The sequence below is a fragment of the Vicia villosa genome, linkage group LG3 (assembly GCF_029867415.1).
Source record: "Vicia villosa cultivar HV-30 ecotype Madison, WI linkage group LG3, Vvil1.0, whole genome shotgun sequence".
Lineage (NCBI taxonomy): Eukaryota > Viridiplantae > Streptophyta > Magnoliopsida > Fabales > Fabaceae > Vicia > Vicia villosa.
Window position 1 is genome coordinate 182,737,313 of NC_081182.1, and position 72,089 is coordinate 182,809,401.

Consider the following 72,089-nt stretch of genomic DNA (forward strand, 5'->3'; position numbering starts at 1 on the left):
GTTAATATCATCGTTCCTCATTTCAACATGCCCGAGCGCATAGAAGTTACCCACAACAAGCCAAAGGTTCATATTGCTCCTTTGATCATTTGTCTACCTGGACCTGTTCCCTATGACTCTGACAAGGCAGTTCCATACAACTACAATGCAACAATGATAAAGGATGGACAAGAACTTCCTTTACCTACTCTTTCATCTGTCGTGAACATCGATGATGTGAGTCGAGTAACAAGAAGTGGACGTGTGTACACTCCACTACCTCCAAAGCAGCCTATTGCTCCCGCTACCAGGCAAAATCCTGTTAATACACCAGTGGGGAATCCTGTGGAAACTCCTATCAGTAATACCAGCACTGATGTTGGTCAATCCAGTGGAACCAATGTCAATCCTGACTTTGATGAAATTTTGAAGCTTATCAAAAGAAGTGAATACAAGATTGTGGATCAGCTTATGCAGACTCCTTCAAAGATCTCAATACTTTCATTGCTTTTAAATTCTGAAGCCCACAGGGAAGCCCTGATGAGAGTCTTGGATCAAGCTTTTGTAGATCATGATGTGACTGTTGATCACTTTGATGGGATAATAGCTAACATAACAGCTTGCAACAATTTAAGCTTTTGTGATGAAGAACTCCCCGAGGAGGGCAGAAATCACAACCTTGCTCTACACATTTCTATGAATTGTCAGTCAGATTCTTTGTCTAATGTATTGGTGGACACCGGATCTTCCTTGAATGTGATGCCAAAGACGACTCTTGCTCGTTTATCTTACCAAGGAATGCCTATGAAGTTCAGTGGTGTAGTAGTCAAAGCATTTGATGGATCACGAAAATCTGTTATCGGCGAAGTCAACCTTCCCATGACAATTGGTTCACATACATTTCAAATCACCTTCTAGGTAATGGACATTCAAGCTGCTTATAGCTGTCTGTTAGGACGACCATGGATCCACGAAGCAGGGGCAGTGACTTCTACGCTCCATCAAAAGTTAAAATTTGTAACAAATGGAAAATTGGTAACAATAAGTGGGGAACAAGCCTTGATGGTGAGTCATTTATCCAATTTCTCTTTCATTGGTGCTGATGATGTGGAAGGAACTCAGTTCCAAGGTCTCTCTTTAGAAGACGAATCTTCCAAAAAGAAAGCATCGATCTCTTCTTACAAAGAGGCAGTAAAAGTAGTGAAAGATGGAACTACCACTGGCTGGGGGCAAGTTGTGATCCCGACCAAGAATGAAACTAGAGCAGGTCTCGGATGTTCACCAACATTCTCAAACTGCACCAAGAAGGATGAAACCCTTCGTCCGATCAAAGAAACGTTCCATAGTGGAGGGTTCCTTAACCCAGTTCCTCAAGAGGTTAATGTCCTTATTGAAGAATGCATCGAAGAAGGTCTCTCCGATACTGAAGAAGAATGGAAATGTTATCTCAATGACTCGGGATACATATCTCAGGAAGAACCGTATGCACCGTTCTATCCTCCTTCAGAGAAACCCAGAGGCAAAGTCAAAACAAGTGCTAACAAAACTGAGCCTGTTCCTGCAGAAACCTGGGACACCTTGGGACAACCAAGTGGAAAATATGATTATATGGTGAAATATACTGCACCTGAAAGTTCAAAGATTGCGATTGAAGACATCCAACCAACTGGATGGGGAGATCCCTTTGAATATAATAGTCAACCAGAAGAGGCTTACCAATACTCTCAATTTTCTCAGCAGCCTGAAATTACTGAAGATTTCGGCTTCAACGCATCTACCAAGATTTATAATCCTGAAGATGGTTATTATCACATAAATGCCATTTTTGAAGATGAAGGGGAAGATGGCCCCGCAGTTGACTTGGATAGTGTCTCTGACAATGAGTCTCTTCATCCTGAAGATTGGGAATTACATCCTGAAGATCCTGAAGATTGTGACTCATCTTATGCTCTTCAAGAAGTAGAAGAAGACCGTTTCAACTCTACAAAGAACAAGGGTGACAAACCAGGACCTTCAAATCCTACTCTACCAGCGGTCAATATCAATACTGAAGATAATTCTGAGGAGAATTTTCCTGAATACATAATACACAGAGGAGTTCGTTGCTACTGGAAAGCTGTTGACGTTCCGAATGTTGTTCGCCGCTCAAAGTAATCACCTCGCTGTTATTTTGACCTCCTGCCTGGCCCAAAGCAGAGAGATGTTTTATAGGGCTTTGCTTTTAAATGTTCCGCCCAAATAACTTTGTGTATAGGGCTTTGTTTTAAAAGTTTCTCTCTTTGTCCTGCCCAAGACAAATGAGTTTATGTTTAGGGCTTTGTTTCAAAAATGAATCGTAAATAAAGTGTCATTTTGAATTCCCTACATTATGTGTTTTATTTTTTGCTTTTTTCTGGAAATGGTAATCCTAAAAAACCAAAAAAAAAAAAAAACTTTTTCAATGATCTGCATACACTATTGCATTCACAGTTTTTTCTGAAATAAGCATAAATCATATGTCCAGATTAACTATTAATAAACCCATTGAATGCAATAACCCTATGCCCTCTCCCAACTTTGAGTTTCCTGTGTTCGAAGCCGAAGAAGAGGAAGAAGAAGAGATCCCGGACGAGATCTCCCGATTACTTAAGCACGAGGAAAGAGCCATTCTGCCCCATAAAGAGCCTTTAGAAAAGATCAACTTGGGTTCTGAAGAAGACAAAAAAGAAGTGACCATTGGATCGCTGCTTGATGCTGATATCAAGAGTAAGTTGACAGACCTTCTCAAAGAATATGTTGACGTGTTTGCCTGGTCCTACCAAGACATGCCTGGGTTGGATACCAATATTGTTCAGCATTACTTGCCATTGAAGCCAGAATGTCCGCCAGTCAAGCAGAAATTGCGAAGGACTCACCCTTATATGGCTAACAAGATCAAAACAGAAGTTCAAAAACAACTCGACGCAGGTTTTCTTGTCTCCTCCGAGTATCCTCAATGGTTGGCCAACATAGTGCCAGTTCCGAAGAAAGATGGAAAAGTCAGAATGTGTGTTGACTACCGTGACTTGAACAAAGCCAGTCCAAAAGATGACTTTCCATTACCACATATTGACATGTTGGTTGATAACACCGCTAAGTTCAACGTCTTTTCTTTCATGGACGGGTTCTCTGGTTATAATCAGATCAAGATGGCTCCCGAAGACATGGAGAAGACATCTTTCATCACCCCATGGGGTACCTTTTGCTACAAAGTGATGCCGTTTGGATTAAAGAATGCAGGCGCAACTTACCAAAGGGCAATGACTACTCTCTTTCATGACATGATGCATAAAGAAATTGAAGTTTATGTGGACGACATGATAGCCAAGTCCAGCACAGAAGAAGAACATATTAAATACCTTTTGAAGTTGTTTCAATGACTAAGGAAATATCAGCTTCGCTTGAATCCTAACAAATGTACTTTTGGGGTTAGATCTGGAAAACTCTTGGGTTTCATTGTCAGCCAAAGAGGTATTGAAGTAGATCCCGACAAAGTCAGAGCTATTCAAGAGATGCCTGCACCAAAAACTGAAAAGCAAGTAAGAGGATTTCTCGGACGATTGAACTACATCTCCAGATTCATCTCTCAAATGACTGCTACTTGTGAGCCAATTTTCAAGCTTCTCCGCAAAGATCAAGGGGTTGTATGGACTGAAGATTGCCAGAAAGCGTTCGACAGTATCAAGGAATACCTGTTAGAACCACCAATATTGATTCCTCCGGTTGAAGGAAGACAACTAATCATGTACCTTACCGTGTTGGAAGAATCCATGGGTTGCATGCTTGGACAGCAAGATGAAACCGGTAAGAAGGAGCATGCCATCTATTACCTGAGTAAGAAATTCACAGATTGTGAGTCTCGTTACTCCATGCTCGAAAAAACATGTTGTGCTTTGGCTTGGGCTTCAAAACGTCTCCGCCAGTACATGATCAACAATACTACTTGGTTAATCTCCAAAATGGATCCGATCAAGTACGTCTTTGAAAAGCCTGCATTAACAGGAAGGATTGCCCGATGGCAAATGCTGTTATCTGAGTATGACATTGAGTACCGTGCTCAAAAAGTTGTCAAAGGAAGCATTCTCGCCGATCACTTGGCGCATCAACCAATTAATGAATATCAATCTCTCAAGTTTGACTTTCCTAACGAAGATGTCATGTACTTGAAGATGAAAGATTGTGACGAACCATTACCTGAAGAAGGTCCTGATCCTGGATCAAGATGGGGCCTAATTTTTGATGTAGCAGTAAACGCTTTTGGCAATGGAATTGGGGCAATCATCATCACTCCCAAGGGTACTCATATCCCGTTCTCTGCCAGATTGCTATTTGATTGTACCAACAACATCGCAGAATATGAAGCTTGTATCATGGGTCTCGAAGAAGCCATTGACTTAAGGATCAAGATCCTAGACATATATGGAGATTCAGCCCTCGTGATCAACCAAATCAAAGACAAATGGGAAACTTACCACCCTGGCTTGATTCCTTACAGAGATTATGCAAGACGTCTGTTGACTTTCTTCAACAAAGTTGAATTGCATCATATACCTCGAGATCAGAATCGAATGGCAGACGCCTTGGCTACTCTATCTTCCATGTTCAAAGTCAATCATTGGAACGATATGCCTAAAGTCAGAATTATGCGCCTTGAAAGGCCCGCCTATGTGTTTGCAACTGAAGCAGCCATCGATGATAAACCGTGGTTCCACGACATCAAACGCTTCCTTCAAACTCAAGAGTACCCACTTGGGGCATCAAACAAAGATAAGAAAACTCTAAGGAGGATTTCTGGCAGTTTCTTCCTGAATGGAGATGTGCTATACAAAAGAAACTTCGACATGGTTTTGCTCAGATGCGTGGACAGACACGAAGCAGACATGTTAATGCATGAAGTGCATGAAGGGTCCTTTGGAACTCATTCAAATGGGCATGCAATGTCCATGAAAATGTTAAGAGCTGGATACTATTGGTTGACAATGGAATCTGACTGTTATAAACACGTGAAGAGATGTCACAAGTGCACGATCTACGCAGATAAGATCCATGTGCCACCGACTCTACTCAACGTTCTCTCATCTCCATGGCCTTTTTCCATATGGGGTATCGACATGATTGGAATGATCGAACCAAAAGCTTCAAACGGTCATCGTTTCATCTTAGTGGCTATTGATTACTTCACCAAATGGGTCGAAGCAGCATCGTACGCCAACGTTACAAGACAAGTGGTTGTAAGGTTTATCAAGAACAACATCATTTGCCGATATGGTGTTCCCAGCAAGATCATTACTGACAATGGTTCGAACTTGAATAACAAAATGATGAAAGAACTGTGTGAGGAATTCAAGATTGAGCATCATAACTCTTCTCCTTACAGACCAAAAATGAACGGCGCCGTTGAAGCTGCCAACAAGAACATTAAGAAGATCGTCCAGAAAATGGTCGTCACTTACAAAGACTGGCACGAAATGCTGCCATTTGCTCTACATGGATACCGTACTCCAGTGCGTACTTCAACAGGGGCAACTCCCTTTTCTCTAGTATACGGCATGGAAGCTGTGCTCCCCGTAGAAGTTGAAATCCCATCAATGAGAGTCCTCATGGAGACTAAGTTATCAGAGGCTGAATGGTGCCAAAACAGATATGATCAGTTGAACTTAATCGAAGAAAAACGTATGACTGCTCTATGCCTCGTGCTTAAAAAGATCTTGTCTTTTCAACCAGATTCTAGGGGCAAATGGTCTCCTAATTACGAAGGCCCGTATGTTGTCAAAAGAACATTTTCTGGCGGCGCCATGACTCTTGCAACCATGGATGGTGATGAACTCCCACATCCTGTGAATGCTGATGCAGTCAAGAAATACTTTGTCTAAAAAATACAAAAGAACAGCTCGGTAAGTTGAAAACCTGCAAAGGGCGACTTAGGCAAAAAGGAGCGTCTCGGTGGACTGAAAACCCGAAAGGGCGGTCCAGGCAAAAATTAGAGACAATAAACAGAAAAATTTATCCTGGTAGATTGAAAACCTGAGAGGGCAATCTAGGCAAAAATTAAGGATTTATGACAAAGTAACTGCATCAGTCCATACTTCGTCACCTGAAGAGTCTTTTTCATCAAAGGATCTTCGATCAAATCATCGCCAATCTGAAGCGACAAGCACAGTTGGAACTCAAAGTTGTTAGGGGGAATAGTGGTTATTGCTTTCAATGTAGCCTTTTCCGCATAATTACCATTTCCAACTTTTGTAAATACTCTATGGAATCACGCCTTTAGCTGGTTACCATCCTATTAAATAAATTTGAGCCCTGTGCCCATTTGTTTGCAATTCTTGATTTCTTCTAGCTTGCAAAATGACGCTTTAATTGTGTTATTCACTTTTGAAAAAAAAAGGAAAAAAAGTTTTAAATGAATTTACTTTTCTTTTTCAAAATAAAAGCGAAACTTTCCTTTGAGTGGTGAACAGCCGAAGGAACATCAACAACTATCTCCATAGGATGAATCAAAGATTATGATAGGAAAAGCTCTTCTATCCCCAGTGAAGAAGGTCTTTTATCCCTAGTGACGAAGATTTTTTATCTCCAGTGAAGAAGTTCTTCCATCTCAATAAGAAAAGATGCTTATCTTCCCCGGAGAAGTCTAAAGCACGCAGCATCATTCATCACCTGTGTTATCTACACCGTGTTGAAGAACATTTGCCAAGTATCTGGTTGTATTGCGACGTTGGTCCGTCTCCAGTATATACTTCTTTGTCTGTCAGTATCGTCAACATGCATGCGACATTCATGACATTCATCAATTCCACCACAAACATTTAAAGTGACAGAAAAGCTGAATTCATTTCATTAAGAGAGGGACCTTACTTGTGTATGTGCAAGTATACCAGTCAAATGTCTCTTGAATGAAAGAAAGACTCTCAACCAAATTAGGGAAAGTTTCACATGCCTGGGTTAACTTGCCAGAGCATGTCTTTCAAAATCCTAAATAGGAGAATGATTAAAATTGAAATGTTTGTTTGTTTGTTTGAATGTGGTGAGATAGGAGAAATATCTCTCTATAGAGATAAGCTATGTCTATCTATTGTATGAAATATGTGATTTTAGCTGGCTTGTATGAGGCTCAAGCTTGAGGCTTTTTAAAGGGATTACTTTTATTGACTCTGGAGATAGTTCCATCGGGAATTGACTTTTGATTGAATGATTTTTGTGTTCTGTATGAAGCCCAGAATTGAGGCTGACTCTAGTTGGAGAGTGTTTATGTTGTTTTTGATTGAAAGGTTTATTTTAGTGTTCTGTACTGTCATACCCCAATTTTTGACCCAAGATACCACCTCATATCATCTGCATATGCATCATTTACATCTCTAACAAATTGCATAGCTTGTGTTTGCTATTTGTGCTCAGCAGAGTTAATCAAGAAATCACTCATTAGGGTTTTGTTCTCCCTTCATCTCAAATGAACCATCTTCATCAACAATCAACATTTGGTCCTCAAGGATTTATTTCGTCAAGCTCAACAGCTTTGAATCGACCAAATTAGGATTCTTCATTCAATCACTCATTCTTTGCAAGATAATTTTGTGTTCATGGATGTTTTCATTTTAAGTGCGCCATTGCCAATTGGTGTGATCTAAGAGACTTGCTTGGAATCATTCATGGGAATTTCATCAAAGTTGCAAAGAAAATATCATGTTTAGTCCATTGTTGGAAAATTATTTCAAAAATGATTCAAGATCATGGGTTCAAGGATTTTAGTTCAAGATCATTTCAAATTCATGGTGCAAGAATATATTTCAAGACTTGAAATTTAAAACTTCACTACTTCAAAGATATTCCACCACTTCCTTTTGAAAAAGGACCATTCAAATTTTCAACATTCAAAAGGAATTCAAATTCAATTCAAGATCATTCAAGAATAATTCAAAGCTTCATGCTTGAATAACAATTTCATTCAAGTTCTAAAAAGAAATTCTAGCATTTACAAATGATGTTTTTTTACATGGAACAAATGAATTACAAAGGAACTTCATCTAAAGTTCAAGAATTACAAAATTCCATTCATTTTAAAGAATACAAGTTTCATACAATTCTAAGGTGAAATGAATTGGAATTACAACGAAATAAAACTTCAAAGACATTCTTGAATTCACTCTTGAAATCTTCAAAGTCTTCATTCTTCAAGTTCAAGCTTCCTCATGCTTTCTTCAAAGTTCTCATGTGACATGAAAAAAAGAAACATAAAAGGGGTGAATTTAGCAAAAGAATAATTCAAGACAAAAAGGATTCAAAGAGATATTTCATGTCCACTTGCATGACTCATGTCATAAGAAATATCTCATGAAGAATATTCTTATTCTTGCAATGATTGCAACTTGGATATCAAGTTTATTATCATCCAAACACATCCTTAACTTTGCCTATAAATAGGAAGTTCTCTCCTTGAAGTTAATCACACCAAAGCTACTATACTACTAGCTTTCTCATTTCTCCCTCTTCTCTCATAAGTTTTCAAGTTTCTTGGTAAACCACTTGAAAAGTGAGAATTCTTAGCTACAAAGTTCCATAGTTTGAAAAGGGGTGAAGAAGTAGTTCATACCTTAGTGGAGAGTTCCAACTTGAAGTCCATCTTCAAGTCTCCCTAATATCCAAAGAGGTGTTATGGCATCACCTTCATCAAAAGCCTACAACAACAAGAAAAGTTGTTAGGGAAATTGTTAGTAACAATTCAAGGTTGTTAGTAACAATAAAGAATTCAAGGCGTACCATCAACAATAATCCGGTGAAAACCTCCTCGCCGTAGGTAAGTTAATTTCACTCTTACTCTCAATATTGTTGTTACCATTAACATATTTCCCTGTTAAGACAAAATTTCCAGAAAAATAGAGAAAGCATGTGTTATTGTATCATAAAGGAGAATTGTGTCATGAAGAACGAAATTGAGTAAAGCACACTTGGGTCTCTTCCTCTGTTTGTGAAAGAAACCGGGTTATACGGTAAGTTCTTCTCGTCGAGATAAGATCCCATGGCCACTGAAAAATCATAGGTGCTGTAAGTGAAAACAAAAGCAGAGACAAAGACAAAACTTGCGGTTCATTTTAAGACAGCATCAACAACAACAATTCACAATTCAGAAGCCGTAACAACAACACAGTAGTGGTTCAGATTCGGGATTCAGAATCAACACATTAGTAACAACAAACTTACAGCAGATTCTCAAGAGCATAAGTGAATAGTTTGCATACCTTAACAAAATTCGGAAAAACATCTCTTGCCGCAGACTTCGAGATTATTTCTCTGTTGTCTTTTGGATTTGTCTGTTTTGTTTGGTCTTCCATTTGTTGTAGAAGTCCATAAACAATTACTGGATGATCATGGAATGCTGTAAGTTGTGAGCTTATCCGACGTTCTATTCTGCTGGTGTGGATGCTTAATATCTGTTGAGATCCTATTTTATTCCAAGCATATCACTTGAAGATCACGGTAACACCTCAAACTCAGAAATCCAATTTTCTCATTCTTCGAGGTAAGCCTAAAACTCAATCAACTGTTTTCACAACACTAATCAATTCACTTTCAAATCATGCAACTCATTTTCAAAACAACTGGGCCTCTCGAATATTAGAGAGTATAAGTCCCTTTCCTTTTCTTTGTACAGTTTTTCTTTAAACAGAAAACTTCTTTCAAAACAAAAACTTTCAAACTGTTTTCAAAACCTCACGCTTTTAAACAAGACAATCAACCATGTTTTATAAAATAAAACATGGGCCTCCACATAGGTATAAGTCCCATTCCTTTGCATGAAATTAGGTATTTCATTGTACATACACCTTTTTGTACATACCTCGATCAATTTGATTTTTAACCTCGAATAACAAATCAAAAATGAAGGTTTTCTTTAAATCTTCCCAAAAATACCATGGGCCTCCATGTAGGTATAAGTCCCAAGCCCCTCTTGTAAATATTTGTTTACATAGCCATGAATACACCCAATGGGCCTCTCCCCGAGTATAAGTCCCGAGCCCCCGTGCATACAAACGGATCATGCTTATAGGTATATTTCCTTCGTAAACTCCATTGTATACACACACCTTGACATATATATGTAATTGTTCATACTTGTTCATGTTTGTCCATGTTTGTTCATACTTGTTCATGTGTTTGTTCATGTTATATATGCTTGTTCAACTTAGTACAACACTAGGTTCCCCATAGCCTCCTATTGGGCTTCGTGCAAAGAATCTCCCTAGTTTAGGTTAGGACATAGAGTATGGTTTCCCGGTGAAATCGCTCTAAGAGCTCAAACCAACTATACCATGCCTCCTCTTGGGCTTCGTACAAACGACTTGTCCCTCCCATAGCCTCCTCTTGGGCTTACAATGCAAGGACCCTCGATTGTCCCTCCCATAGCCTCCTCTTGGGCTTACAATACAAGGACCCTCGAATAGCCTCCTCTTGGGCTTCGTACAAGGACCCACGGGCTTCTTATAAGCATCCCCAAAATCCAAATCAAATACCCTAGGAGATTAGACATTTATCATCTCTATGATAGGAGTATCTCTTCTATATCATCACAAACAATCAATCAATCAATCAATCAACTTAACTTTTTTGCCACAAGGCTGGCTAATCAATCAAACTTTTTTTGCCACCATACTGGATGATTAATCAAAGTTTTTGTCACAAGGCTGACTTCATTGAAACTTTTGCCATAAGGCTGGCTGATTAATCAAAACTTTTTGTCACAAGGCTTACTTCATTGAATGTTTTTGCCACAAGGCTGACTAAAAAACATCTTTATCATTCTAAGCACCATAAGTGGCATGGCCCAGGGCTTATAATGAAAAGATTTTCAAACAAAAAACAAATAGATGTATGTGATGATATAGATTAGATACATCGAACATTTAGATGACATTTGTCTCTTTTCCTTTGCTTCCACTAGCATAAGTGGGAACTACGATTGCTCTGACTTTCTCAACATCCCTTTGAGAATACGTAGGCACAAGGTCGTATCCTTGGCGAGCAAAACTTCTCCCTCAAACCATTCAAACCTTAGCACCCGTAGACCCGAGCTAAAGATGCTCTGATTCCCTCTAAGGGATATGTATGCAGAGGATCGCGATGATCTTTGCGAGCATAATCAAACAAACACCCTAGGTCCCACCTATCTCACAAGAACCTCTCCATAACATAGAATGAAACAAACATAACAAAGAAACCTATAGAGTACTATAGATACGTTGGGTGCTAATACCTTCCCTTCGTATAACCAACCCTCTTACCCAAAGATCTCTCCCCCACTTTTAAGGTTATTGCAGCTTTTTTCCTTTTCCTACTTTGGAAACAATAAAAAGTTTGGTCGAAACAAAAGAAAAATCATTTTTTGAGCACTCGAGCCCAAAGAAGGCATCAGGTGTCTCAATCTGAAAAAAGATACGATTTTTCCCCGCGACAGAAAAATGGCGACTTCACTGGGGACAAAAGACCTTCTTTTTATTGTTTCCAAAGGAAGGGTTAATTCTAATTGTTATGTTTTTATTTGTGTTACATGTGTGGTTCTGGTTCTGTTGCATGTGTGGTTCTGTTACAAGTGATACATTATGGACAAATCCTAACCCGGATTAAGTACACATAAGAATTAGGTGGAGGGTATAGTCATGTACAGGCGTACGTGAGAATCCTTCCGCTCAGTGGAGGTTCCTTGTTGGTAATATATGTTTAGCATGTTTCGTAGCGAAGACATTATTGCTTTCATTGAACTGTAGAAGCTGAGTTGGCCGTAGAACCCCAACCCATCCTGGCCTTATTAGGTTGTGGCGCAGAAACTATTCAGGTGTAGACTTGGATTAGTTGTCATGCGGAGAGCCACACTCAGACGAGTTTTTCTTGAGAATATTGCTAGCTCACAAGTTCAGTTGTGCAAGCCGGTAATATCCGAAAGAAAAATGTAGACTCTGACGTATCAGTAGAACATGTTGTGCAGGTGATTAACCCCTAGTACTATCCCATGTTTGGTTCTCTGACCTCATGCTCGTGACGCTGGACCTTTGAACCTATGTGTACCATGTTTGTGTACCATGTTTGTATTACCATGTTTGCAGTACCATGTTTGCGTTACCATGTTTGCATTACCATGTCTGCTTTACCATGTTTGAATATGTGGCATCCATGCATCCATGCATTCATACATTCATTAAAAAAATCCATCTTTTCATAAAAAAAACAACATGATTTTTCCAAAGATTTAGAGAATTTTTCTTTGCAAACATTATAGGATTAAGTTATGGAAGGGGTAAAAAGGCATACCAAAAAGTACGGTTTCAAAGCGCCTGATGTGGAAAAACTAAGAGAGTTAGCATCTTCTGTACAAGATCCTTCCGATTTTAGGAAAAGTTATGGAAAGTTTTTGCCTATCCTGAACACTCAGGTTGATGAAGGACTTCTCAAAACTCTGGTTCAGTTCTATGATCCCGTCTACCGATGTTTTACCTTTCCAGACTACCAGCTGGTACCGACCTTGGAAGAATATGCCAATCTTTTGGGTATTCCTGTGTCTGACAAAATACCCTTCAATGGTTTGGAAGCCATTCCTAAGTCACACGTCATTGCAGCAAGTATCCACTTGAAGAAATCTGAAGTAGAGAGTAATTGGACTACCAAAGGAAACCTCCCGGGTTTAACTTCACACTTCCTAATAAAGAAAGCCTTTGATTTCATCGAAACTGGTAGCATGATAGCTTTTGAAGCTATACTAGCCTTGCTCATCTATGGGTTGGTTCTGTTTCCCAACGTCAACGACTTTGTTGATATCAACGCCATAAAAATCTTTTTGAATAGAAATCCTGTTCCGACTTTGCTTGGTGACATGTATTTCTCTGTCCATCATAGGAATCGCCAAGGCGGTGGAATCATTGTATGTTGTGCACCTCTGTTGTTCAAATGGATTGTTTCACATTTACCTGAGTCTCCTATCTTCACGGAAAACCGAGAATACGTTGGCCTCGAAGACTTATGTCTCTTACTAATCATGATATTCATTGGTATACCTTGGCTCGTTGTGGTACGGAAACCATTGACAGTTGTGGAGAGTTCGCCAACGTACCCCTCATTGGTACACAAGGAGGAATTAACTACAATCCAGTTTTAGCCCAACGACAACTCGGGTATGCAAATTCAACTAAACTCATTGGTCCTACAGTGGAAAGCTACTTCTATCAAGAAAGGGATGATCCTCAGAGGTTGAAAACAAGAATGGTGAGAGCTTGGTACGACGTCCGATGGAAAGAAAAAGGTGAGGCAAGAAATTGCATTGCCATGGACGCCTACACCTGCTGGGTAAAGAAAAGAGCAAAGGAGTTTCAAATGCCTTATGCTTATGAAAAACCCATGTTTCTTGTGGTATCTCAACTGCCCAACATTCCCACTATAGAGGAATACCAAGGCACTTTAGCCAAGATGAGGTTAGAGAAAGATGCTTGGGAAGATAAGTTTCGTAAGACCGATGTGGAAAACAGAAGGTTGAAGAAACGAGTGAAAGATCACGAGGAAACCCTCTACTGTCAAGATGGATGGCTCATTAGTAAAGATGAGAAGATCCGTCAGAAAGACGCTGCAATCAAGAGGTACATCAAAGAAAGCAAGAAAAAGCTTGAAGGCTCAACAAGCAACGCTCCAACTCCTGACGATTGGAAGAATGTTGTTAACAAGCTAAGGACCGAAAAGGCCGAATTGAAAGCTCACTATGGGAAAGAAATCCTGAAGCTCAAGCTGCACAACGCATTTGGTTCTTCGTCTGATGAAGATGCTTAGGATTGTTTAGCTTTTTACTTATCATTTGCTTTTGTAAGGAGTTATGCTCCAATGTTGTAACATTTTCCCATTATTTCAATAAAATCACAGTTTGTGTTCCAATGTTTGCAAGAAAATAATCTTTAAAATATTTGGAAAAAAATCATAAACTTCTTTTTTGCATACATCATTCTGCATATCGAGTATGTTGTCTAGAGTCTTATCTTTTGGATTTTCCTCCATTAGATCGTCAAGCTGTCGCGTCTCAAAGTTTCTCGACCGCGCTCACAATCAGATCACAGATACAATACTCGTTCAAGCAGAAGAAGAGTAATGGAACACTCTGAACAAGAGAATATTGAGCTCCGTGGTACAGTTGCCACCCTTCAAGAAAAGTTGGAAAGTCTCACTACTCTGGTTGACTCCTTAATGGCCGCACAGAATCAGCAGCCACCATCCAACAGTCAAGCAACAGTGACATCTGAAGTCACTACTCCAGTTTCTACAGTTGCATTCAGCATTCCATCTTTCTCTATGCCAGAAGGTTGGGGCACGCCTTTCAGCTTTGGTGCAGGATTCCGCCATAATTTCTCTGGGGTTCAAACAACCACAACTGAAGCGCCTGCAACGCAAGGTTCGGCGTTTATTCCACATTCAGGGGTAACTTTTTCCCAAATCACTATGGCACTCTCACAACCCACTATGACAGTTCCGACCCCTACGGTTCACACTATTCCTTATGATGGCAATGAGATTTATCATGATCAAGGTGATAGCACAAATCAGCGAAACCTTGTGGAAGATCTCCAAGAACAATTCAACAAGATACAGCTAGAAGTTAAAGCTATTCGTGGGAAAGATTTGTTTGGAAAGAATGCCCAGGATCTATGTTTAGTTCCCAGTGTACAAATACCTGCTAAATTCAAGGTCCCTGACTTTGAGAAGTACAAAGGTAGTTCTTGTCCACAAAGCCATCATGTGATGTATGCTAGGAAGATGTCTACTTATGCAGATAATCATCAGTTGCTTATCCATTACTTTCAGGACAGTTTGACTGGTGCCGCACTGAAGTGGTACACAGGAGTGGATAGCACTAACATTCGAACTTTCAACGACCTAGGCGAGGCCTTCGTCCGACAATACAAATACAACTCGGATATGGCTCCAGACAGAGATCAGCTCCGATCCATGGCTCAGAAAGACCATGAAGCTTTCAAAGAATATCCCCAACGATGGAGAGAAACTGCTACTCAGATTAATCCACCGTTAAAAGAGAAAGAGATGACAAAGATCTTCTTGAATACTCTTGGCCCGTTTTATTATGAACGCATGATTGCTAGTGCTCCAAGTGATTTCACCGAAATGGTAAACATGGGGATGCGTCTAGAAGAAGGAGTCCGAACCGGACGTCTAACTAAAGAAGGTGGATCTTCAAGCGGAACCAAAAAGTTCGGAAGTGGGTTCCAAAAGAAGAAAGAACAAAGTGTTGACATGGTATCCCAAGGAAAGCCAAGAGGAAACGTCAATCGTCAACAATAGATTTCTGCTATCGCGCCAGTCGTGAACACAGCACCAAATCCGGGATTTACCCCGCAGTTTCAACAACAACAGCCTCGACAACAGGCTCAACAGTTTAACAATAATCAGAATCGTGTACAAAGAGCTCCACAGTTTGATCCGATTCCAATGACCTACACAGAGTTGTACCCTGCTTTGATTGAAAGAGGTCTTGTTCAAACTAAAGCACCACCACCAGTACCTGAGAAACTTCCATGGTGGTACAAAGTTGAGGTCTCATGCCCTTATCATCAAGGAGCACCTGGCCATGATCTTGAGCATTGCATAGCTTTGAAATATGAAGTTCAGAGGTTGGTTAGATCTAATCTCCTCTCTTTCAGAAATTTGAATCCAAATGTGCAAGCAAATCCGCTGCCCAATCATGGAGGGCATGTTGTAAACATGGTGTATGGATGTCCTGGTCCATATCGAGTCTATAATATCAACTTCTCAAGAGCAGATTTGGTACAAATGCACGCTACTCTCTCTCAAGGGGCGAATTTTCGCCAGCATCACTACGGTTCCTGTAGCATATGTTGTGTAGATCCTCATGGATGTTCGATTGTGAGAAGAGATCTTCAAGTCTTGCTAGATAATGGTACTATTCAGATCTACAGAAATAGGAATGAAGATGAAGTTAACATGATAGGATGTCATCCGCATGAGCTTTTAGTCTCAGATATCAACTCGGAAATGCCTAAAGTTAATGTCATCGTTCCTCATTTCAACATGCCCGAGCGCATAGAAGTTACCCACAACAAGCCAAAGGTTCATATTGCTCCTTTGATCATTTGTCTACCTGGACCTGTTCCCTATGACTCTGACAAGGCAGTTCCATACAACTACAATGCAACAATGATAAAGGATGGACAAGAAGTTCCTTTACCTACTCTTTCATCTGTCGTGAACATCGATGATGTGAGTCGAGTAACAAGAAGTGGACGTGTGTACACTCCACTACCTCCAAAGCAGCCTATTGCTCCCGCAACCAGGCAAAATCCTGTTAATACACCAGTGGGGAATCCTGTGGAAACTCCTATCAGTAATACCAGCACTGATGTTGGTCAATCCAGTGGAACCAATGTCAATCCTGACTTTGATGAAATTTTGAAGCTTATCAAAAGAAGTGAATACAAGATTGTGGATCAGCTTATGCAGACTCCTTCAAAGATCTCAATACTTTCATTGCTTTTAAATTCTGAAGCCCACAGGGAAGCCCTGATGAGAGTCTTGGATCAAGCTTTTGTAGATCATGATGTGACTTTTGATCACTTTGATGGGATAATAGCTAACATAACAGCTTGCAACAATTTAAGCTTCTGTGATGAAGAACTCCCCGAGGAGGGCAGAAATCACAACCTTGCTCTACACATTTCTATGAATTGTCAGTCAGATTCTTTGTCTAATGTATTGGTGGACACCGGATCTTCCTTGAATGTGATGCCAAAGACGACTCTTGCTCGTTTATCTTACCAAGGAATGCCTATGAAGTTCAGTGGTGTAGTAGTCAAAGCATTTGATGGATCACGAAAATCTGTTATCGGCGAAGTCAACCTTCCCATGACAATTGGTTCACATACATTTCAAATCACCTTCCAGGTAATGGACATTCAAGCTGCTTATAGCTGTCTGTTAGGACGACCATGGATCCACGAAGCAGGGGCAGTGACTTCTACGCTCCATCAAAAGTTAAAATTTGTAACAAATGGAAAATTGGTAACAATAAGTGGGGAACAAGCCTTGATGGTGAGTCATTTATCCAATTTCTCTTTCATTGGTGCTGATGATGTGGAAGGAACTCAGTTCCAAGGTCTCTCTTTAGAAGACGAATCTTCCAAAAAGAAAGCATCGATCTCTTCTTACAAAGAGGCAGTAAAAGTAGTGAAAGATGGAACTACCACTGGCTGGGGGCAAGTTGTGATCCCGACCAAGAATGAAACTAGAGCAGGTCTCGGATGTTCACCAACATTCTCAAACTGCACCAAGAAGGATGAAACCCTTCGTCCGATCAAAGAAACGTTCCATAGTGGAGGGTTCCTTAACCCAGTTCCTCAAGAGGTTAATGCCCTTATTGAAGAATGCATCGAAGAAGGTCTCTCCGATACTGAAGAAGAATGGAAATGTTATCTCAATGACTCGGGATACATATCTCAGGAAGAACCGTATGCACCGTTCTATCCTCCTTCAGAGAAACCCAGAGGCAAAGTCAAAACAAGTGCTAACAAAACTGAGCCTGTTCCTGCAGAAATCTGGGACACCTTGGGACAACCAAGTGGAAAATATGATTATATGGTGAAATATACTGCACCTGAAAGTTCAAAGATTGCGATTGAAGACATCCAACCAACTGGATGGGGAGATCCCTTTGAATATAATAGTCAACCAGAAGAGGCTTACCAATACTCTCAATTTTCTCAGCAGCCTGAAATTACTGAAGATTTCGGCTTCAACGCATCTACCAAGATTTATAATCCTGAAGATGGTTATTATCACATAAATGCCATTTTTGAAGATGAAGGGGAAGATGGCCCCGCAGTTGACTTGGAAAGTGTCTCTGACAATGAGTCTCTTCATCCTGAAGATTGGGAATTACATCCTGAAGATCCTGAAGATTGTGACTCATCTTATGCTCTTCAAGAAGTAGAAGAAGACCGTTTCAACTCTACAAAGAACAAGGGTGACAAACCAGGACCTTCAAATCCTACTCTACCAGCGGTCAATATCAATACTGAAGATAATTCTGAGGAGAATTTTCCTGAATACATAATACACAGAGGAGTTCGTTGCTACTGGAAAGCTGTTGACGTTCCGAATGTTGTTCGCCGCTCAAAGTAATCACCTCGCTGTTATTTTGACCTCCTGCCTGGCCCAAAGCAGAGAGATGTTTTATAGGGCTTTGCTTTTAAATGTTCCGCCCAAATAACTTTGTGTATAGGGCTTTGTTTTAAAAGTTTCTCTCTTTGTCCTGCCCAAGACAAATGAGTTTATGTTTAGGGCTTTGTTTCAAAAATGAATCGTAAATAAAGTGTCATTTTGAATTCCCTACATTATGTGTTTTATTTTTTGCTTTTTTCTGGAAATGGTAATCCTAAAAAACCAAAAAAAAAAAAAAACTTTTTCAATGATCTGCATACACTATTGCATTCACAGTTTTTTCTGAAATAAGCATAAATCATATGTGCAGATTAACTATTAATAAACCCATTGAATGCAATAACCCTATGCCCTCTCCCAACTTTGAGTTTCCTGTGTTCGAAGCCGAAGAAGAGGAAGAAGAAGAGATCCCGGACGAGATCTCCCGATTACTTAAGCACGAGGAAAGAGCCATTCTGCCCCATAAAGAGCCTTTAGAAAAGATCAACTTGGGTTCTGAAGAAGACAAAAAAGAAGTGACCATTGGATCGCTGCTTGATGCTGATATCAAGAGTAAGTTGACAGACCTTCTCAAAGAATATGTTGACGTGTTTGCCTGGTCCTACCAAGACATGCCTGGGTTGGATACCAATATTGTTCAGCATTACTTGCCATTGAAGCCAGAATGTCCGCCAGTCAAGCAGAAATTGCGAAGGACTCACCCTTATATGGCTAACAAGATCAAAACAGAAGTTCAAAAACAACTCGACGCAGGTTTTCTTGTCTCCTCCGAGTATCCTCAATGGTTGGCCAACATAGTGCCAGTTCCGAAGAAAGATGGAAAAGTCAGAATGTGTGTTGACTACCGTGACTTGAACAAAGCCAGTCCAAAAGATGACTTTCCATTACCACATATTGACATGTTGGTTGATAACACCGCTAAGTTCAACGTCTTTTCTTTCATGGACGGGTTCTCTGGTTATAATCAGATCAAGATGGCTCCCGAAGACATGGAGAAGACATCTTTCATCACCCCATGGGGTACCTTTTGCTACAAAGTGATGCCGTTTGGATTAAAGAATGCAGGCGCAACTTACCAAAGGGCAATGACTACTCTCTTTCATGACATGATGCATAAAGAAATTGAAGTTTATGTGGACGACATGATAGCCAAGTCCAGCACAGAAGAAGAACATATTAAATACCTTTTGAAGTTGTTTCAATGACTAAGGAAATATCAGCTTCGCTTGAATCCTAACAAATGTACTTTTGGGGTTAGATCTGGAAAACTCTTGGGTTTCATTGTCAGCCAAAGAGGTATTGAAGTAGATCCCGACAAAGTCAGAGCTATTCAAGAGATGCCTGCACCAAAAACTGAAAAGCAAGTAAGAGGATTTCTCGGACGATTGAACTACATCTCCAGATTCATCTCTCAAATGACTGCTACTTGTGAGCCAATTTTCAAGCTTCTCCGCAAAGATCAAGGGGTTGTATGGACTGAAGATTGCCAGAAAGCGTTCGACAGTATCAAGGAATACCTGTTAGAACCACCAATATTGATTCCTCCGGTTGAAGGAAGACCACTAATCATGTACCTTACCGTGTTGGAAGAATCCATGGGTTGCATGCTTGGACAGCAAGATGAAACCGGTAAGAAGGAGCATGCCATCTATTACCTGAGTAAGAAATTCACAGATTGTGAGTCTCGTTACTCCATGCTCGAAAAAACATGTTGTGCTTTGGCTTGGGCTTCAAAACGTCTCCGCCAGTACATGATCAACAATACTACTTGGTTAATCTCCAAAATGGATCCGATCAAGTACGTCTTTGAAAAGCCTGCATTAACAGGAAGGATTGCCCGATGGCAAATGCTGTTATCTGAGTATGACATTGAGTACCGTGCTCAAAAAGTTGTCAAAGGAAGCATTCTCGCCGATCACTTGGCGCATCAACCAATTAATGAATATCAATCTCTCAAGTTTGACTTTCCTAACGAAGATGTCATGTACTTGAAGATGAAAGATTGTGACGAACCATTACCTGAAGAAGGTCCTGATCCTGGATCAAGATGGGGCCTAATTTTTGATGTAGCAGTAAACGCTTTTGGCAATGGAATTGGGGCAATCATCATCACTCCCAAGGGTACTCATATCCCGTTCTCTGCCAGATTGCTATTTGATTGTACCAACAACATCGCAGAATATGAAGCTTGTATCATGGGTCTCGAAGAAGCCATTGACTTAAGGATCAAGATCCTAGACATATATGGAGATTCAGCCCTCGTGATCAACCAAATCAAAGACAAATGGGAAACTTACCACCCTGGCTTGATTCCTTACAGAGATTATGCAAGACGTCTGTTGACTTTCTTCAACAAAGTTGAATTGCATCATATACCTCGAGATCAGAATCGAATGGCAGACGCCTTGGCTACTCTATCTTCCATGTTCAAAGTCAATCATTGGAACGATATGCCTAAAGTCAGAATTATGCGCCTTGAAAGGCCCGCCTATGTGTTTGCAACTGAAGCAGCCATCGATGATAAACCGTGGTTCCACGACATCAAACGCTTCCTTCAAACTCAAGAGTACCCACTTGGGGCATCAAACAAAGATAAGAAAACTCTAAGGAGGATTTCTGGCAGTTTCTTCCTGAATGGAGATGTGCTATACAAAAGAAACTTCGACATGGTTTTGCTCAGATGCGTGGACAGACACGAAGCAGACATGTTAATGCATGAAGTTCATGAAGGGTCCTTTGGAACTCATTCAAATGGGCATGCAATGTCCATGAAAATGTTAAGAGCTGGATACTATTGGTTGACAATGGAATCTGACTGTTATAAACACGTGAAGAGATGTCACAAGTGCCAGATCTACGCAGATAAGATCCATGTGCCACCGACTCTACTCAACGTTCTCTCATCTCCATGGCCTTTTTCCATATGGGGTATCGACATGATTGGAATGATCGAACCAAAAGCTTCAAACGGTCATCGTTTCATCTTAGTGGCTATTGATTACTTCACCAAATGGGTCGAAGCAGCATCGTACGCCAACGTTACAAGACAAGTGGTTGTAAGGTTTATCAAGAACAACATCATTTGCCGATATGGTGTTCCCAGCAAGATCATTACTGACAATGGTTCGAACTTGAATAACAAAATGATGAAAGAACTGTGTGAGGAATTCAAGATTGAGCATCATAACTCTTCTCCTTACAGACCAAAAATGAACGGCGCCGTTGAAGCTGCCAACAAGAACATTAAGAAGATCGTCCAGAAAATGGTCGTCACTTACAAAGACTGGCACGAAATGCTGCCATTTGCTCTACATGGATACCGTACTCCAGTGCGTACTTCAACAGGGGCAACTCCCTTTTCTCTAGTATACGGCATGGAAGCTGTGCTCCCCGTAGAAGTTGAAATCCCATCAATGAGAGTCCTCATGGAGACTAAGTTATCAGAGGCTGAATGGTGCCAAAACAGATATGATCAGTTGAACTTAATCGAAGAAAAACGTATGACTGCTCTATGCCTCGTGCTTAAAAAGATCTTGTCTTTTCAACCAGATTCTAGGGGCAAATGGTCTCCTAATTACGAAGGCCCGTATGTTGTCAAAAGAACATTTTCTGGCGGCGCCATGACTCTTGCAACCATGGATGGTGATGAACTCCCACATCCTGTGAATGCTGATGCAGTCAAGAAATACTTTGTCTAAAAAATACAAAAGAACAGCTCGGTAAGTTGAAAACCTGCAAAGGGCGACTTAGGCAAAAAGGAGCGTCTCGGTGGACTGAAAACCCGAAAGGGCGGTCCAGGCAAAAATTAGAGACAATAAACAGAAAAATTTATCCTGGTAGATTGAAAACCTGAGAGGGCAATCTAGGCAAAAATTAAGGATTTATGACAAAGTAACTGCATCAGTCCATACTTCGTCACCTGAAGAGTCTTTTTCATCAAAGGATCTTCGATCAAATCATCGCCAATCTGAAGCGACAAGCACAGTTGGAACTCAAAGTTGTTAGGGGGAATAGTGGTTATTGCTTTCAATGTAGCCTTTTCCGCATAATTACCATTTCCAACTTTTGTAAATACTCTATGGAATCACGCCTTTAGCTGGTTACCATCCTATTAAATAAATTTGAGCCCTGTGCCCATTTGTTTGCAATTCTTGATTTCTTCTAGCTTGCAAAATGACGCTTTAATTGTGTTATTCACTTTTGAAAAAAAAAAGGAAAAAAAGTTTTAAATGAATTTACTTTTCTTTTTCAAAATAAAAGCGAAACTTTCCTTTGAGTGGTGAACAGCCGAAGGAACATCAACAACTATCTCCATAGGATGAATCAAAGATTATGATAGGAAAAGCTCTTCTATCCCCAGTGAAGAAGGTCTTTTATCCCTAGTGACGAAGATTTTTTATCTCCAGTGAAGAAGTTCTTCCATCTCAATAAGAAAAGATGCTTATCTTCCCCGGAGAAGTCTAAAGCACGCAGCATCATTCATCACCTGTGTTATCTACACCGTGTTGAAGAACATTTGCCAAGTATCTGGTTGTATTGCGACGTTGGTCCGTCTCCAGTATATACTTCTTTGTCTGTCAGTATCGTCAACATGCATGCGACATTCATGACATTCATCAATTCCACCACAAACATTTAAAGTGACAGAAAAGCTGAATTCATTTCATTAAGAGAGGGACCTTACTTGTGTATGTGCAAGTATACCAGTCAAATGTCTCTTGAATGAAAGAAAGACTCTCAACCAAATTAGGGAAAGTTACACATGCCTGGGTTAACTTGCCAGAGCATGTCTTTCAAAATCCTAAATAGGAGAATGATTAAAATTGAAATGTTTGTTTGTTTGTTTGAATGTGGTGAGATAGGAGAAATATCTCTCTATAGAGATAAGCTATGTCTATCTATTGTATGAAAGATGTGATTTTAGCTGGCTTGTATGAGGCTCAAGCTTGAGGCTTTTTAAAGGGATTACTTTTATTGACTCTGGAGATAGTTCCATCGGGAATTGACTTTTGATTGAATGATTTTTGTGTTCTGTATGAAGCCCAGAATTGAGGCTGACTCTAGTTGGAGAGTGTTTATGTTGTTTTTGATTGAAAGGTTTATTTTAGTGTTCTGTATTGTCATACCCCAATTTTTGACCCAAGATACCACCTCATATCATCTGCATATGCATCATTTGCATCTCTAACAAATTGCATAGCTTGTGTTTGCTATTTGTGCTCAGCAGAGTTAATCAAGAAATCACTCATTAGGGTTTTGTTCTCCCTTAATCTCAAATGAACCATCTTCATCAACAATCAACATTTGGTCCTCAAGGATTTATTTCAACAAGCTCAACAGCTTTGAATCGACCAAATTAGGATTCTTCATTCAATCACTCATTCTATGCAAGATAATTTTGTGTTCATGGATGTTTTCATTTTAAGTGCGCCATTGCCAATTGGTGTGATCTAAGAGACTTGCTTGGAATCATTCATGGGAATTTCATCAAAGTTGCAAAGAAAATATCATGTTTAGTCCATTGTTGGAAAATTATTTCAAAAATGATTCAAGATCATGGGTTCAAGGATTTTAGTTCAAGATCATTTCAAATTCATGGTGCAAGAATATATTTCAAGACTTGAAATTCAAAACTTCACTACTTCAAAGATATTCCACCACTTCCTTTTGAAAAAGGACCATTCAAATTTTCAACATTCAAAAGGAATTCAAATTCAATTCAAGATCATTCAAGAATAATTCAAAGCTTCATGCTTGAATAACAATTTCATTCAAGTTCTAAAAAGAAATTCAAGCATTTACAAATGATGTTTTTTTACATGGAACAAATGAATTACAAAGGAACTTCATCTAATGTTCAAGAATTACAAAATTCCATTCATTTTAAAGAATACAAGTTTCATACAATTCTAAGGTGAAATGAATTGGAATTACAACGAAAAAAAACTTCAAAGACATTCTTGAATTCACTCTTGAAATCTTCAAAGTCTTCATTCTTCAAGTTCAAGCTTCCTCATGCTTTCTTCAAAGTTCTCATGTGACATGAAAAAAAGAAACATAAAAGGGGTGAATTTAGCAAAAGAATAATTCAAGACAAAAAGGATTCAAAGAGATATTTCATGTCCACTTGCATGACTCATGTCATAAGAAATATCTCATGAAGAATATTCTTATTCTTGCAATGATTGCAACTTGGATATCAAGTTTATTATCATCCAAACACATCCTTAACTTTTCCTATAAATAGGAAGTTCTCTCCTTGAAGTTAATCACACCAAAGCTACTATACTACTAGCTTTCTCATTTCTCCCTCTTCTCTCATAAGTTTTCAAGTTTCTTGGTAAACCACTTGAAAAGTGAGAATTCTTAGCTACAAAGTTCCATAGTTTGAAAAGGGGTGAAGAAGTAGTTCATACCTTAGTGGAGAGTTCCAACTTGAAGTCCATCTTCAAGTCTCCCTAATATCCAAAGAGGTTTTATGGCATCACCTTCATCAAAAGCCTACAACAACAAGCAAAGTTGTTAGGGAAATTGTTAGTAACAATTCAAGGTTGTTAGTAACAATAAAGAATTCAAGGCGTACCATCAACAATAATCCGGTGAAAACCTCCTCGCCGTAGGTAAGTTAATTTCACTCTTACTCTCAATATTGTTGTTACCATTAACATATTTCCCTGTTAAGACAAAATTTCCAGAAAAATAGAGAAAGCATGTGTTATTGTATCATAAAGGAGAATTGTGTCATGAAGAACGAAATTGAGTAAAGCACACTTGGGTCTCTTCCTCTGTTTGTGAAAGAAACCGGGTTATACGGTAAGTTCTTCTCGTCGAGATAAGATCCCATGGCCACTGAAAAATCATAGGTGCTGTAAGTGAAAACAAAAGCAGAGACAAAGACAAAACTTGCGGTTCATTTTAAGACAGCATCAACAACAACAATTCACAATTCAGAAGCCGTAACAACAACACAGTAGCGGTTCAGATTCGGGATTCAGAATCAACACAGTAGTAACAACAAACTTACAGCAGATTCTCAAGAGTATAAGTGAATAGTTTGCATACCTTAACAAAATCCGGAAAAACATCTCTTGCCGCAGACTTCGAGATTATTTCTCTGTTGTCTTTTGGATTTGTCTGTTTTGTTTGGTCTTCCATTTGTTGTAGAAGTCCATAAACAATTACTGGATGATCATGGAATGCTGTAAGTTGTGAGCTTATCCGACGTTCTATTCTGCTGGTGTGGATGCTTAATATCTGTTGAGATCCTATTTTATTCCAAGCATATCACTTGAAGATCACGGTAACACCTCAAACTCAGAAATCCAATTTTCTCATTCTTCGAGGTAAGCCTAAAACTCAATCAACTGTTTTCACAACAGTAATCAATTCACTTCCAAATCATGCAACTCATTTTCAAAACAACTGGGTCTCTCGAATATTAGAGAGTATAAGTCCCTTTCCTTTTCTTTGTACAGTTTTTCTTTAAACAGAAAACTTCTTTCAAAACATAAACTTTCAAACTGTTTTCAAAACCTCGCGCTTTTAAACAAGACAATCAACCATGTTTTATAAAATAAAACATGGGCCTCCACATAGGTATAAGTCCCATTCCTTTGCATGAAATTAGGTATTTCATTGTACATACACCTTTTTGTACATACCTCGATCAATTTGATTTTTAACCTCGAATAACAAATCAAAAATGAAGGTTTTCTTTAAATCTTCCCAAAAATACCATGGGCCTCCATGTAGGTATAAGTCCCAAGCCCCTCTTGTAAATATTTGTTTACATAGCCATGAATACACCCAATGGGCCTCTCCCCGAGTATAAGTCCCGAGCCCCCGTGCATACAAACGGATCATGCTTACAGGTATATTTCCTTCGTAAACTCCATTGTATACACACACCTTGACATATATATGTAATTGTTCATACTTGTTCATGTTTGTCCATGTTTGTTCATACTTGTTCATGTGTTTGTTCATGTTATATATGCTTGTTCAACTTAGTACAACAATAGGTTCCCCATAGCCTCCTATTGGGCTTCGTGCAAAGAATCTCCCTAGTTTAGGTTAGGACATAGAGTATGGTTTCCTGGTGAAATCGCTCTAAGAGCTCAAACCAACTATACCATGCCTCCTCTTGGGCTTCGTACAAACGACTTGTCCCTCCCATAGCCTCCTCTTGGGCTTACAATGCAATGACCCTCGATTGTCCCTCCCATAGCCTCCTCTTGGGTTTACAATACAAGGACCCTCGAATAGCCTCCTCTTGGGCTTCGTACAAGGACCCACGGGCTTCTTATAAGCATCCCCAATATCCAAATCAAATACCCTAGGAGATTAGACATTTATCATCTCTATGATAGGAGTATCTCTTCTATATCATCACAAACAATCAATCAATCAACTTAACTTTTTTGCCACAAGGCTAGCTAATCAATCAAACTTTTTTTGCCACCATACTGGATGATTAATCAAAGTTTTTGTCACAAGGCTGACTTCATTGAAACTTTTGCCACAAGGCTGGCTGATTAATCAAAACTTTTTGTCACAAGGCTGACTTCATTGAAAGTTTTTGCCACAAGGCTGGCTAAAAAACATCTTTATCATTCTAAGCACCATAAGTGGCATGGCCTAGGGCTTATAATGAAAAGATTTTCAAACAAAAAACAAACAGATGTATGTGATGATATAGATTAGATACATCGAACATTTAGATGACATTTGTCTCTTTTCCTTTGCTTCCACTAGCATAAGCGGGAACTACGATTGCTCTGACTTTCTCAACATCCCTTTGAGAATACGTAGGCACAAGGTCGTATCCTTGGCGAGCAAAACTTCTCCCTCAAACCATTCAAACCTTAGCACCCGTAGACCCGAGCTACAGATGCTCTGATTCCCTCTAAGGGATATGTATGCAGAGGATCGCGATGATCTTTGCGAGCATAATCAAACAAACACCCTAGGTCCCACCTATCTCACAAGAACCTCTCCATAACATAGAATGAAACAAACATAACAAAGAAACCTATAGAGTACTATAGATACGTTGGGTGCTAATACCTTCCCTTCGTATAACCAACCCTCTTACCCAAAGATCTCTCCCCCACTTTTAAGGTTATTGCAGCTTTTTTCCTTTTCCTACTTTGGAAACAATAAAAAGTTTGGTCGAAACAAAAGAAAAATCATTTTTTGAGCACTCGAGCCCAAAGAAGGCATCAGGTGTCTCATCCCGAAAAAAGATACGATTTTTCCCCGCGACATGTACAAAGCCCAGAATTGTGGCTGACTCTACCTAGGGAGACTCTATTTTGTGCCTTGTATGACGCCCAAGGTTGTGGCTGACTCTTAGCTAGGGAAGTCATTATTTTCTGCCTTGTATGAAGCCCAAGGTTGTGGCTGGCTGTTGAGGAAATTGAGTATGGATGACTCTTTGGGGAAAAGATCCTGAAGGTTAGGAATCTTTTGACACAGAAAATATGGTTTATCTATCTTGTACAAAGCCCAAGGTTGTGGCTACTTGATAGGGAAGGACTCACTGTGGAGACTCTATTATCTGCCTTATATAAAGCCCAAGGTTGTGGCTGACTCTGGATAGGGGAATACCTATGAGTAAGGTTTTTGACTCTAAAGGGGAGTATAAGCCTTGACTCTACTGGGGATTACTCTGTTGTTTTAGAGACTAAGGTTGACCCTACAGGGGATTGTGCTTTTGTTAAGCAGGAATTGATGAATGGAAGACCCAGGTTTGAAGGTTGACTCTATTGGGGAACTTGTTGGAGTGATTGACCTAAATTAGACTCTATCGGGGAATTGTTTTTTATTGACTGAGACTCACCTAGGTGGGGCTCAATTGGGGAGTTTTTGAAAGTTTGAAAAGATGGTTTGGAAGCTAACCCTTTCCAGGGAATTTGGATTTGAAGGATTGATTTTGGAGGCTAACCCTTTCCAGGGGATTTATGACTTTAAAGGACTGATTTTGGAGGCTAACCATTTCCAGGGGATTTATGACTTTAAAGGACTGATTTTGGAGGCTAACCCTTTCCAGGGGATTTATGACTTTAAAGGACTGATTTTGGAGGCTAACCCTTTCCACGGGATTTATGACTTTAAAGGACTCATTTTGGAGGTTAACCCTTTCCAAGGGATTTATGAATTTAAAGGAGGAGTGATTAACTATTTGAGACTTCTTGTTTAAAGCCCAAGATTAAGGCTGACTCTGACCGAGGATAGACAGATTGAGACTTAGACTCTGCTAAGGAAAATTAATGGAGATTTAAGATAAAGGTGACAGAGACTGTCCATGTCTCTCATCCCAAAAGGTGGACTTAATACTGAGATTGAGACAATCTTGGCTTATTTAAAGTCTAGTTTTAAGAATAGAAGAAACTCACCAGGGTAGGCTAAAAGGTGACTAAAGACCTGTTCCTATGTTTATAGGAAACCTGATGGGTCCTTGTATACAAGCTCAAGAGAAAGCTGGGAATATGCTTTTAAGAAGCCTGTGGGTCCTTGTATTGTAAGCCCAAGAGGAGGCTAATCGAGGGTCATCGAGGGTCCTTGTTATAGCACAAGAGAAAGATATGTGGTTTTGAACTTATTTTGGCTCTAAGCGAATGGGTAAGAGGTTTCACCTGGAATAATTCCTCTTGGGTGGATGTATCCTATTTTGGTTCTAAGGCATTTTCAAGATGTTTCACCGGGAATAATTCATCTTGAGGTTTGAACTAAAGAAATCTAATTAGGAAAGAGCCTTCACCGGGAAGAAATTCTCAATCCTAGGCCATAGTCCTATAATATATATATATATATATAGCTTATTTGTCCTAAGGTTGTACTCAGACGTAGTTCTAAACAGTATATATACAGTTTATATTTGACAGTAATTTAAATGAAGACTGTAAATTAAAAGCTTGTAAATCCTAACCTGGATGGAGTGGAGGCCTTTGAAGATGTATGTACAAAGCCTTACCAGTAACTTTATTATTTATTGGCAACAGTTGAAGATTTAATTGTAAACAGTTGAATATTTTATTTAAAACAGAAGAAGTGAAGATGGACACTAGGTCACATAGGTATCTGAAGAGTTTCACCGGGAATAATGCCATTCAAATACCAGAAGAATGTTTTGAAAACAGATGAGAAGATTTTGTAAATACAGCTTTGAAAAACAAACTATGAAAAGAAAAAGGTGTTGGGTCTTACACTCTATTAGAGGCCTAGAGATTTATTTACTGTTTATGAGAAACAGTTGAATGATGATTTGAAATGATACAAGGTTTTATTGTCTGAGAACTTGTATCGTCTGTTTAAATCGGAGTTTGAAAACAGTTTGAAATATTGACAAAAGTCAACTTAATTAGGGTAAAGACAAAGTCTATACCTAATTAAGACCTAAATGATTAGGGTTTTAACACAAAAAATATGTACAAGAGATTAAGTTTTGAAAATCAAATGAAAACTATATTTAAAGTATTTTAAAAATACTTAAAAATATGTTATTTTAAACCTAATAAAAATATATCAAATAAATAATATTTTTGTGATTTTTTTGATTATTCACAAAATAGATATATTAAATGAAGAGTGTGTAAAAAATCAAAAGGAAATGATTTAATTTGATGGGTAAATTAATTATGTGAAGTTTGTAAAAAAAGGAAAGAAAATAGTGGTAAAAAAAATAGGTTTTGGTCTCACCAAGGTTTGAACACACGCCCTTGAAGTCACCAGTTCAAAATAACACCACTGGGCCAAGCTCCAGTTGGTGATTATAACACACACCCATTTGGTTATGTTTCAAAACAAGTGGAAAATCATTGAAAAATAAAAGAATCAAAAAGTCTGGGGCGAGGGGGATTCGAACCCCAAACTTGAGGCATGAGAGGGCTAAGAGCGCATGAGAGGCCACTAGGGCAAACGATGAATTCGTTTATAAAACGCATACCATTCAAAATAAAATAAACTTCACCAAGAGATTTGAATTTTGCGCGCCATAGCCATTGTTGTCTTCGACCTCAAGCTCAGAAAATTTGAATTTTCTAACTTGCTCAATTCTCAACCAAACAAGATGATGTAAACATCAAACTTGCTCTAAATTCACTCACGATTTCAAATATGTAACTAACATAAATTTATATCAACTACATCTATTGAATTATCTAAAATGCGTGAAGAACCCTAGAAATTAAAAATGAAATTAAATGGCTATACTGAAGAATAAATGAATGATGATAGAGGGTTTTTAATCCTCTGATGATGCAGAATGAATTGGTGTTGAGTTTTAACACAAAGAGTAAACAAATTAAAGGGGTAGAGTTGAGAAACTTACCTCTGAAACTGAAGGTCGTGATGATGATGGAGAGCTTCTGGCTTTGAGTGAATGATTGTAAAAGCTTCTTGGGACCTTGTTGATGCTATATGGGCCCTTATATTGCTTTGAAAACCTCTGAAATGATCTACTCGACCCCTCTTACTTGAGCTTCAAGTAGGAATTGAAGATGGTAATTCTGCACTTACAGATGAGCTGCGACCATCTGGATAGCTTCACTACACCCTAAGGAACGTGTATGAATGCTTGGATTTGTTTGGCACCCTCTAAATTGATCTACAGACCTCCAACTGACTTTGCTCCAAGTTGAAAGTGAAGATGGTGTTCTTGCACTTATAGAAGTGTTCCAGGTACTTGGATCACTTCTAATAAACCTCCTTGAGATGTTGGAAGGCTTACTTTCAAAAGAAGAGCTCTGGTTTGAAGAATTCGATTCTTCTTGTCAAAGAACTTTTGAAAACCATAAGCATGAGGGAGAGAAGGAGAAAGCAAGAATTGGAGTTGCTTTGGTGTGTCTAATACTGAGGAGGGAACTTGTATTTATAGGCAAAGATCTTTGTACAGATTGAAGAGAGTGAGCTTGCTTAGTGAGGTAGTTTTGGTTTCTTGGCCATGAAGAAATTCAAGGGATCTTGCAAATGTAATGATGGCAAACTCGAGCTAGCTCCCTATCTATTGATCTCTTGTGATCTTGGGGAACATTTCTGATGCAGAGGAGAGTTCTAATTGGTTGGGAAGAGATGCCTTTGATGATTCACCACTTGGTCATAAATTTCCCAAATGTAATCATTACATAATCACATGTTCTTGTTTTGGGAATATTCTCTAATCCTTATGCCATGGTGAAAATGAATGTATGGTATCTCTACTGATATGTTATGGGTCATGTAGCATCAATTAGTAGAGTCATTTGCACAAATTTGCAAAGTTCCAAAATTGAACATGACTTATAATTTTACTTCATTAGCCCAACTTTGAACAATCATAACTCCTAGCTCAAAATGAATTTGGAGAAGTATCAGCACAATTTGGAAATCCCTTAACATGTAATTCAATTCATTAGTTTGGAGTTTCTTCAAAATCATTTGGGAAAATTGTGTAAAATGGGCCCAAAGTTTGAAGAAAACTAAGTTAAAAACACTTAGAATTTTTCTAAGTTTTTTATGACCTATAACTTCCAAAGCTCATATCTCTTAAATGATTGATCTCTTGAAAAAAGTTCCATTGTGAGAAGTTGTTTTATTTTGTGAGATCTACAACTTTCATGTTGGAAGTTTTTTGAGTTGTGTAGGTGAAATTTTGAGATCCATGAACTAGGTCAAAATGCACTAGTTTGACTTTTTGTTGACTTTTTGATCTTTGATGAATTTTCTTGATTTCCTTTGGTCAAATGACTTCAATAATCACATATTGATTATATTGATCCTTAAAAGTCATGCTTTGACCCAAAATCCTAAAAGTCAAAGGTGATCTTGTACAGTTGACTTTTTCCATATGAACTGAAATCTTGGACTTTTGTGATGAATCAAACTCTCCTTCTCGGATGAATGGTGTGAATGGAATATATTGAGGTAATAGAATTTCTTGGGCCATGTTTTGAATTTTGGATCCATGTCCTGATTAAAAGTCAACTGTCCAGGTGAATTAGGTCTAAAACCCTAATTTGTAGGTCAGATGAAATTGATGACTGTAGACCTTGAATTGAAGTACAATTTCCATTGGATATTGTCATAGGGATCATTTGAGGATGTTTGAACTCTTTGAGTGATGTCTTGGAGCTTTTTAGGGTTTCCCAAATGTGGTCCCTGATTTTAGTCCTTGATGGGCTCAAAACCCTAGCCTGGTGAACTGAGCAAACCTGATCCCTGTTGACTGGTGTCTAATCAACATGGATGAATCATTTGAGTCTTGTGATAGTACTAGAAATCCTTCTCTTACTGATTGATCCTTTACCTGAGCTCCTTTGTCCTTGAGCACTCTCAATTGCGTATCAGATAAACAAATAATTGTCCTAAGTCCTGTCTTGAGTTTTGAAATGTCTGGAGATGTGACATCTCAGGGGAGGTCAAAACTAGGGTATGACAGTGCGATGCAAAGCTTATTTCAAGTCTTCAAAAACACTTAGAGAAGTGCCAGCTAAGATGATGTCATCAACATACACCAATAAAGATGTGAAAGAAGTAGGACTAGACTTGATGAAAAGTGTGTGATCAGCAGCAGCATGTTTGAATCCTTGTGCCATAAGAAATGTAGTGAGCTTCTCAAATCACTATCTAAAATTTTGGTATGATAGACTCAGGATGTTACTCACAATGTCAAGACATCTGATATGTTATTAACTTAACAAAGGCAGAACAAAAAGATCCCCAATTTTAATCACCCCTAAGAAGGAGTCCATGAGTACTGGGATCATGTTTGTTCAGTCAACATAACCAGATTGTAAACTTCATTGGTTCTGTAAAAGGATTAGCTATCAATCCTGAACCTGAGGTTATACGCGTGTTACAACATTCAAGACTGAACAGACAATACATTGTAGAAGATAAATAATACAGTGAATTGTTAACCTAGTTCGTTTAAGTACCTACTCTGGGGGCTACCAAGCCAGGAAGAAGATTTCACTATCAGTAGTACTATTTTATGTAAGCAACCTCTGGTTTACAGATAAACAACCTTTGGTTTACCTAGTCCCTACCCAATGCAACCTTTATCTTAGAACTCCATCTAAGACAAGAGAACCTCTGCTCACTCCCTAGTGATACCTAACTGTTACAACCCTGTAACAGCTATTTAAACAACTAACAATGAACATTAACTTGATCTTTCTTCACAGCTTCAATCAAAAACATAATACTCAACTTTTACCTACCGGTTTCGAGTGAGAACAATAACTTCTCTTACCTACAGGTTTCGAGAAGGACATGGCAGCCATCCCACAGCATGGGTGGTCTACCTATACAAACCCTAGCTACTACATCTTTTCAATACAAGGTTTGCATCTTTTTCTTCGTATCAAGCTAGGTTACAAAGGTATCTATTTATAACCTATTCCTAATTAGACTTGGGCTTACAAATCTCAGCACTACTGGCTGTTACAAATCTGAAGACATCTTATGCTAAAAGAAAGGTCTACAATCACAAGTTTCCTAATTTATCTCCTAAATTATAAACTGTTGTGATCAGTAAAATAGCAAGCGTACTATTTTGCCTCTGTAGTAATAAAGGGAAAATTCCCCGAATATCGATCTCAAGGACTGCGTGATATTATAGAGTTAGTAGGAATTCAATTAAACAAAAGCCTTGGGGGTTTTGGTTTTTATGATTACGAATTAAATTGCAAATAAACTTAAAAAGGTTGATTTAGCCAAATATGAGTAACATGCCAGGGTAGGTGTGTGCATTAACATGTAACAATTCTGAACCCTTGTTTCATTAACAAAATTCAACTTATCAATTACCGGTTCTTAAGAGTATTTGCTCCTAAGTCCTTAGTGGGCAAACCTTTGAACATTGAAATCCTAATCCCAAAGTCCTTCGAAATTAGTGATCAAATCAAGTATTATTATAATCAAGAACAATCCGGTTACCATAGGGTATCCCTAGTCCTAGGTGATATCTACTATAGTATAATGGTATAAAAACCCTAACAATGGATGTCAATCCTAATTGTCAGTCATAAATCAATCCAGTTGGTCCGACGAGGAAAGCATTAAAAACCTTATACCATTAAATTGAACATGAAAGAGAAATATGTTATTGAAATTCGGAATTCAAAATCATCACAAATGTTAATCAGGGACACCCCCCTAGCATTGGGGGGTTTAGCTACTCATATCATCCAAAGAAATTACAAAGATATCAAATAAAGACATTACAATAGAGATGATGAACTTTGATCTTCAATGGCTTTCGCTCATGAGAGTTCTCTGTTCTTCTCCAATTGCATAGGCTTCCTTTCTCTATCCTCCAATTATTCGTGTGGCAAAAAGATCCCTAATTCATCTTCAAAACTCTCCTAAATAGTGCAGACTCACTTAAGTTGGTTGGAAATCCCAAAAACACCCTTCCGGGCAAACCACTGAACAAAATCACAAAAATCACTGAAATCAGCGTCAAACCCAACATGGGCCGTGTTGTGCAACACGCGCACCCGTGTTGGTCTTCTGTCATATTTATTTTTATTATTTGGTCCCAGACTTAGCAACACGGGCCGTGTTGAGCAACACGGGCACCCGTGTTGCACCACAGTTTTTCCTTCCTCTCAAACTTTGCTCCCAGCTCTCTCCCTGACACGGCCCGTGTTGAGCAACACGGCCGCCCGTGTCAGGCCTCCTGAAACATGTTTTCTGAACTTCCTCAAAACTCCGAGTTTTGCACTGATTTAGTCCGATTTATTCATATGAACCTGAAAACATTAAAACATACAACCAAAGCATAAAATGACGAAAAAATAAATAAAACACTCAATAACATAACTTAAACATACTTTAAAAACAACGGTAAATCTATGTGTGAAAACCACTGATCATGTTGAATCTTCAATATTCTGATTTGATTCTTCAATATTCTGACTCGATTCTATTTACCTTTAAATCTGCGCCACATTGGATTACATAATATTCATAGTATATTCTGTATCTGTTGAGAATCAAACTGAATCTTCATTCCAGTTCTGCAGGCGCGATGTCATGAGTTGATGGCATGACATTCCATACAACATCTTGCGTGTACCTGTTTTGTTCTTTTATATTTGCAAGATTTATACATTGTATTATATTTCGTTGCTATTATATTTTAGCCAAACGTAGATGCCAATCAGTCAATAAAAACATCAACAATCTCCCCCCTTTGGCTTATTTTGGCTAAAACTATACATACATTGAAATGCAGCAAACCATAAATGCTTCAACTTTCAAGACAATAAAGAAGAACATATTTTTTTTACACTCTCAGAATTGGGCTTCAACGTCGTCTGTTCTTCAGGTCTTGAACCACATCATAACATCTTCAGTCCATACTGTTTCTACAAAATCCTTTGTTTCTTTTTATAGTAGTGGACTTCAGAATATGTTCGGATAACTCTCCCCCTTTTTAGCCATAATATGACAAAGAGAAGATCAATTTCATAACACCCAGATGAACAACACCATCAACTTCCTCTGTGAAGTACACACATTGTGGTGTACATGAGGAAGAAGATAGGGGAGGAATCCCTTACTTCCTGTAACTCAGAACACAAATCATAATTGTGTTCATAACTCAGATCACAAATCGCAAAACCCTTTAGTAGGCATGACCATATGAAGAATGAAGACTTTTTGGTGGTATCACACAAGAATTCATGAAAGAAACATACAGTATCCCCAGCCCTCTTTTCTCTTCTTCTAACTAAAATTTGGCATAACAACCATTATATAGCCACTGAAATTCTTAGAAATTAATGTTGGTTTTGGTTTTGGTCCATGGTCAAAAGTGTAATTAGGAAACATTCCCAAAAGCAATTACTCTCTCTAAGTCAGTTTTTGACTATTTACTCCAGAAGGAGTTATCTTTAAACTCAACGCATGCATTGTCAGTAATTACGCTTTACACCGTCCATTGATGCGACCAGATAGTATCAAAAAAAATTCCATGTTTGACTCAGCAGATACTATGTCGTTAAACATGTCATGACATCCTGTCAGACATTGTCACCTTTTTACTACTCAAGCACACAGACCAAACTTCTTCCACTAACCTTGTGAAAACCAAAACAAATGACCCCCAAAAAGAACTAATACCTCCCCTGGTCTAAGATAACCTGTGATTCTTTAAGCAAAATTTGCACTAATGAATAGAAACATAAGACTCATCTTCATGTTTTCAAGAGCTCACTCTCTGTTCAGCCAACCAGTTGAACACACTCATTGTTGCATTTTTTCACCTATTAATCACGGATGCTCTACACACCCTCCTGAGGGATCTGCCAATACACCAATACACATAAGCTCCGTATATTTTGATCTGCACATCTTCCCTTGACAGGAGCAAACAGTGTTCCCTTGCATCAGTTGAAGACTTCACCATGATAGTAGTAATGTATTGTCAGACCATACCACTAACACCTAGATCAGAATCTACCCATTCTCATCCACATTATGTCAAAACTGCCACTTTAGACAATAATGTTGCTCTTTCAATCTTTATCTTTCTCCCCTTAACGTTAGCTGATGCACTAGAGGAAGAAACAAACACTCTACTCCCCCTCAACCTGAGAGTAGATACATCTTACGCACCTTTCTCTCATAGAACATGAGAGATGACTCAACAACTGGACTTACTGAGTACATAAGACAACTAGTGTACATTACTCAAATACTCTGACAATCCATAGAGATAACATGTCTCTATAGAATGACTTAGAACACAAGAAAAAATTTGTGTTCATGGCACGAAACAAGACTCTACTCTTTACAAAACAAGTGTAAAGAATGACCTGAGACTTAACAATGTCTGGACACTACCCTTAAACCCTATGCTTGTCATGATTTGACAACCATAACCTAGACTCTAGACTTTCCTCATATCCGGAAGAAGAACATGAGAAACTCAAACAAGACTCAAAAGAATGAAACGGAAAAGACTCTAGAAACCTGGGCAACTTAAACAACATACCTGGACTTTAACAAAAGTCTTGATCAAGAGATGTTATTTGAAGAGGAACTGCATCAGATGGACTTGTGCATAGGTTGAAACATGCAGTAAGTCAGAACAAGTGATACACACCATCAATACATGTTTTTAGATGATAATACCAAGAACAATCCTTGCTGGTCTTTAAGAATAAACATGTCTTGAGTTATGTTCTGACATCTTGTGTGACATTGTTCTTCTGGCTTAAAGATTAGTCTTTGAAAGACTTTCCATTTGATTAGAAGCAGAATAGCATTGTCTTTGCTGATCTTCACACTCTCTTACTCCCCCTGAGATATACAAATTTAGGACTTCTTTGATGTTCGTCCTTGAAGCACCCTTCATTTGGAATTTGCCACAGTTTCCAAATTTAGAAACTTAAGTTTTCTTGCTACGCAAGATTCAGATTGCCACACTCTGCAACTTGAAGTAGAAAAAAACTATGATTGTATAACCATAAATCAATCTTCAGCTGATAAGTATGAGCTTTTCATACAAACATTGCAAAATATCCAGCTCCCATCAAGATATTTAACAGAATCAGTATGTTTTACAAGATACCATTGCCTAAACTTGTGAAGATAACAGTGAACACGGACCTTTAGTTCACACTAGTCCTTGAATACATAACTGGAAGGACTTCTCATCTAATAGGTATTAAGTCTCCCGTCAAAGTACTTATTACTTACTCAATAAGATTTACTACTCACACTAGTTCATCTTGACTGATTTCTTCTTCTCAGTCTTGCATCCAGGATCTACATCTAATAAGTACTAAGTCTCCCGTCCAAGTACTTACCAGTTAGTCAGTAAGAATTTACTACTCACACTAGATCATTCTGACTAATTACCTCGTCACATTTATATATTTTTCTCTTGGCAAACACAACAAAAAGAAACTGAAGATCTTGAGATGATGTTGTAACATATGATATGACATCATCCTTCATGGTTCTTGGTAAACATCTTTACCATTTAATTCATAGCACTTTGGGTGGAAAAGAAAAGAGTGCAATTATCAGCAACACCTAGACAAATCAAGGAATAGAATAGCCAGCATCTCAATAAGCTTTTCTTCAGACTTTCATTGTGATTTTGAGATGATGGATACCATAGTCTGTACCTATAGAGGAGACTCCCTCTTTTAGGTTTCTGGAACAGACTTAGTCATGGCATAACACTGAATTAGTCAGATTCTTCTGAGCCATCTGACTTCCTTAATTCCAAATAACAATATCCTTTCTGGATAACAACTAGGGCAGTAAATATTCTTGACCATATTTCACTGTGGTTGAGACAAAGTATTCAACTCCAACAACTGCTCTATGATATGAATAAAATTCACATATCTGGTTCCTTTGATCAGAGGAAAATACCAGATGTAAGCTCATCTTGATTTAAACATAAAGGATCAGAAAGGAATGTGTGGTGGTCGTTTTCTTTTACCTCCCCGTTTCACTTGGGAGGACGGCACGCTAAACCCTTCACGCGAAATTTGGAAGGAGAATGCGCCCGTGGTGGGATGAATTTTATTTCAGTTCTTCCTACGATATCACACGAACTTTCTTATTTGTCCTACGAGTAGGAAAGGGGAAAAAAGATCTCAACTAAACCCTAGGAGTTTGCTAAGTGTGGGGATTTCACCTAGACTAGAAATTCTGGAGTCCGGGGGGTCGGTTATACATAGGGAAGTGTTTAAACACCCTACATATCTGTAGTACTCTACAGGAACCTTCTCTGTGTCATTTGTGATTGTGTTTATTGCTAATGATTGGGAAAGTTTCTCCTTTGTATTAGGAGAAGGTATTGAATTGATTAAAAAAAGACAGACAGACAAACAAACTGACTATTTTTGGTATTTTATTAGCTCGCTGAGATTCCTTGTGAACCTCATGCCTACATATCCCTAGTGGAAGTCAGAGCTTAATGTAGTTCGGGGAACTAACTAGGGAAATTAATTATTTTTGGGTGCCTTGCTTAAAGCTCAAGGTTGAAGCTTGGAATTAAATCTCTGTTTACAGTAAAGAGACATGGAATCATCTCTACAGAGAGGTATTTGTACTATTCTACCACAAACATTTAAAGGAGCGACAGAATAACTGAATTCATTTCATTCAAGAGGGGGACCTTACTTGTGTATGTGCAAGTATACCAGTCAAATGCCTCTTAAATGAAAGAAAGATGCTCATCCAAATTAGGGAAAGTTACCACATGTCTGGGTTTTACTGCCAGCTCATGCCTTTCAAAATCCTAAATGGGAGACTTGATTAAAATTGAAATGAAATGTTTGTTTGTTTGAATGTGGTAGAGTAGTAAAAATATCTCTCTATAGAGATAAGCTATGTCTATCTACTGTATAAAAGATTTGACTTTAGCTGACTTGTATGAGGCCCGAGCTTGAGGCTTTTTGATTGATTAATTAATTATTATTGACTCTGGGAGATGACTCCACTGGGGATTAATTACAGGGTATTTTTGTGTTCTGTACAAAGCCCAGAATTGAGGCTGACTCTACTTAGGGAGACTCTATTTGTGTGCCTTGTACAAAGCCCAAGGTTGTGGCTAACTGTTGAGGATAATTGAATGAATGACTCTATTTTATGTGCCTTGTACAAAGCCCAAGGTTGTGGCTAACTCTAGCTAGGGAAAACATTATTTTCTGCCTTGTACAAAGCCCAAGGTTGTGGCGGACTCTTAAATGAATTAAGTATGGATGACTATATGGGGAAAGATCCTAAGTGTTAGGAATCTTTGACACATGAAAAATATGGTTTATCTGCCTTGTACAAAGCCCAAGGTTGTGGCTACTGAGTGATGAAGAACTCACTGGGGAGACTCTATTATCTGCCTTGTACAATGCCCAAGGTTGAGGCTGACTCTTGACAGGGGAGTTTTATTGTTTGGTGCCTTGTATGAAGCCCAAGGTTGAGGCTAACTGTTTTCGTTGGTTTTGACTCTAATGAGGAGATTTTATTTATTAAAAGACTGTTTTTCTTTGGAAGCTAACCCTTTCCAGGGGTTTTGACTCAGCTGGAGAAATTGTTTGGTAAAAGACTGACTTTATCATGTTTTTTGGAGGCTGACCCTTTCCAGGGGTTTTGACTCTTTTTGGGGAAACTATCTTCTAAGAGAAATGAATCTTTATTTTTTAATTGACTTTGGAGGCTAACCCTTTCCAGGGGTTTTGTATTAAAAATGAAAGAATGTGTGGAAGCTAACCCTTTCCAGGGATTTTGAAATGGAGGTTGATTTTAATTGACTTTGGAGGCTAACCCTTTCCAGGGGTTTATTGAAATGAATGGCAGAAAGATTATCTAATGGAGACTTCTTGTTTAAAGCCCAAGATGAAGGCTGACTCAATGCTGAGGATGACCCAAAGCATGGATCCTAGACTCTGCTAAGGAAGATTGATGAAGATAAGGGTGACAGAGACTGTCCATGTCTCTCATTCCAAAAGGTGTACTCAATGCAAAATTGAGACAAACTTAGCTTGTTTAAAGTCTGGTTTAAATTGGAAGAAACTCACCAGGGTAGGCTAAAAGGTGGCTAAAGACCTGTTCCTATGTTTATAAGAAACCTGATGGGTCCTTGTATACAAGCTCAAGAGGAAGCTGGAAATGCTTTTAAGAAGCCTGTGGGTCCTTGTACAAAGCCCAAGAGGAGGCTAATCGAGGGTCCTTGTTATAGCACAAGAGAAAGCTATGTAGTTTTGAACTTATTTTGGCTCTAAGCAAATGGGTAAGAGGTTTCACCGGGAATAATTCCTCTTTGGGTGGATGTGTCCTATTATTTGGATTCTAAGGTTTTTGCCAAGATGTTTCACCGGGAATAATTCATCTTGGGGGTTTGAACTACAGATCTCTAATTAGGAAAGAGCCTTCACCGGGAAGACATTCTCAATCCTTAGGTCATATTCCTATAATATATATATAGTTTAACTGTCCTAAGGTTTATACTCAAACGTAGTTCTAAACTAATATATGCACAATTTATATTTGACAGTAATTTAAATAAAGACTGTAAATTGAAAGCTTGTAAAGCCTAACCTGGATGGAGTGGAGGCCATTGAAGAAGTATGTACAGAGCCTCAACAGTAATTTTTGTTGTTTTGTTGATAACAGTTGAATATATATATGATAAACAGTTAATGGTTTTTGAAAACAGAAGAAGTGAAGATGGACAAAGGTCACATAGGTATTTGAAGAGTTTCACCGGGAATAATGCCCTTCAAATACCAGAAGAATGTTTTGAAAACAGAAAGAAGATTTTGAAAATACAGTTTTGAAAACAAGCTAAGAAGAGAAGGTTTTTGGGACTTACACTCTATTAGAGGCCCAGTACTTTACAGTACTGGTGTAAAAGCAATTTGAAAATGATTTGGAATGATACAAGGTTTTGTTGTTTGAAAACCTTAATCATCCGTTTAATCAGAGATTGAAAACAGTTTTGAGAATTGACAAAAGTCAACTTAATTAGAGTAAAAATAAAGATTTTTTACTTAATTAAGACCTAAACAATTAGGGTTTTATCATAAACTTTATTTACAAAATAATTTAGGTTAAAACAAAGTGAAAATATGTATTAAAGTATTTAAGAAAACACCTAAAACATACTATTTTAAACCTAATAAAAATACATGAAATAAATAATATTTTTTTGATTTTTTTTTATTATTCACAAAGTAGGTATATTAAATAGCAAGTGTGTGAAAAATGAAGTGAAAATGATTTAATTTGATAAGTTTATGGATTGTGTGAAGTTTGTATAAAAAAAAGAATGAAAATGGATGCTAAAAAATTGGTTTGGCCCTAGAGAGGTTCGAACCCACGCCCTTCATGATCACATTTCAAAACTTAACCAACTGAGCTGCGCGCGCAGCTTGTTAACTATATACACTCAATATATTATATTTTCAGATAAGCCAGGAAATTCAAATTTTACGCGCGCCATGTTCATCTTCTTCCTCGAGCTTCAGATTTTCAAATTCCTAACTCTCTGGTTTCTCAACTAAATGGCATGATGTAAACATCAATCTCACTCGTTTTTGGACAAGGAACATGATTATGGGCTCAGAATTCATTTATTCTAAGTGTAACTAACGAATTTCATTATGAACACGAAGAACACATAAACCCTAATTTTAAAATTAAATGATGCATAAGATGAATAAATGAATGATGATAGAGGGTTTTCAATCCTCTGATGATGCTGAACAAGATAGAATCGAGCTTTACCACAAAGAGTGCTTAAATTAAAGAGGTGGAGTTCAGAAACTTACCTCTGAAACTGGAGGTCGTGAGGATGATGGAGAGCACCTGGGCTTGAATGAATGATCTCAATAGCTTCCCTGAGACTCAATGATGCTAACTGAATGCTTATTGCAACCTGAATCCTTCTGAATTGTTCTATGGACCTCCCTCGATTTCAGCTTCAAGTGAACATGGAGGGTGTTGATTCTTGAGTTACAGATGAGCTGCAGCCATCTGGTTAGCTTCACTATGACCTGAGGAGTGTGCCTGGATGATTGGCTTGGCTTGGAACCTCCTGAATTACTCCATGGACCTCCAACTGCAAATGCTCCAAAGTGAGAGCAACAATGGTGTTCCTCCACTTACAGAAGTGATCCAGGTGCTTGGATCACCTCAAATGACCTCCCTTGAGATGTTAGAATGTTCACTTCCCAAAGATGAGCTCTGGTTTGAAGAAATCGATTCTTCTTGCCAAAGAACTTTGAAAAATAATGAACATGAGAAGAGAAAGAGAAAGCAAGGAATATGGTTGCTTTGGTGTGTTTTTGAATGAGGAATGCATCTGTATTTATAGGCAAATGGATCAGTATAGCTGCAGAGGAGTGAGCTTCCTTAGTGAAGTTGATTTGCTTTCTTAGCCATGAAGGAAGTTTGCAAGTATCTCTTATGCAATGATGAGAATTTTGATTCCATTTGATCAATCCCCCTAGCCCTCGATTTTTTTTAATCTTAGGGGACAATTCTGAGCCAGAAATGAGCTCTAATTGGTTGGTGAGAAGATTCCTTGGGTGATTCATCAATTTGCCATAAATTCACAAATGTAATCATTACATAATCACATGTTCTTGTTTTTAGAATCTTCTTCAATTCTTATGGCATGGTGAAAATGAATGCATGGCATGGTTTCAGATGTGTTATGGGTCGTGTAGCATCCATTCATGAAGCAAAATGCACAAAATTGCAAAGTTCCAATTTGCACATGACCTATAATTTTACTTCATGAGGCCAACTTTAAACAAGCATAACTCCTAGCTCAAATTGAATTTGGAGAAGGTTGAACACAATTTGGAAAGCCCTAAACATCTACGTCAAATCATTAGTTTATGTCTTCTTCAGAATCATTTGGGAAATTTGTGAAAAATGAGCCCAAAGTTGGATGAAAACTAGGTTAAAACACTTAGAAAAATTTCTAAGTGTTTATGACCTAAACTTCAAAATTTCCAAAACTTCATAAATGGTTGATCTTTTGAAAAAAGTTCCCTTGTAAGATGTTGTTTTATTTTGCAAGATCTACAACTTTCATGTTGGAAGTTTTTTTGAGTTGTGTAGGTGAAATTTTGAGTTCTCACAATGCCCTCAAAAACCCTAATTCCCGACTTTTTGCTCCTTGATGAATTTCTTTGAATTTCTTTGGTCAAATGAATTTGACATCCATATATTGATGATATTGATCTTTGAAAGTCATTTTTTGACCAAAAATCTTAAAAGTCAATGATGATCCCACACAGTTGACTTTTCCTGACAAAGTGAATTTTTGGGCTTTTGTGTAGAAACAAGATCTTTTCCTCAAATGAATGATGTAAATGGATTATATTGAGGTAGTAGAGATTCTTGAATCATGTCTTGAGTTTTTGATCCATGCCCTGATTAAAAGTCAACTATCTTGGTGAATTAGGTCAAAAACCCTAATTGTCGACCAGAGGACAATGATGAGTGTAGACTTTGAACTGAGGTGTAATGTCCAGTGGATCTTGTCATATGAGTTATTTGAAGATGATTGATGTCTTTGAATGGTTTCCTGGGGCTTTTTAGGGTTTCCCAAATGTGATCCCTGATTTCAGTCCTTGATTAGGCTCAAAACCCTAGTTTGGTGACCTGAGTAAACCTGTACTCAGATGACTGGATGTCTAATCAATCATAGATGAGAAAAATGAAGTCCTTGAGCCCCATGATTGTATTAGGGACTAATCCTTGTATTGATTGATCCTTTGCCTGAGCTTTCTCGTCTTTGAGCATCCTCGATTAGATACCAGATGGAGAAGTAACTGCTCTGGGAACTTGTCTTGACCTGATGAAAAATCCTGAAGATATGCCATCTCAGGGGGGTCAAAAATTAGGGTATGACAGAATGCCTTCATGAGTTTTCTTTGGCACTGAGCTTTTACTTCTAACCTCCCATAAAATAGGATTTAGAGTAGAAGTACATGTTAATCGTGTCCTGATCAACTTATAATCAGATGTCTCCTCTTCTAGACCAGGAGTAGGTTCCAAACCAATGTTTTCACACTACATTAGTTTAGCACCAGAACATCTGTTCTTCAGCTGATAGCTGCATACCAGTACTAATGTCCCAACATCCGGAAGGACATCTATTCATCCTTCTAGGAACACTCCAGCCTTGAAATTCTTCAAGGTTCACACTTGCAGATAATTATGAATATCATTGATCAGTTGACATTCATCAGCTCTAATAAACCATGCCATTATGAGTGGACTTGAGAGATTACTCAAGTATCTTTGACACTTTAATTATAGCTGTAAGGTTCTGCCATACATTCTGTTGAATATAAATAACCCTTGAATCTTTCTTTTACAGTAGGGGTTGCACCAAAGGCTATGCAGCAGAAAATAGCCATACTTCAACAGAATTCACACAATGCTTACTCCATGAATCAATTGTAAGCATGACATCCAAGGATTAACTGCAACTCAACCCTGCACAATGCTTGCTTCTGCACCAAGCACCAGACTAGACCTAACCAAATTCTCGACCTAATAAAATTACATAGATACAGAGGTTACCTTATCAACATCTTCACTCCCGCATGAAGGTTTTGATACGTTTCTTCTCTGTACATAGATGCAGGTTAATTAGTTTAATTCAAATTCTTCACTCCCGCAAGAAGTCTCTAGATATAGCTCTCCTTTCTTCCAGCATCAACAACTCTGGTCAAGTTGGTCCAATCCTTCACATATAGGTCCATCCTCCACTTCAAGGGACCATACAATATGAACACTTCTTGTTGAAACAATCTTCTACCTTCAGTACAACCAGAGAGTATCCCTCATGGATCTCATCTAGAAACAGACAGGATGCCTGCTTTGATACCAATTGAAATTCTGGTATGACAGACTCAGGATGTTACTCACAATGTCAAGACATCTGATCTGTTATTAACTTACAAAGGCAGAACAAAAAGATCCCCAATTTTAATTACCCTTAAGAAGGAGTCCATGAGTACCGGGATCATGTTTGTTTAGTCAACATAACCAAATTGTAAACTTCATTGGTTCTGTAAAAGGATTAGCTATCAATCCTGAACCTGATGTTATACGTGATGTTACAACATCCAAGACTGAACAGACAATACATTTCAGAAGATAAATAACACAGTGAATTGTTAACCTAGTTCGGTTTAACTACCTACTCTGAGGGCTACCAGCCAGGAAGAAGATTTCACTATCAGAGTACTATTTTATGTAAACAACCTCTGGTTTACAGATAAACAACCTCTGGTTTACCTAGTCACTACCCAATGCAACCTTTATCTTAGAACTCCATCGAAGACAAGAGAACCTATGCTCACTCCCTAATGATACCTAACTGTTACAACCCTGCAACAACTATTTAAACAATTAACAATGAACACTAACTTGATCTTGCTTCACAACTTCAATCAAGAACATAATACTCAACTCTTATCTATAGGTTTCGGGTGAGAACAATAACTTCTCTTACCTTTAGGTTTCGAGAAGGACATGGCAGCCATCCCACAGCCTGGGTGGTCTACCTATACAAACCCTAGCGACTACATATTTTCAATACACGGTATGCATCCTTTTCTTCGTATCAAGATAGGTTACAAAGGTTTCTATTTATAACCTATTCCCAATTGGACTTGGGCTTACAAATTGCAGCGCTACTGGCTGTTACAAATCTGCAGATATTTTCTGCTAAAAGAAAGGTCTACAATCACAAGTTTCCAAATTTATCTCCTAAATTAGAAACTGTTGAGTCTTCAATATTCTGATTTGATTCTTCAATATTCTGACTTGATTCTATTGACCTTTAAATCTGCGCCACATTGGATTACATAATATTCATAGAATATTCTGTATCTGTTGTGAATCAAATTGAATCTTCATTCCAGTTCTGCAGGCGCGATGTCATGAGTTGATGTCATGACATTTCATACAACATCTTCCTTGTACCTGTTTTGTTCTTTTATATTTGCAAGATTTATACATTGTATTATATTTTGTTGCTATTATATTTTAGCCAAACATAGATGCCAATCATCCAATAAAAACATCAACACTGTCTACTTGCCTGCTTTAATCCATATAGAGACTTAGTGAGTTTGCATACTTGGCCACATTTGGGAGCGGTTACACCTTAAGGAACTCGCATATAGACTGGTTCATTTAAATCACCATGTAAGAAGGCATTATTTACATCTAATTGATGTAAATGCCAGCCATGAATGTCAGCCAACGCAAGGGGAACTTGGAATGTAGTTAGCTTAGCAACTGGAGAGAAAGTTTCAAGATAATCCAAACCTTCAGTTTGGTTGAAACCCTGAGCAACCAGACAAGCTTTAAATCTCTCGATAGTGCCATAAGCATGTCTTTTAACCTTGTAGACCCATTTACTTCCTATGGTAGATACATCAGGAGGAAGTTCAACAAATTCCCAAGCTTGATTATTATTAAGAGCCTCAATTTCAGTTTGCATTGCCTGAACCCATCTGGGATCTTTAGAGGCAACCATGTAGTTGCTTGGTTCAGTTTCAGATGAGAGTGACATAATGTATGCTTGATGACCAGGTGAAAGCTTGGAAAATACATACATTTTTCAATAGGATATTGGGAAGTCACAGTGTTAGAATCCCAAATGTAATCTTTTAGATGAACAGGTGTTTGTGACACTCTGCTGGATTTTCTAGTTGGCTCGAGAGGAGGAGAATTTGTGTTATTATTGATGGATGAAGAAGGAATATCGGGTAAGGCATGAGATGTGGACACAAGATATTGCACAGATTCAACATCTGAAGAAACAAGATCAGAGATAGATTCATCATCTGATTCATGTGGAACTTCAGTGTTAGAATTAGATGGGGGTATATGGACAGACTCTTTTTCAACATTGGTGGTTTTGGTTTGGTCTATATAAATTTTTGTGTGTATGTTTGTGTCAGATGATTCAGAAAAGGGAAAATTCATATCAAATAAATTAACATTCCTGGATACAAATATGTCATGAGTGGTAATGTCTAAAAGTATGAAATCTTTCATATTTGCCTTGTATCCCAAGAATTCACACTTTCTAGCTCTTGAATCAAACTTGTTCCTATTATTAGGAAGTGTAGAAGCATAACCTAAGAAACCAAATACTTTCAAGGAACTCAAGTCAGGCATGGTGCCATACATAATTTCAAAAGAAGATTTGTTGCTTAGTAACTTTGTGGTAATTCTATTCATCAAATACAATGCATGAGTCACAGCATAGGACCAGAACTGTTTTGGCAAGTTTGATTGGAACATGAGGGAATGACTGATGTTGAGTATGTGTTGATGTCGCCTTTCAACTCTCCCATTTTGTTGAGGTGTATACACACAGTGTAACACCCTTCTAAACCCCCACGGAAATATAATAAAATCAGAGTAATAAAACAGCAAGGATGCTACAATTATTAAAATAAATAAAAATACCAAGTCGGGTGTCATGCTTTATTAGGAATGATCCAAAAATATCAAAACATATGTTCGGCACAGCGGAAACTCATTCAACAATGTTATAAAACATCTCTAATAAAATCAACGGTACATAAACCAATAATGGAAAAACAGTGTATCACAATCAACTCTAAGACTATCGTCCCCCAGTGTTACAAGATCAGAGCATGACCGACACGACCCAACATAACCGGATAAACTCTACGAGTCATCCTCACCGATCGCTTAGGCCGCTACTTCAATCTGAAATCATCAAAGTAAGGGTGAGACTATATCATAATTAAATAGCATTATAAATCATCAGATATAGAATTTCATAAGCAATTATCCACCCTACTTAGCATATTCAAATTAATCAATTCATACCAATCACAAGCACAAATCAATAGTATGCACCAATAAAACAACACAATCATAACACCGGATTTCATCCTGACATGTCACAATTTATACAAAGACCATGCAGACTCTTATGCATGTGGTACCAAAATTCGTGAATCACATTCACAGGACTTCTCTCTTTGATACTGCCCTTTAGTCGCTCACACCCCACATGGGCACATGACTACTGCCTCATCGCTCACACCCCACATGGGCACAAGATGACTGCCTGCTAATCTCCGCACAATGGGAATTAGCCTCCCAATGCAAATGATTTATGAATGAATGCACACATGTCACATACTTATATCATCATCAATCCGATGCTTAACATCGCTTTATCACATCTTACAAATAACGTCACAACAAGTATGTACATGTACAAGCATCATTCAAAACAAATCAATCATCATCATCCATCAAAACGCATGATACAACATTTACCATGAATAACATCCATCTGCATCATCATTCATCAAAACACATGATAACCATATTTACCACGAACAACATCCATTGCATAACAAGCAGAAGCAATCACATTATAACAACACACATCATTACACATATTCAATTATGCAAACAACAATTCATTGCACCTCATCAACTATGCAAAACAAGAATAAACCACATTTGAAGAAAATGATATTTGTCAAAATAAAATCAAGTTATTGTTGTTTTCTTTATTTCATATGGTAGAGCATTCAATTTAAGGAACAACGTCCAAAACGGCGTATAAAACGGACTTACGGTTTGAAAATTAGAAGCTTTTAAAGTTAGAACAGTTTTCAAAACGTGCTGCTGGAATTTGTACTGGAACCCGGTTCGTCCCACATGGGAACCGGTTCCTGGACCCAAAAATGCCATTTTTAATGTTCTAACACAGTGGAACCCGGTTCCTCCCACATGGGAACCGGTTCCCACGAACCCAGTAGCTGAAAAACATGATTTTTAAGACTTTTATGCATCCCATACACTTACCAACTCATACCATTACGAAATTGATCATCGATAACATCAAAATACTCCAAATACATGATTCTAATGCACAAACAACATACCACAACACCATGTAACAATACTACATCATCAATTGCAGTCAATTCATCAAATCATACATGTCAGTGTTGGTATTTCACAAAACCTAACATCCCAAATAGAGATTCTAATCCCTTAATTCAATCCTATCATCACCAAAATCATAATACTACATAATTAGAGTAATCACCCCTTACCTGGAATTAGGTTCTTGATTCTCCTTGAGCTTTGGGGTTTTCCTCCTCCTTGCCCCTCTTCCTCTTTGGTTCCTCTTTACGTTCCTCAGCTCTTCTCTTCCACTTCTCATTTTTTATGTTCTGACACTTTTTCCTTATTTCCCTTATTTTATGAAAACATAAAATAGTTTGTAATGGGCTTACTCACTTAGCACCCCCATACTACTATCCTCACTATCCGACCCAATGGCCCTTAATCCATAATTCTACAATAATTCAACCAAATACCAAAATAATTCTAATTAATAATTTAATTTCTAATTAAATTAAAATTAGAAAATATGGGGTGTTACAACTCTCCCCACTAAAAGAGTTTTCGTCCTCGAAAACATACTTCTAGTGAAAAGTTCCATATAGGAGCCCTTCATCTGACTCTCCCGTTCTCAATTAACACTTTCTCAGTCGAACCTCAAAATTCATCTGACATAACCAACATAAGCATGCCTCATGCATTGAATCCCAGCTCTTACGTCGCATTTGACCATTCAAAAGTATACCACTCGCTATATCTCCAAAAGGTTAACAACGATAGAACATTGAGGTACAATCCATATAATACGCCCAATCACTGAATAATATAATTACACAACTATGGTATGACCACCCCGATCAACACTGCAGTAAGGCATTCCATCTACTAAACGTACCAACCTTAGACACACCTTTCCATATGAGCGATGAAATAATACTTACACTCTTCACCAACTGCTTCCTTCCAGGAACTCAATAATAACATTCCTATACCATTGAATTTCAACTATCTGACTCCTCTCAAGTCATACCAGCAATTATCCAACATGTTACATTCCGCTTTTTCTGCATTATTTGATTACTCATTACAATCATCATTACTAATTAGATTTCTCAGTTTTATCCAATTCCAACTCTCTTTACTCATTCGTTTCAGAATCCTTCTTTATCATACATGGTACTAATCTACCATTTAGCAACACTTACTCGCACTCAAAAAACAAAGTTCCGATTTACTTCCTCTATTTAAACATTCTACCATCATAACGAGTACACACAAGTAATTATAATCACACTCATCAGCCCTAATATACCATTGCTTACAAAATAGCTCAAACCGAGTCTCGCTCTTCTCTAAGAATTAAATCAACTTCGTCCTTCATAGAGTATAATTCCTCATTATATCTGGAAATCTACAATAATACCTTACAACAGTACAAAATCATTATAGCATCATATAGTATACACTCATCTCCTTAACTTAACTAAATACATACTCGTTAACTAAGTACATCCACAATAACATACTCATCATTCTCGGCAATTATTCAAAAGAGTTCTAATTCTCTAGCACGACATCCTTGTAACCACTAGATTCTAAATCTATCATATAGATCAATTCATGTTCTCTACGTAGGCTCCTGGCATATTAATTCCTCACTGCCCACGAGTAGTACTCGCACACCACTCCGCATCACACTTTCGCTGCGCGACTCTGATTACCCGTCTTAAATCACCATCCAATATGTTGCACTCTTTCATATTCACTTCTTCATAAGTTCACACAATATGGTGAGTGATTATTCTCACGGCTTAGTATCCATCATATCCTAAACCATTAAGGTAACAAACAAGCTCATCCTATCTATATGATTCCGTCTACTATCAACAAGAGATTAAGGGTGATCAAGTCCTCAATTTGTCAATAGATAGCCGACAACCATATTTAAGCATAAACCGTCGTTACTACATAATAGTGTCCTTTCCGAGTTTGCACCCAAACTCATTAACATCACCATAGTCTAATCATTCACTTTGAGTCTTTACAACTCGCACACTTCCCTCTCATTGGCTCTTGTCGGTGAGACACCAACGTCCAAACATTTTACACAATCCGCTTCGTAGTCACTTAGCATCACACACTTGTTAAGTACTTCCAAACTTCATAATCACTAGTATACTCGTACATTACTATTCATCTCGTTCCAAATTAAAATCCTCATCTTAGCAAAAGACCGCGACAACATTCATAACTCGAGGTTTTAATCTAAATCCCATGACATCTTTTGCGTCCAAGTATCATTCCACTCGGAATCTCAACAATTCTTCCTCACACCAATAGGTGTAAGAAATCCTCTACAATTCTTCTTCTATACATGTCGTTGCTTTGGCATCACAAATACGACTTCAACCGTACTAAAACTTATTTCACCTTTTCTACTAATTCACTCCTCACTAAAATCCATCGGTACTCAAATCATCTTTATTACCGAACATCTCATCAACTTATTCCTCAACAACATGTTCTACTCAATTTTGTTTCAAACAATCACGGTAGTAGGCATTCCTATTCAACAAGTTTTGCCCTTCCTTAACCGACTTCAAAATATCTCCTCATAGGATCAAAAGTTATGGGTTTTTAAAGTAAAAACAATTTTCCAAAAACACACAGTAGAACCCGGTTCCTCCCACACAGGAACCGGTTCCTGGCTGCTTCCCATAACTCGTCTCTGATTTTTACTATGGGGAACCAGGTTGTCTCTATCTGGGAACTGGTTCCCAACAACCCAAAATCCCCACGCCTCTGTTTTTATAATGGGAACACACTTCAAACAAGTTTTAAACATCAAATAACAACATATATCATGGGTATTAAGTCAGCTTCGCAATGCCCCAAACGGCACTTAAATCAGACACTCGGATCTCAAGATATGAATTTTCCAATCGTTGTCCGAAATTGCAACACTGACGCCATGCAGCGACACCTTAGATGATATTTCCAAAACTCCTCAAATGGTACACTTAATTCCTAAAATTGCTTCTCAACAAACCTTTTAATCATTCCTCCAATCCGTTCAACTCTGACACTGACATCCCGTGCCGTACCAACAAACAAGTCTAGTTCTAAGAGCACACGTAACCGCAACTTCACCTCTTTCCAACATCATCCAGTCACAATTAAATATGTTACAGTTGCTGCAACCATTTTTATAACAAAGTTCATCTCTTTAGCTTTCCGACGCTTCAAACGGAACTCAAATCGGATCTCCAGAACTCCAGTTATGAATTTTCGATGTTCTGCAGCTATTCAGCAATTTTCCTGCGTTTTGCTTACGAAAATTTCACTCCAAAACTCATTCTCTTCAACTCGATCACATTCCAAACAGCCCCTTATCATATCTCTTCACTTCCAAACATTCTTATAACTTGAGCAACACATCCCATCGCCGAAGTGTGATTTCTGAAACATTACGACAGCAATCCTCTTTGCAAACTTGCAGTTGAGCCTCTTCCGAGACGCACGGCTACTCAACTGACAACTTTGCAGCCCATCAGCAGAGTTGATACATTACAACTTCTTAATTTCTCTCTCCTACAATTAATCATCAATTGCTTCTAATCATTTTCCTTCCAGATGTTCCAACTTAACTACAAGTCAAGTCCTAATTTCAAGTCACCTTCGATTCGGAAAACAACAACTCCAACAACGCTTGCACGGTTGCCAACAACAGCTTACTGAATCAATCGTCTTACAACTGAAACATAACCGAGAAGCGAAGCTTCTCCCCCACTTGTTTCAAACCAACTTCCGCAACAAACAACCAAGTACCGACAGTGGTTCACTCACATGTCGCGTACCAAGGGATAATATGCCGACAGTATTCAACTGTCGTGCAACTCAACAGACTCAACAATTGGCCGGACGGACCGACCTGCTCTGATACCACTATTGTAACACCCTTCTAAACCCCCACGGAAATATAATAAAATCAGAGTAATAAAACAGCAAGGATGCTACAATTATTAAAATAAATAAAAATACCAAGTCGGGTGTCATGCTTTATTAGGAATGATCCAAAAATATCAAAACATATGTTCGGCACAGCGGAAACTCATTCAACAATGTTATAAAACATCTCTAATAAAATCAACGGTACATAAACCAATAATGGAAAAACAGTGTATCACAATCAACTCTAAGACTATCGTCCCCCAGTGTTACAAGATCAGAGCATGACCGACACGACCCAACATAACCGGATAAACTCTACGAGTCATCCTCACCGATCGCTTAGGCCGCTACTTCAATCTGAAATCATCAAAGTAAGGGTGAGACTATATCATAATTAAATAGCATTATAAATCATCAGATATAGAATTTCATAAGCAATTATCCACCCTACTTAGCATATTCAAATTAATCAATTCATACCAATCACAAGCACAAATCAATAGTATGCACCAATAACACAACACAATCATAACACCGGATTTCATCCTGACATGTCACAATTTATACAAAGACCATGCAGACTCTTATGCATGTGGTACCAAAATTCGTGAATCACATTCACAGGACTTCTCTCTTTGATACTGCCCTTTAGTCGCTCACACCCCACATGGGCACACGACTACAGCCTCATCGCTCACACCCCACATGGGCACACGATGACTGCCTGCTAATCTCCGCACAATGGGAATTAGCCTTCCAATGCAAATGATTTATGAATGAATGCACACATGTCACATACTTATATCATCATCAATCCGATGCTTAACATCGCTTTATCACATCTTACAAATAACGTCACAACAAGTATGTACATGTACAAGCATCATTCAAAACAAATCAATCATCATCATCCATCAAAACGCATGATACAACATTTACCATGAATAACATCCATCTGCATCATCATTCATCAAAACACATGATAACCATATTTACCACGAACAACATCCATTGCATAACAAGCAGAAGCAATCACATTATAACAACACACATCATTACACATATTCAATTATGCAAACAACAATTCATTGCACCTCATCAACTATGCAAAACAAGAATAAACCACATTTGAAGAAAATGATACTTGTCAAAATAAAATCAAGTTATTGTTGTTTTCTTTATTTCATATGGTAGAGCATTCAATTTAAGGAACAACGTCCAAAACGGCGTATAAAACGGACTTACGGTTTGAAAATTAGAAGCTTTTAAAGTTAGAACAGTTTTCAAAACGTGCTGCTGGAATTTGTACTGGAACCCGGTTCGTCCCACATGGGAACCGGTTCCTGGACCCAAAAATGCCATTTTTAATGTTCTAACACAGTGGAACCCGGTTCCTCCCACATGGGAACCGGTTCCCAAGAACCCAGTAGCTGAAAAACATGATTTTTAAGACTTTTATGCATCCCATACACTTACCAACTCATACCATTACGAAATTGATCATCGATAACATCAAAATACTCCAAATACATGATTCTAATGCACAAACAACATACCACAACACCATGTAACAATACTACATCATCAATTGCAGTCAATTCATCAAATCATACATGTCAGTGTTGGTATTTCACAAAACCTAACATCCCAAATAGAGATTCTAATCCCTTAATTCAATCCTATCATCATCAAAATCATAATACTACATAATTAGAGTAATCACCCCTTACCTGGAATTAGGTTCTTGATTCTCCTTGAGCTTTGGGGTTTTCCTCCTCCTTGCCCCTCTTCCTCTTTGGTTCCTCTTTACGTTCCTCAGCTCTTCTCTTCCACTTCTCATTTTTTATGTTCTGACACTTTTTCCTTATTTCCCTTATTTTATGAAAACATAAAATAGTTTGTAATGGGCTTACTCACTTAGCACCCCCATACTACTATCCTCACCATCCGACCCAATGGCCCTTAATCCATAATTCTACAATAATTCAACCAAATACCAAAATAATTCTAATTAATAATTTAATTTCTAATTAAATTAAAATTAGAAAATATGGGGTGTTACACACAGCTTCTTTGATGTATAATGCCCTTTGAAGCATAAAACTTGGGCATTAACAACTCAGTCCCATTGTCACTTCTAATGACTTTGATCTTCTTGTTGAATTGAGTTCCAACCATGTTAACAAATTCTATTATCTTTTCACCAACTTCAATCTTGGATTTTAGCATCACAACCCAAACATGTCGACTGTGATCATCTAAGATAGTTAGAAAGTACTTAAAACCATGGACTGAAACTGTGTTAAAAGGATCCCATATTTCAATATGTATCAAATCAAAATGATTACATGCATTATTATTGCTGATAGGAAAAGATAAACGCTTTTGTCAAGCTTGTTGACACACATCACAAGCTTTATGAATACTATTAGGTATATAGCTATACTTGGTGCTCATACATTGCATTCTATCATGTGATAGATGCCCTAATCTCAAATGCCAAAGAATGGCAGGAGCAATTTCTTCATTCCTTTTACTTGTGAATGTACTTGATACAAAACCTGCATTGTTAGTTCTATGAGAGGTGTCCTTCTCTAAACTCAAGTAGTACAGTCCATCCAGCTCACTGGCTGAACCAATCCTCTTCAAATTCCTCCTTGCCTGTATAATGCATCTATTAGTTTCAAAAACAAGGTTGCAATCTTGCTCTTTACACAGCTTTGAAACAGAAATCATATTTACTTCAAACTTTGGTAGATACAAGACACCATGAATGACAAAGTCTTTAAATATTCTAACATCTTCACATATAAAAGTGGTTATAGAATCTCCATTTGGAAGATTCACCACAATGGGATCAATCTTATCATGCTTTAAGAACCAATCTAAAGTATTGCATATATGGTGTGTTTCACCCGTGTCTAAGATCCATTTAACACCACTAATAACATTGAAACTAGCAATGTAAGGTTTACCTCCATTTGCCATGTTTACTGATGCTGAAGATGTGTGCTTCTCGAGTAGCATCATTAGGTTGTTGTACTGCTCTTTTGTCAAAGTGATGTTTCCATCATCATTGGAAGATCCAGCTGCTACATTACCATTTTCTTCAACTTGATTAATGTGTGTTGAAGATCCTCGACCAAGAATAGGAGGATATCCATGCTTTTTGTAGCAATTATCTACAATGTGCCCGTTTTTACCACAATGTGTACAGACTTTGAAATTGCCTCTGCCTCTGCCATTGCCATTTCCATTATTTCCTCCTCTGCCAGATCCATTATTTCCTCTGCCCCTTCCAAATTGTTCGGTAGTATCAACAACATTCACCATTCCAGTTCCATCTTCACTGGTATTACTTCCAGATAGAATAGTTCCAGCTTCACATATTTTCCTCTCTTGCTGAAGCACCATAGAAAACACTTTGTTGATTTGAGGTAAAGGATCCATAAGCAGCACTTGGGAAACAACTCCATGAAACTCTTCATTCAAACCAATCAAGAATTGGATTATACGATCTTCAGCTCTACAGCTTCTACTGTTTCTCATAGCAAGACAGGTACAAGTCACAGGACATGTACAATTTGGCATTGGCCTATATTAATCGAGCTCCTCCCATAAGCTTCTCAATTCTGTGAAATAATTATAAATCTTCTTGCTTCCTTGCTTTAGATTCGAGATCTCTTGATATAACTGTGCAACACAAATCTTGTCTCCTCTCATGAACCGATCTCTAAGACCGTTCCACACATCTACAACATTTTTAATGAACACCACACTTTGAGCTATGGAAGGTGTTATTGAATTAATGATCCACGTGTGAACAAGATTGTTGCATCTCTTCCATGCAACGTAATTGAGATCATTGCTATCAGGCATTTCAATTGTTCCATCAACAAACTGAAATGTGTTCTTCATTGCCAATGCTATCCTTATCTTCATCGATCAAGCATGGTAGTTTTCTCCAGATAAAGCTGGCGTGACGCAAACTGTTGCAGGATTTTCAAATGGATGGATATAATATGGATCAAGCTGATCCTGCATTTGATTGTTAGTATTCTTTCTCCAACCCATCGTAACTAATCAAGAACGGAAAAGGACAAGATGTTGAATCAATGAATCGATGAATCAATAAAAGAAGAATCGTATGAACGATTCTCACTGATCGATACAAATCAAACGAAGAATTAAAAACAAATCAAAGATCGAAGCATAAACTTCAGAATCGATCGCAGCGGAAACAGAACAGGATTAACCTGCTCTAATACCATCTAAGAAGATGTGAAACTCCATTGAAGGAGAAGAAAGAACACACGAAAAAAGGAGAAGGAGAGAGAGCGAAAAAGATCTTGATTCATTGATTGATGAAGTTAGTTACAATACTAAAATATATAACAACTAACTGTAACTAATCCAACTAACAAAAAGAGTTGCTATTCCAATGCATGCGAGTGCATGTTAAGATAGTAAACCCTCACTAACTACATGCTACGTGAGTTATACTTTTTATCATGCAACTTGGAGTTTTCTACTTTTAATAATCACTTCAAAATTTTGTTTCAAATTTTTATTCCCACACGGGCCACACCAACACACGCTTATCTCTCCAAAAATTTTAAGTCTAAAGCGTCTTAATAAAAAATAATTTCAAGTTCTCTAATCCTTCTATGGGACTTCATCTTCTTAAGGAAAAATAAATGGATAATAATTGTTTCTATGTAAAGTTAATCTCAATTACTTTGAACTCTTTGACCAATGACAAGGATTTTCTCAATGTATATGATGTATTATTGAAAAGAATAACACTATGCAAAGGGACGTGATTTGCTGCAGCCAACAGCCACTGCATTTACGCAGTCCCGTGTGCTTGATCGTCTAATTAAAACCAGACGGTTGTAATTTAAACTATTATCTTTTCAATTCTATGGATCATGTGATTATAATCTTACAATTTTAAATTCATTAACTGCGTGAATGCGTCAAAGTTTTAAGTGCTAAGGATTCATTTCCCTATGCAAAGTATTTCTGATTTCTCAATCACAAAAGAAACAAGTGAAGGAATTTAGAGTGTGTTTGGATGGAGCATTTTAATGAGGGAAAGTAATGTTTTAAGGGAATTTAAAATGATTTGATCAAAATCCATTGTTTGGATACAAAAATGAAGAATTGTTAAAATGATGGAAATTTATGGAGTATTTCATCGAAGTTAAATTTAATCATTTTGAAATGACACCAAAAACCAAAGAATTTGAAATTCCTCTCATGTTTCATAGAATGTATTTGTTATTATTATTTCTTCAAAATTTACAAATTGGTCCTCATATTTTTCAAAATTATAAAATTGACCCCAATTTTTTTTTTAAAATTGCAAATTGGTCCTTAATAATTTTTAAATTTTACAATTTGGTCCTTCAAATTTTTAAAAATTACAAATTAGTCCCTATTTTTTCATTTTTTTAATTTGGTGCAAAATTTTTAAATTTTATATAAAATGACACCAAAAATCTAACAATGAATTATCTTAATACTCCATCCAAACAAAACAATTTAAAAATGAATGGATTTAAATTGAATCATTTGAATTGCTTTAAATTTTAAATTACTTTAAAATTTCTAACTACCTCATCCAAACACACTCTTAAAGTAGTTTCTTGAAGAGTTTAAAGGGAGTATGGAGAAATAAAGTGAAACCAACATTTATCCTACTAAGTTGTTATCATCCTTGGAGGAAACCTACTTAAGTCCCAATGAAATTTAGGTTAGATTATCTGCATTATATTGGTGATGCACTCAAAGGGCTATTATCAATGTTTGTTTTAACAATAATATTTTAGATGTAAGAATTATATTCCAAATTTCTCGTCTACTATCCAACTTGAAAAACATATAAGAAATTTGCATTTCCATGACCTAGAAATTTTCAATAAAAGATCTTTCAATCTTTCAACTAACATAACTTCTTTAGCAATCTTTTACTTTAGATACCTTTAATTTCAAGATGTTTCTTCAGATTCTCTAGAATCTCAAAATTTGAAAATTTTCCTCAAATACTATTTTAAGAGAAATTTTATTTTCTTCTATTCTCACATACATCATCCTAATTGTCTCTCTCTCTCTCTCTAAGCTAATCTAAAGAATATATGATCTTCAAAAAGTGTTTAATGAAGATTTTTAAAGAGTGTTTGACTAGAGAGAATATGCAAGTTTTATGATGAATGAAATTTTATGATGAAGCGAATAATAGAGTTCAAAGAGCCTCGAAAAACAAGGCAAAAAGAAGCTAAGATTTGAATCAATAATCGTTATATTTGAGCCCGTCTTACTTAAATCAATAATGGATTTTGTCGGGAAAGAATTTATTTAGATGAAAATTGTATTGATTAAGACGAATAAGGATATTTGTGCAATTAAGCAGTGAATTGATTAATTTTGTTTTTTGATTTGATTGAGTTGAATCTATATTCAAAATGTAATTAGTTTGGTTCATTAAAAAAAGTTCCTTGTGAAAAAAAATCAGGTGATGTGATTCTTTATTAGAATCATGCAAACATGAGGTTTTTACACTACCTCTCACAAACGTTATGATTTGATTCATACATATGTAAGAATCGATCCAATTAACTAGAATTTTATAAAACAATGTTTAACGAATGCACTAATATTCATAACATAGGTTATTTGCACTAATTAAGACGTAACAATTTTCGCTAAATTATAATCACTCTAGATGTAGAAAAACAAAAAGAAAATAGTAAGAACGCATCAAAAATAATTAACCCATATGAACATACATTCAACTTCTTTTTTTAAGGGAAACAAGGTATCAACGTGAATAGAGGAAAATAAAATATGATAGCCAAAGATAAGTATATAACCACTTCTTCACTAATAACATAGAAATTAACATAAGTCATGGTGTAACGCACCTTAAAAATCATACAAGCAAATACAAGTAGTTAAGAAAACAACAACATAATGTGAAACAAAACAAAATAACATAAAATGCAATGCAACACAAAGGAGCTAATAATCTCTAGATGGGCTTGAGTTGTATTTGTTTTTGTTGTAGAAGAGTTGGGCCAAATGTTTTGGGATTTCTGGTTCAAGTATGAGTTAGACCAAATGTTGTTGAGTTTTTCATTAAAGCATGATACAAATCTAGCTTTTTGAGCATCTTATACTGTCCTATTTGGCTTTGGATTCCTATCCTCTATCGACATATTTAGATGATTAAGTGTGCGTCCTGTTTCTCAAGTAGATTTTGGTATTTCTATTTTTGTTGCTCTTTTGTTGGTATATAATCTGATGATGGTGGATCTGGTGGTAAGAGATCTAACATTTCTCTAGCGAGATGGATTTTTAGTAGTACAAGTCTCTTTCTGATTAGTAGTGTGTAACTTATTGTCTTTTTTTGTTTGTTGTTTCTTCACTTATTTCTCTTTTATTGGTTTGTTGACTAATACTTCTTGTGTTGTTATCTTCGTCTATTGTACTTTCGTGAGTTTTTCACCCCCATTTATTATATATTATATTTCCCATTAAAAAAATTTGTTGGATAAGCATATGATATTGATTAGTAGCCAGGCCCATCTCCTCTGAGCGTGCAAGAACCATGTAAATGTAATGAGGGCCACATACTCAATTTCCTTGAGGTCATCCTCATCCTTAACAAACTCAATTAAATTATACGCAGCCTCAACATATGTTGCAACTTCAGTATCAATGGAGTCAAACATCCTATCCTTAACTAATTCTGCAGTATATTGATGAGAAACAATCATGCCATCATTGTACCACCATCTTGCATACTTGTAGTGCAATTTCCACTACCACGAAAACTACCTATCATCGTGATTTAGAGAAGGATTTTATCACGGTTGATGGTCAATGGTAACAAGGTATGTGATAGTAAGTGCCCTACTTTCCACCATTGGCTAGTGGTCGTTGTAAAAAAATGGATAATGTTAGAACATAGTTTGGTTCTAATCTTATATTAGTGTTTTGATGATAATAATTAAATAAATTTTGTATAAGTAAATGTGATACTCTAATTATATATCTCTTATTTCAGAAGAAGTTCTAACATATGCTGAAGTTCAAGCAAACAAGTACCATCAGAACTTGGACTACATACAATGCTGAAATGAACAATGTAAAGAAAGTCACGCTAAAGTCTAAAGAAGTTCTAATGAAGAAACTTCTTAAAGCACCAACCGCTAAAGCATAATTCTGATAGACGTTATTTCTACAAAGTCAGAAAGATGTTTTCTTGAAATACAAGATAAAATACTCTGACAGAAGAAAGATTACCGTTAGAGACATAATGATTATTAACGGCTAAAAGAAGATTTAGTAACAAGTCTCAAGAAGCGTGGAAAGCATGTTTATCCAAGATAACACGCAAACATAAAAAGATAAGCTAGCCTATTATCCAGCATTGAACGAAATTTTCAAATCGCTATAAATAGAAGATCATTTGAAAAAGAAAGATACAGAGCTCATACATGATATAGACACACACGCAAGATACATATAAGCAAGCTCAAAGAAAATATTTCATGCTTGAACACTTATTCTGAAAGAAAATATTATTGTTTATAGTATCAGTTTAAGTAAGATTTAGTAACAAGTCTCAAGAAGCGTGGAAAGCATGTTTATCCAAGATAACACGCAAACATAAAAAGCTAAGCTAGCCTATTATCCAGCATTGAACGAAATTTTCAAATCGCTATAAATAGAAGATCATTTGAAAAAGAAAGATACAGAGCTCATACATGATATAGACACACACACAAGATACATATAAGCACGCTCAAAGAAAATATTTCATACTTGAACACTTATTCTGAAAGAAAATATTATTGTTTATAGTATCAGTTTAAGTTCATCTTCATTGTACTAAACTTAGTGAAAAATCACAGTTGTGATACAGCTTAGATTAAGAAGCATTTAAGATTACTTGTTAGAGAGTTGGTTTGTAATTGTTTCTTGAGTAACCAAGTTGTGGTTAGGATTCTCAAGAAGTTAAAGTTTGTATTCCTTGAGTAACCAAGTTGTGGTTAAGATTCTCAAGAAGACGTTGGTTGTTGCCTCTGTGGATTGTTGTAATCAGTTTTTGATTAGTGGATTAAGTCCTCGACGGAGAGAGGCGAAATCACCTTGACGGGTGGACTGGAGTAGTTGAGTTATAACGAACCAGGATAAAAATATTGTGTCATTTTTATATTGCAAAAAGAAACCACTTGTTCAAACCCCCCATTTCTAAGTGTTATGTACATTTGAATTTATTATATATAATGTGGATTGCTTGGTTCACCAACCCCTCACTAATCATATAACCTTTCAAATTGATTTAGAAATTAATAATCTAAAAAATTTAGTTATCTTTGAAGAACAACTTTCACTAATCAAATGAGCTTCTTGCAACTCTTTATCCATCTCTCGCTCTTTAATAATTAGAATTTAAGTTGATGCTTCTAGTTCTTCAATCAACACTTCCTTTCCTTCTAGTTCATTCTGGAAAACATTAAATTTATTGATAAATTAATCATCATAATAATCATCATCATCATTGAAATTCTATTCTCAAGAGGACATATGTTGGACCAGATGCCTGGGACAATGTGTGTACTACTTTATGAGAGATGACAGATTATAGGGACAAATGCCATACATGATATCTGGGACATTGTATACCAGAAAAACCAGTTTGCAAGCAAGATGATAAATGCATAAAGCAAATAAATAACATAAGAGAATTGGTAACACAGTTCCGAGAAATCACACCTACGTCTAGAGGGAACTCTACATAAGAAAGGAAACTCATTATTTTTAATTAGTACAATTAGTCTTATTGGAGCAACAACCTCATATTATTCACTGCCTTTTCCTAATTCTAGTGACTTTCTATTTAAGACTCCCTATAGAACTATTTAACTCTCAATAGTCAAAAGGACGAATGAGCTTACTCTGAACTCTCCCAGTTCAAGGCCAATTTCCTAATACTACCTGTGAAGCTTCATTCTATCCTCCCCCTAAATATGATTGAAAAGATGAAACAGTTGTAACACACAACTACTTTGTTCTCAAGCTTATAGAATTAGTATATATGAACATAGAATTACAACTCAACTAACAAACTAAAATCTATGCCTTTAATTATGAATGGAGCCGCTAGAGTGGAGCACATCAATAACTCAAACAAAAGACTAAAAAATAGAAACCTTAACAAAAAGAGTCTTCAATAAATGCACACCTCAAACTCTAAGTTTGAGTCTCCTTATATAACATTGCTAACACTAGGTTTTTTCTCCTTGATTAATATCGCATTCAGATATTTAGAGGATTTGGTTTTATTTTGTTTTCCATAAAACCTCCAAAAATATATGATTTTATTTTATTCAAGTTTAAATTTAAGTCTCAATTTAAATTGAATTGATCTCAGCCAATCTTTAACAAACAAATCAAATAATTGATTGCTAAACGATAGCAACCAATCACATTGCAAAATTCCTGAAATTACACCAAAAACAACAAGAATCATAACCTGGTGTCAAAGGCCAAATGTAACACACATGCTAAAACATTTCGTTCGACATCTGTCCTTTTGACAGAATTTTGAATCTTTGAACAAATCAAATGTAATATTTACTTGATATAACTTATAATTCCAATTTCTCTAGTAAAGGATTCAGAATACTTCTCTTCCTAGTACTAAACCACACTTCTAAAACTTGGATCGAAGATCTTCTCATTAAGTGCAAATCCATATTAAAACAAATCCAATTAAATCTCTTCATGGAATATTTTTTTAGCAAAATCTTGGATAAAACTGAACCAAATCTATCTTCAAAGCATATCCAATTAAATCTTTTCTTCAATACAAATCCAATCAAATCTTCCAACTCCAAAAATTTTTAATTAATCCATATCTAATTAAATCTTCTTTAAACCTATGGATTAATAAAATATTTTTGGCAAATTTTACTGAATAATATTTGTTAGAAAAATCAACTTCAATCAAATGGTTCGAGGATAAATCGTGAACAGAATCACTTTCCTTATAAGTATTTCAAGCACTCTCAATATGTCTTAGAGTTGGAACACAGGAATTCCAGGATAATTCAACCTTTTATCGAGTTTGCGTAAGACTGACGAAAACTCAGATGTACCGAAGAGTGTCTGAAATTTTAGTGAAAATGATAGGCTTATTAGATATACAATTTTTTGTTATTAATTTTTTAATCCAAAATGTTCAATTTATAGGCTAAAGTGGTGTTGTTTCAAAAGGTTGCGACCCTTGATGAAACACACACTTTCAGCAACACTTTTGCATTGTTTCGCCTACAACAACATTTTTTAACCGTTGCACTGTCTCGCCTACAACAATAGTTCTCAAAGGTTGTACTGTTTCACATTCTGCAGCATTTCACGAAGTGTTGCCTATTTCTGATTCTAATTACAAATTGCCTATTGCAACACTTCACGAAGTGTTGCCTATTTTCATTCAAAATACAAACATCACATAGATATTTTCTTGTCATTTTGGAACACACCCATGGTGATTAAATATAATCAATTATTAATAATTTCCAACAATCCCCCGCCTGTTCTAATAATGACAAGATCAATTCGAGAAAAAGGAAACAAAGTATGTAATACAGTTAAGTATCTTTCGATTTAAAACTTAACCTTAGTAAGGACAACGCAAAGTATAATCGGAAATGTTAGGTAGCAATGATTTTAAACCATTTATCCATGTTAATAGAACGGCGTTACCTTACACACATTCTTTAAGGGTTCTTCGCCTGCATTTCTCGCCTAGCACTTATTTATGGTCATATGCTATCCTGTTTCATGAATTTTTCATGAGAGAAAATGCAACTCTCACTTTGAGACGGAACCATCTCGAAATTCACATAGGTGAAGTTCATATTGTGTCCTTTTCCACGAGACACGTACCCTCGGTATTGAACTTCATTAAGAGTTTGAAATAAAACTCAACCCTCGTTTTAAGGTCAACATTATCACAAAATGTTTGACAATTATCCAAATAAACGACTTGTTGTTATCCATTAAGTCTTGAGTTTAATGTTCTGTTAACGTAAGATTGGATTGCCGCCGTTGTCAGAACTCTTACTCAAGGAGTTTCAACCTCATACCTCTTGAGGTTGTTTTTACTAAGTCTCTGGCTAGTAGCTTAGTAAATGAATTTCCCAAATTATAAATTGATCGTATATATGTGGGTGAAATGATTATATCGTTAATCAATTTTCTCATGAAAGAATGTCTAAGGCCTCAGTGCCTAGACTTTCCATTTTACACTTTGCTGAATGCTCTAACTAAAATGGCCTGACTATCACAATGTGTCAACACCTTTGATACATTGTCTTTGACCAGCGGAAGCGAGAGCCACAAACTATGATTCCATGGTTTAAAAAGTTATGCATGTTTATTTCTTCCTCGTCCGAGAAATTAGATCCCAACTAGTGTAAATATCCACGAATTTATAAATTTATGATCTCCAACACTCAATATCCAAACCTTTTTGGTATATCCTTCTAATATGGTAGGAAACCAATCATAATGAATATCAAGATTAGATGAAGAAGGTTTTTAGATAATCATGCATGATGGTGTAAGAAGGTTTTTTAAATGAAGTGAGAGATAAAATTATGAGCAAATTAAAGTAGTATATTATAAATTGCAATGAGTACCTTAGTTAAGTTGTCTTGTCTCAAATATTCACTTGAAGTTCTATGTCCAATCTTCTTGATCAACTTTATCATTGATGTGCATGACACTTTTGATCATTTTCTTCTTTGATAGTCTTTGTCTTCATCAAAACTAGATATAAGATATATTCTTCACAATCTCCTCCTTTTTTATGATGAAAAGCTTTTTGAATTCTTGTTTTGACAAGATTGAAAATTCTCCCCTAACTTATGTGCATTCCTGTTAACTTGTTTATTTTGTAATTATATAATCAAACCTTTGGTGCTATTGTTTTGGTACTTGTTTTAATATGTACAAAGATTTGACAAACTTCCACACCTTTTGTTCATTACTAGGAAGCATATAACCTTCAACTTTCTCCATGTAAATATCCTCATCGAGATCTCCATTTAGGAATTTTGTTTTGACATCCTTTTGATGAACAATTAAGTCAAGCAAAGAAACTGTTCTAGACTAGGCCGGCGCTTGGCCCAAAAAGACTAAGGCCCAAATCATCATCATCCCATAAAGACAACACTCCATGGCATAACGCTAAGGTGCCTGTCATATGTTCGTGCTTGAGGCTCTCGACCGATTTGCCCCACTGGCTTCAGGGCGGAATGAGACTTGGCTCGAGTAAAGTCAACAGCCCGAGCACCTCTGCCCGCTCCTCACGAGCACCTCTGACCGCTCCTTTCGCCAGGGACACTCCTCCTTGTAGGGATTCCTCTATCCTAACCCTCCGGATTAAGCGTAATCCACGTACTCCCTAAAAGACTACGTCTCCCCTTGAACTACGGAGTGGTTGACCCAGGATGAAGACCACGTGCTGGTCTCCACTATCTACATAGAATCGTAACAGTCTCCGAATTAGGCCTGGGCATCCTGTCCAATAGCGAGATCTTGGCCCAGCGCTGGGTGCTATAAATACCCTCTTTCAATAGAGGGTCAGGTAACTTCATTCCTTCTCTCTTACCTTGTACTTGCACTCTGTTTGTCCATTCTTCTCACTTCGGCATCGGAGTACCTTCCAGGTACACCCCCCAGTTCACAGAAGATCCAGTTCCTTGCAGGCCTTAAAGATCCGTCTGATCTAGTACGATTAGAAACTAATGTGTTAGAACATAGTTTGGTTCTATTCATATTTGTAGTGTTTTGATGATAACAAGCAAATAAATTTTGTATAAGCAAATGTGGTACTCTAATTATGTGTTTCTGATGTCAGAAGATGATTCAGTACAAGTACCATCAGAACTTGATGCACAAAGATGAACTAATGCAAAAATGATCAAGACTTAAAGAAACTTCTGATCAAGCACCAAAACCGCTGCAAACATACAGATACAGAAGCTAAACAAAAGATCATGTAGCCTAATTTAAAAAAGAAAGATACTGTTAAAGACATAATCATTAGCAAGGCGGCTGAACACTCAAAAAAGCGCAACTCTCAAGGTTGATTGAAGAAGCTATCCACATGCAGCTCATTGGAGAAAAAAAACGAAAAGCAACACGCAGGCATTAAATGCTTTGTTCAAAAATCAAGTTAACGGACAAAAATTCTTGAGCTATATATATTCATGTTCGTTTGAAACATCAATAACAATGATCGCACATAAACATCATAAGTCTGAAAATTATCAAAGTGTGAAGATCCTTCAAACTCATTGAAGAAAAAGTTTCATATCCATATTCTGAGTGCAAACTTTTTGTACCAAAAATTAGTGAAATATCATAGTTGTGATTAACACTTTATAGAAGCAATTCTAAACAATGTCATTTGAATTTACTCTGTAACAGTTCCTTGAGAGACCAGTTGGGTCAGAAGTCTCAAGAAGTCTAAGACTAGTTGAGTCTTAGAAGTTGGTTTGTGCAGGTTGTTAGTCACCAACAGTTTAGTTCGTGCATTGCATTGTTAGTCAGACCAGTGGATTGTGCAATTGTAATCAAGTTCTGATTATAGTGGATTAAGTCCTCGTTGAGAGAGGCAAATCACCTGAGGAGGGTGGACTGGAGTAGTTTGGATTGTAAACAAACCAGGATATAATTAACTGTGTTCTGGTTATCATTCCTCCAAACAGAAAAGAATCACTTATTCAACCACCCCCCCCCTTCTAAGTGTTTTCTCAATCTTCAATTGGTATCAGAGCGCTTGGTTCTAGGTGTGTTACCCTAGGATTTCGACTTACTAAATAAATGGGCAACTAAGGCCCAAAATTGGCAACTGGGCCTCAATTTGGTAAAAAAGGCCCTAAATTGGTAATTGGGCCTCAAGTTAATATCTACATTACCAGCTGGGTCGAAGCGATTCGACCAAATAATGTTTAGTAGTCGAAGCTGTTTGACTAGGAAGGTCATCTGAGGCTTCAACGTTCGACCAGACCAAAAGGATGCGAAGACTTAAGGATTTTTGGCTGCAAAAGCTGAAGTGGAGGTCGAGAAGCAGTAGAAGTTAAGAGGCAGTTCCAGGCAGTTTTTCTGGCAGTTCTCACAGGACGCGTGGAAGTCTCACAATTGAGGATCTTGCATGTCGAAGACACGTGTTGACTGATAGCCAGTCGACCGTTAGTAGTAGTTATTTTATTTATTCTATTTAAGCAAGTTTCATAGGAATAGTTAGGGGTCCGAATTTTCTACATAAACACAAGTAAAACTCTAATCTCTGCGCAATGAGTAACGAGTGCAACCTTGGAATGTACGTATGCGTACCAGTTTAATTAAATGTAATCATTTTACATTACATTTTATCTTTCAGTGCACATTTACTGCCTTTTTTATTGCTTTGATTTACTTTAAAGCCTTTAATTTCAGTACTTACTTTTACGTTAAAGTCACTGTTTACATTTAATATAAATCATATACGCATAATCTAACAAAATAAAGCAATCAGTCCTGGAGTATTCTAGTTGACTCCGCAAAGTAACCTTTAAAAAGGAAACTAGCGCTTGTTTACCATTTTTCTGGGTAAACAAATTGGCACGCCCAGTGGGACCCGTCGATTGTTCTTTATTTTTCTTTAGTTATGAATGATATTAAGAAGTGGTCGGAAATTAACTAACATGGCTGAAGTTAATACAAATAATTCTGATCTTTCTGGAAATCAAGGAGGTGTTATGACCGGAGGAACACCACAAAATGCCGCAGATTCGTCCCCAGTTGGAGCAACAAATACTGGTGGATCGACGGCAGCAATAATGGTATCATCACCAACGAATGTACGGTCACCGTTGAATCCATTACGACCGCCGTTTCATGGAGTGATGCCTCCACCAGATTTTAACCCTCAGATTGGAATGCCCACGTCTATGATGCAAGGTTTGCATACAAATCCTTCATTATATTCTGACAGCATGATGGCTACAAGCACATCAAATCCAGGGGGTCGAACTATAGGCATAGGATATAATCACCAGGTTTTGCCATCTTTAAGTACTACGTCCATGTTGTCAATTCGACAACAAATGGACGAAAGTAATCATGAAATGGTGAATGTCCTTACTCAACAAATGGGAACTGTTTTTACTCCCATGATAAATAACACGAATCAAAGTTATGAAATATTGGCGGGACAAATGGCCAGAATTGCAGATTTCTTTGGAGCGCCCCCACAACCAAACCTTTCGACTACTCAAGGGTCGAATGTGAGAGGGGTCGAGCCTATAGGACAAGGAGATCAAATTGAGCAAGATATCCCTAGAATAGTACAAAGGCATCAAGATGCTGACCAGGTTCTTAGGAACATCCAGCAAGATGTCAATGTTGGACACAATAATATCTCTAATGTAGTCGAACAAATTTTAGTCCAAAATGGGATAAATGTAGGTTTGCATAGACCAAATTTCGTTTCCCCGTTGTAAGAATATGTAAGGCAAACATAATTGCCTAGGGGGTGGAAAGTCCCAAAATTCACCAAATTTGCTGGTGAGACTGGCGAGTCGACGGTCGAACATATTACTAGGTTCTAGACGGAGGCTGGAGAAATAGCAAACAATGAAAATCTAAAGATGAAGTATTTTCCAAGTTCTTTAACGAAAAATGCATTTACTTGGTTCACGACCTTATCTCCCCAATCTTTGTTCTCATGGAACCAATTAGAACGATTGTTTCATGAACAATTTTATATGGGGCAGTCGAAAATTAGCTTGAAAGAATTAGCAGGAGTTAGACGAAAGGGTACAGAACCAGTCGATGACTATCTAAACCGTTTTAGGTTACTGAAAGCTAGATGTTTTACACAAATTCCTGAACATGAGTTAGTCGAAATGGCTGCAGGTGGGTTAGATTATTCCATAAGGAAGAAATTGGACACCCAACATTTGAGAGATATGGCACAACTAGCAGATAGAGTACGCCAGGTCGAAAGGCTAAAGGCTGAAAAGGCTAGGGCTAATAAGTATCATAAGAAAGAAAAAATAGCTTATGTTACTACAAGTGAGTTCGACTCTAATAGCGACAGTGAATACGAAGAGGGAGAGGTCAACGTGGCTGAATTAAAGCCAGGGCCACCATATATCTGTAAATTGCTTAAACCTTCAAAAGATAAAAATCTGGTTGAAAGTAAGAATGAAAAATTTCCTAGTAAAACGTATTCATTTGATATAACAAAATGTGATGAAATATTTAATTTGTTGGTTTCTGATGGGCAAATCATAGTACCCCCGGGACTTAAAAATCCTCCTCTTGAACAAAAGAAAAAAAGAGGATTTTGTAAATTTCATAATTTCTTGGGTCATAAAACTTCTCAATGTGTCCTTTTCAGGGATTTAGTGCAAAAAGCTTTGAAAGAAGGAAGGTTACAGTTTGGAGAAAAGCCAAAGTCATCAATGCAAGTTGATACTGATCCTTTGCAAGTCGAAGAGGCTCACTATACTGAGCTTGCTGATGTGATGATGGTCGAGACTACTGATGGTTTCGTTAGAAAGCAAAACGGTGCTACTGATGGCAAAGTTTTAAACATGGTTTATCCTGAACCAAAAGAAAGTCTTTTGAAATTCCTGGAGAGATGCCACAATAACAACTCTCAAGTTGGATTATGTCCAAGGTGTGATGCTGTTTTCAATGTCGATGCTGCAAACAAAGTGAGGTTCGACCCTCGTCGAGGCAAGAATCGTCAATTCATGTATACAGGAGAAAACAGTGGTCGAAAGGCTGGAGAATACAGGAAGATGTTTGAAAAACCAAGGACTTTCCGTCCCAAGACGGATGTCCCTGAAGACAAATGGGTGAAACCCATTAACTTCAGAGGTAAACGTCCAGAATGGCATATTCAAGGCGATGGAACCAATGCTGAAGGTTCTTGGACTGATAGTGGATCTAAAAGAAAAGATTACATATCTCCGAACTACAAAGGAAAAAACCCCATGACTCGAACGCAATGGAGGCGTTACCAAAGAAGCCACAAGAATGGCCAAGAGGGTTCAAAAATGGTGCAGGCAGGATTTTCTCACTATCAGTCAAAACCCTTTCATAGGAAGTTGACTGAGGAGCAGGCTAAAATAGCAAATGAAAGATTAGCTGCTGGGATAACCCTAGGAAAGAAATTGATCAAAGAATTGGTCGACGACGATGCTCCGATCCCCAATACAGAAAAAGAGCCTGAGTATTCTCCATTGTCAGACGAAGAAGTCAATGATAACTTTGACATAGAGTCAGATGAATTGCTAATCGACTGTGGGATTGTTTCTGTACTCTCGGCTGAGTTCGACAGAATCTCTGAGGTATCTGAGAATGAAGATGATTTTCTTCCTGACGAGAATGTGGAAGAAACACCTGTTTGTTACTATGTGATGGGAAAAGGAGTGGTAGAAGAGCAAAAGGCTGTG